Here is a 72,089-nt window from a genome sequence, read left to right as displayed (position 1 = left end):
GTGCTAAATCATGCAATGAATTCAAAGATGTCTAAGAAAAAATTATTCTTAAAAAATGAAAATAAAAGGATGGCTAAACAATTAGAGGAGCTAAAAGACTTCCATAAGATTCTAGAGAAGAAAAAGATGAAGAAGATATTGAAAATTATATGCTTGAAAGGAAAAATGGATAATCTTTCTAGAATGACATCCAAAGCCAAAAATGAGAGAAATAATAAACCCTTAGGAATCAAAAGGAAAAATAATTCCAAAAAGGGTTCATGTAACGCCCCTAGCCCTTAGTACGGCCCCAGAGTGCTACTATACATACATATCCTGTACAAATCCTATGACATACATAACTACCCGCCCTAAACAAGGACATACGGGTATTTCATAATGATCTGTACTCACATATACAGCGGAAAACATAAACATTCATATGGATTCTAATAGACATACCAGAGTATCTAAATGTTCCTTACATATATTCAACCATACGTAAAACATAAAATATATTACATTCCCAAAAACCAACCAGGCTAACAACCCAGTACTCATATAGAAACTTACGCAAACTAACAGGACCCTACGCTCCACAGCCTCTCTAGACGACTAGGACCGATTTCCTGTAACTCCTGAAAACAAGGTTGTAAGATTGGGGTGAGACACTTCTCAGTAAGGAGGAAGATATTACATCAGTATGTGACTGTATAGTTATATTTTTGTTTGAAAATGGTTATACAGATTGCACATTCTCAATACCTTAATGTATATATAGTACATATATAAGTCCCTAATAACATATAACCCAGCATTATTACAAGTGAGAATTCCTGAGGTTAGGGCAGGGTGCAGACCCATACACTGTACAATCCCTCTGCCCGGTACTCAAACTTGTGAATCTGCTTAATAAAACTTTTAAATCATGTATATGCATATTTAGAACACCGTCTAACTTGAAACTATCATAACTATGCTAGTAATTCCCCATGGCAATGGTTATGCAATAAGAAAACACTGTTCGAGCCCTATACGTATAGGCATTGTCAGGCATCATAACATACTACAATCCAACTTGGCCATCACCACCCTTTTCCTTTTGACCAGTGGCCCTTCTTACCAAGCCTACTACTAGGTACCCATATTGAACAATAACTACGTGTGGTTGCACTGTCCCTCTATTTTGGCAACGGTACCAAGCCTATATAATATAAGCTTTTTAAGGCTTCATATACTATTGAGACAAGTTGCAGTCCCAATATCATGTATACAATTTACATTAAAACATAATAACCTGTGCAATTCCAGCATTTTCACAATCTCATTCATGCATACTTTCATTCATACTGTGGTAAAAACTAGCTTGTAACCTCTTGGTTTTACCCTTTTCTTATACTTGGCACGGTATCTAATCGACACCTATTTTCTACAATTTCTAATAACCACTTGGAACATTAGTCCCCATAGTTCATATACATGCATCTCAAATCAGTATAGAATCAATTCATATCATACGTCACACTTATTTGATCATATATATACATTTCATATAAACTGGTTCATAAAATATCATTTTTGCTGCTATTAAGAGTTTCAAGCATCTCCTACTTTAGTTTTAGTGCAAATAAGGTAGTTTAATAAAGTTGGAGATCATATGCCAAAAACCCCATTTTTTTGCCAAAATCGTGAAAATCGTAAGAATCGGCATTTATATTTGGTAAAACTTTGCAAATAAGCAATCAATAAGTACATATAAATATAAGCTACATATCATGTGGTTTCCTTTTCTAAAAATACTAATGTAAACAAAACCCCTTACCTTTTTTTCGAAAACTGAAACACGAGCTTATTGATCCAAAACTATGACACGAGATCCTCAAAACCTAAAAATCGAAGAACAATACTTCAATATTCTTCAATTTACTACAGATCTACCAAAACTAAAATGAATTCAAATCCTTACCTCGATTTTAGGGACAATCCCGAGAATCTTCAAAACTATGATCTGATCCGCTATAACTATAGAGTTTCCTCCCCTGATCCACCCAGAAACTTCTGATCGCAGAAATAGATGACGAATGGCGAGGAATCGTAGAGGGAGAGGGAGGGAGGGAGGGAGGGAGAGAGAGAGAGAGAGAGAGAGAGAGAGAGAGAGAGAGAGAGAGAGAGAGAGAGAGAGAGAGAGAGATTTTGGGTTTTCTTACCCCTTAAGCAACCAAAGATGATATTTTTAGAGCCTTTGACCAAGTCAAATTTGTCAATGAAGCGACGCCTTCATCGACAAACCAGCCACTCAATTCGTGGATGAAGCTCTACCTTTGTCAACAAACCCTATCTGGATATTTTTCTTAGTTCGCTCAGTATTTTTTGGTCGAAGACGCTCTAAATTTCAATGACAAAGAACTGAAGGGACTTTGTCGACGAATATACTGGCTTCATCGGCAAACCCTGCTGAAATCCCATTTTTATCCTTTTCTTATTTATTTTCCTTATTTACGGGTTTAGGTCTCTACAGTTCAAGCTTGATCCATAAATCCCATAGTCATTATTCTACCTCGTTTAGTAAAAATAGAACAAATAAGCAAAATCATTAACATATATATAAAATTTGCTTATATTGTAAAATGATTTGGCTCATTCAGTCTACTTATCCATCTAGAAGTGCCAAAGGCTTAGATAAGGAAATGATATGGGTAATCATGGAAGCTAATCCCATAGGACAAAAGGAAGATTGGATTCAAATTAGAATTACATAAATATTTCATTCTTCCTTAGTTGTTAGGTTTAAGGATAGTGACAACTAAAAAGCTTGGGAAGTGGTTTTGTGCACAAAATGTAAAGTCTTAGTATATGCTTCATCCATACTAAGAATCTAAGAAGAATTTTAAGCCGATATGAAGATTCAAGCTATATATCCAATCGGAACTTAATGCATATATATCATAATGATTGGTTGACATATTAAAATATTTGTTGTAGCATGCTAACTTTAAATGGGAAAGGAATGAAAATTCCACCTGCTTGGATGGGACGCTTGACTCTACATATCTCATATCATTCCTTTAATTTGTTCAAAGTAAAAGTTAAGGCTTATCTGGCTAAAATATCTGGAACCTTATAAGTCTAAGATGAAGAACATAAATCTTATCTTGATTAATATCTCAGAAGCATGCCAAAGAAAATCAACTTCCAATGGACAAAGGTATCTTTACCTAGTAAATATTTCCCAATGCTCAACACTTGCTCAAATATGAATATCTAAAGTTAAGCATACTTCGTCCATTACACAAGTTTGAGTTTTAGGAAATGAATCTTACTATCTAAACATGTTATCCTAAACTCATCTTGTTGGCCTAACATGGCTTTCAAATTTTTTTTTGATGATAAGAAATAAAGGATAATTTAGAACGTTATGGTTTAAGTGATGATATTTCATGAAACCTAGTATGTCAAACTCAAAAGGTGCAAGAATTTGAAAGTCCAAAAATCACAAGAATCATAAAGTTACACTTCATTCACAAGGTGATCAAATGAAAGCTCAAAGAGATCCAAGATGGTCAAGATATATGAAGCTTAAAGAATACTCAAGATCAAAGCAAAGATGACTCAAAATAAAGAAATACATTAAAACTTCAAGTTTAAGAGAGTTTTAATATCTTTAGGAAGTCTTATGTAAGTACTTCATTTTAAATATCATTTTGAATGCTTTGAAGCTCATTAGGGGTTAATATGGACTTAGAGACCTTATTTTAAGAACCCTGAAAAATGCATTTTAAATTTAACAAAGCAAGATGGCTAAGAGTTTTGGAAACTAGCCTAAAAAACAGTAATTATAACTGTTCAAGTGACTGGCCTGTGTTTAGTCAGGTGACTGACATTATACCTGAATTAATTTTGAATAGGCAGTGAAGGATCGGTGATTGACCCCTAGTACCTCATGCGACTGACCCTATTTTGAATTGAAAACTTACACTGTATTCAAAGGTCAGGCGACTGACCATGAAGGGTTCAAGCGACTGACCCTTGTAAACGGCTAGTTTTTTAAAAAGGTTTTAAATTAAAAAATTGAGTTGTTTGTGTCCCAAACTTTCTAAATACTTGGGAAACACTCTAAGTAACTTGTGAAACACGAATTTATTACTTTTTGAGCCTATAAATACATGGTTTCAAAAATCAAATTAATTGCCAAGAATTGAAAATTAGTTTTCAATCTATATTGCTCACTCTCTCTCAAAGCCCTCTTGCACACATATTCTTGCTGAGAAATTTCTGAGAAAAACTGAGTCTCTGATCACTAATCTGAAAGCTAATCTTCTGAGTTTTGATTCACATCAAAGGGAAGAAACCCAGTGACATTCTTAAGCTACAAATTCATTCTTATTTGATATTTACTTTGAAGTATTAGTTGTGCTTAATCTTGTACTAACCCGCTCTATCTGAGAGCACCTCTTGTACACAAGAATTCTTTTATCTTTGTTTTCATGACTATTCAAAGTTATTGGATCATTGTACCGAGCATGGGGTATTGTTTGGAGAGGGGGTTTCACCCTAATTGAAGGAGGGATTGTGATGATTTGCTTCACCCATAAAGAAGCATTATAGTGGAATCCTTAGGTGGTCTTGCCTAAGGTGAGGATGTAGGCTGGTGTAAGCCGAACCTTGCAAAAGCTTAGTCTCACTCTCAACCCTTGCTCTTTAATTTTTCAGTATATCTAAATTGTGTGGTTGTGTATCTGAGTGCAAGAAGCTGAAATAATTGAGATTGAGAAAAAATTTTAATTTAAGGAAGTACGTTGACTGATATTTTGCGGAAACCTTAAAGGGAGTACGTTGATTAATCGTTTCCAGAAACCTTGGTTAAAAGGAAGCACATAATATTCATAAATATAGGGCTTTTATCAAACTCGACTTTGAGTTATTCAATCGCTGAATCTGGGAGGTGCTCCAGCTCATATATTGGTTAAGGATCTTATGTTTGATTGATTAGTTGATTGATTATCATTGTTGAAAGTATTTGGTTTGTGTTGATATTGAGTGTGGAAGGTTGTGAATTTGTAAAAATATTTAAAAGAAACTTTTAAAAACCCAATTCACCCCCCCCCCTCTCTTGGGACTACACCTTAGTTTTCAATTGGTATCAGAGTAGGGTTATAGCATATCTTAATTAGAAGTTATATAAAGATCTAAATGGCACACATAGGCGTAGCCCCCTTTGGAGAAGGTCAATCCTCAAACAAACCTCCAATATTTTGTGGACTTAACTATACTTTTTGGAAACAAAGAATGAGAATCTACCTTCAAACTATGGACTGGAAAGCATGAAGGGTTGTCACACATGGTGATCTTATCCTTACCAAACTTGTAGAAGGCATGACTGAAAACGACCATAAGATGTTGTAAGTTAACTCAAGTGCTATAAATGTTTTAAATTGTGCTCTTGACATAAATGGATTCAATAGGGTCATGGCATGCAAAACAATAAAAGAAATATGGGATAAACTAGAGGTAACCTATGAAGGTATCGTTGATGTGAGAGATAATAGAATTGACTTGCTTACTAGCGAATATGAAGCTTTTAAAATGAATCCGAATGAATCTATTACAAATATGTACACTAGGTTCACTCATATCATAAACTCCCTTAATGCTTTAGGGAAAACTTACTCTACTTATGAGATGATCCGAAAAATCCTTAAAGGTCCTCCACCCGTTTGGGAACCCAAAGCCACAACTATAACAGAAGGAAGAAACCTTAAAAATAATTCACTAGATGAACTGATTGGATCCCTTCTCACGTATGAGATGGCTATGAATGAAAGGAATGCTGAAAAAAAAAAAAATAAGAAATCTATAGCCCTTAAGGCTGCCAAAGAAAGCTCAAGTGAAGAAGAGGAAGATGCAAGTGAATTAAAAGAGATTAATTTTGTAATTGTGGGACCTCACTTAAAATTAAAAGAGATTAATTTTGCAACTAAAAGGACCTATATTAGGAAAACTAGGTCAACATGATTCGAAAAAAAATGAAAAAAAATAAATAAAAGGACTTGATTTTTGAAACTCAATTGATCAATTAAGATTAAACCCTATCTGAGGAATTGACTTTGAAATCAGAAGGGCTCAATTTAACACAATTTATTTTACAACCTAGACAATTTTTTATAAAAATAACTATAGTAAAAGGACTCAATTTTTTTCCTAAAATATCGGGACTCAACCTGAAATAACAAGACTATTTTGAAATGACTCGCAAACTTTGAAAAATACTCAATGGAACACAACTGGGGCTTCTGATGACCAGTGCTTAGTCTTAAAGTCAGTTTCATTATGCCGGGTCTTCTCAGGGTTGCTTTGTTAAAATTGGGGTGTCTACACTTACTTTAAAAAAATCAAGTATGAAACTTGAAATTTTATCCCCAAACCCATATCCACTATAAAGGAAATCATGTAGTTGTACCAGATTTCTTGAAAACCATCGACGGTTCTATCGATGGTTTCAACAAACCATCGACATCTTCCTTCTGAAAATGTTTCTGTTTGAAATCATCAATTTAACCGTCGATGGGCTATGCAATAACCATCAACGATTTTTAAGAAATCTGGTACAACTACATGATTTCCTTTATCTAGTAAGTTGGCTCATCTCATGCATAAACCACCTCAGCTTCAATATTGGACTGCTGCCAAACGCGTTCTGCGTTACTTGAAGGGCACTCTTAATCATGGCATTCTCCTCAAGCACACAGGGAATCTCACTCTTCAAGGGTTCTCTGATACAGATTGGGTAGGTGATAGGGATACCAAATCCTCCACCTCTGCCTATCCTATTTTTCTAGGCAATTGTCCCATTTCCTGGTGCATTCGAAAGCAACATGTTGTGGCTCATTCCTCCACCGATGCGGAATATCATGCTCTTTCTTCAGGCACCTCCGAGCTTTTTACTAGATAGAGGAAATCATGTAGTTGTACCAGATTTCTTGAAAACCGTCAACGGTTATTGCATAGCCCATCGACGGTTACATCGACGATTTTAGATAGAAACATTTTCAAAAGGAAAACATCGATGGTTTGTTGAAACCATCGATAGAAGCGTCGATGAGCTATGCAATAACCGTTGACGATTTTTAAGAAATCTGGTATAACTACATGATTTCCGTTATAGTGGATGTGGGTTTGGGATAAAATTTCAAGTTTTATACTTGATTTTTTTAAAGTAAGTGTAGACAGCCCAATTTTAACCAAGCAACCCTGAGAAGACCTAGCATAATGAAACTGACTTTAAGACTAAGCACTGGTCGTTAGAAGCCCCACTTGTGTTCCATCGAGTCTTTTTCAAAGTTTGTGAGTCATTTCAAAATAGTCTTGTTATTTTAGGTTGAGTCTCGGTATTTTAGGAAAAATTGAGTCCCTTTACTATAGTTGCTTTTATAAAAATTTGTCTAGGTTGTAAAATAAACTGTGTTAAATTGGGCCCTTCTAATTTCAAAGTCAATTCCTCGGATAGGGTTTAATCTTAATTGTTCAGTTGAGTTTCAAAAATTAGGTCCTTTTATTTCATTCATTTTTTTTCGAATCATGTTGACCCAGTTTTCCTAATATAGGTCCTTTTAGTTGCAAAATTAATCTCTTTCATTTTTAGGTGAGGTCCCACAATTACAAAATAATTGCTCAATATTTGGGTATTTCCTTGCTTTGTTTAATTTGCTTTAAATTTTATATCAAACACTTTAATTTTATTAAATCCAATTCACCTCCCCCCTGGGTTGCTACTTGGGTCAACAAAAAATTCTTCAAACGTTTCTTAAAAATGATGGCATTCATAAGGAAGGGCTAAGTTTTTTTAACACAATAAATGATGATTTCATTCTCACTTTTGATAATCCTTGACTTCTCTTCACACCTTTTACACACCTTTTACAAACCAAATACCTAACTTGTTTAGAAAACTATGCTTTGAAATGGTGCAAATTTCAAAAAGAACACATTGGATGAAGGATTTCTTGGAGAAACTAGTAGATTCAGTTGAATTCCAAATCAATCAATGATTGGGACTGAGGGGGTTTGCTTAACACGTTTACTATTTTCTTCATGGATGGTTAAAAAAATAACATCTTTATCTTTTCCAAATATTCTTTATTCAAAATGTTAATTAAAGAATAGCAGTTGTTGATAGTCATTTTTACTCTACAAGATAAATACCAAGTTGAATATATAGAAAAAAAATTAAGGTAAAATCTAAAAAATAAAAAATAAAAGAAAACAGTTGAGGCGGTTGACCAACTCATTCAAGCGGTAGACCAGCCCCAGCAAAATTCGAAAATTTGAGTTGTCTTCTTGTGATTGGCTAGAGAATTTGCTCATGTCATGTGTCCTAATGATACCACATGTCAAGCAACAACATTTGCAGTTGTTGGTTGATAGTTAATGGTAGTATTGGAGGTTTATAAAAGGATCATGTGATTTTCAAGAATGATTGAATACATAATGTATGAAGGCTTTTGTATGTTTGCAATTAGGTTTGTTATGATTTATCATCATTTCATGTTAATAATGGCATTTTGGCGGTGCTAATATGTTTTTACTTCAATTTCATAAGAAAAAGTATGATAAAAAATATTTAAAAAAAATACACATGTATGCAATTTTATTCTGTTGGCGGTTGATCGCCTCTTTACAAGTGGTCGACCGTCAAATCTCGAAAGTGCATTTTTTGAACTTTTTCATATTTTTCTTAAGGATTCTTAGTGTTTTTAAGTTTTTATACTCATTAAAGTGTAGTTATTTGAGTTTGTTTGCTATTTGGATGAAAGTTTTCGTGGTTTTTCTATATTAAAAAAAAGCCAAAATTTTCAATTCAAAAACAAACTCACTCATGTTTTCTCAAAGCTTTCAAGTTTACAAAGTGTTTTTAAAATTTCCTTGGAGTCATACATCCATGGTGCAAAGGCTATCCCAAGTATAGGAGTTTTTTCACGTAATAATTAGTCCAAAAGACCAGATCGTCTCCTCAGGAAATGTAAATTAATTTCAAACTCGAGTTAAAACAATAAGGAGAAAATAATAAAAAAAAACATTTACTGAACACAGTTTAGATTCATATTTCTGAGTTTTTAAGAGTTTGTAACGAAATTAAAACAACGCAAAACATAAACTACGGACATAACATGTAAAAAGTTAATGACAAGAAACGGATAATGGTAAATAAGCGATAGCAAAACCAACACAACTAATATCACTCATCTAATGGTTCATTCAAATAATAAAATGACTATAAGGAAACAAAACAAACCAAACAACTCAATATTTAAACATTCAAATAATGACTCAAAAGTAAGAACTTCATTAATGTAATAAAACCCATTCAACACTAAAATAAACTCAAGCCGATCAGAAACTTAAACAAAGAAATAAATCGAATAATGTCTTAAACAAAAATCACTCAATCCAATGTCATTAATCTAACTAAAACCATTCAATAAAAAAATAGGCTTAACCGACAAGAATTTAACCAAGACTAACTCAATCCAAGAATAAAATCCAATAAGATAACATAATCTAAAATAATCCAACATTGAAATGAAAATTGTAGGAAATTAAAGAGAACAAGAACTTAAATCTAAATCCTAGGAATTGAAAAACAAAACATTGAAATGACAATACAACAAAGAAGATAAATAAACAAGGGAAAAGGGAGAGAGAGAGAGAGAGTCGTAGCACAGCCTGCTGTGTTTTTAACACAGCAGCTGGCCTTTCTTCTTTTTGGTCTGCATACAACATGTAAAGGCCTGAGAAAATAAAATAATAAAAATAATTAAGAAAATGAGATTTTTGGTTGGAAAGGAAGAAAAACAGCGGCGGTTTTCTTGAGGGAATAAAAAATCGACGAAAGTTTGGGATTTACCGCGGAAAAGCAACAGGTAAATGATGAAAAATGGGCCGGTTAAATAGAAAACTAGCGATGATTTTATGGAAGCAAGAAAAAACTGGCGATGGTTTTCTACGTAAAGGAGATATTAAGGAAGACCTGCGAGCATATTTCAAAGGAAATCAAAACTCCTTCTTTATTTCTCTCCAAAACCCTACGGTTTATCCCTTCATTTTCTTTGATTCTCACTCCATAAAGGTCTGTTTTGACGATCTGAAACCACCATGAGGTTCGTAGGATCATTCTCTGCAAAGTAGCTGAAGGGGATTGTTGAGTTGGGATTTTGGAGTACCATCTCAAAATCAAAGTAAGTAGGGTATTTTAAGTTTTAATATTAATATGGAATATATAGGGCCTAGGGAATGATAAAATAGTGTTTTATTAAGATTTGAGTTGATAAACTCGAGTTTTTGAATTAGGGTTCGAGTGAGTATCGCGAACATCGCTTGGGGTCTTTACAGGCCTAATTTAGGAAATCAAGTAAGGGGAATTAATTATAGCAGGTTTTTATTAATTTTAAATCAGTTAAATTCGAGTTTACATATATATATATATATATATATATGGGGTAAAATTGTGTGGCAGAGATACAACTTTCATAATTTAACTGGATACGATTATGGGCCATTATGAGCACTGATTGGTGAGTAATACTATTTGATTGTGAATATTGGCTAGTTGTGAATACAGATTATTTGCGGATAAATATTGGTTGTGAATACTGGCTATTTGTGATTGTTATGATGAATAATGTGATGTGCGTGAATGGGTCATTTTGTGTGGTTATTCGTGTGTATCACAATATAATGTTGGTAGGCTTGAGGAGTTCGTTATATTGCCTAGATATAATCACGATATATGTTGGCAGGCCTGAGGAGTTCATATATTGTCATTATATATTGGGGTAGAGCATTGGCAGGCCTAAGGAGGTTGTTCTACTGATATACTATGGGTAGGTCATGGGGATTGGCACTGGTGATTAGTAGTGTCTGTGTGAGCCACGTGTTGCAGAAACTGGAGTGGTACGTGTGTGGGCCGCGTTATATCATATATGGATGTGAGTCCTCTATGGACCGTGTTATCCTGTGTGGATGTGAGTTTTGTGTGGACCATATATCTGTGTGGATGTGAGTCCTGTGTGGACAGTATTCTCTTGTGTGGATAATTTACGTGGAATGAGATTTGATAAGATAAATGATACGTGAATTTAATAATATGTATATTTGTAATAACCAGATGAATAATGGTATTTAAATATTAAAAGGGAGGGAAATGGAAACAGAAACAGAAGGAGGCCTCGGACTTTGTCGACAAACGCTTTGCATTCTTCGACAACATTGCACTTTAGGAGTAATAACCGAGGAATTTAATCAAGGACTCGTCGACGAATACAGGGGATTCGTCAACGAGGATAACATAGGGTCTCATCAACGAGGGTATGTTTCGTCGATGAGAAAATACCGAGAGGTTTTCAGGCGACTTTGAATTTCATCGACAAAGGGAAGAGCTCGTCGACGAATTTACTATTGACCTCATCAATGAGGTAACGTGGCTCATCGACGAAGCCACTAGTATAAATAGTGTAAAATTCGAGTTTAAACGCAGAAAAATTGGGAAATTCTCTCTCTCTCTCTCTCCTCCCTATGGTTCCTCCCTCTTCTCTCTTCCTTTTCGGCCCCGTTAGTCGTCAAATTAATGATCTAAGGCCACCACGACGCTCCTGGGGAAGTTCTCTCCAAATCTGCCGGAGCGGATCGTTGTTGGAAGCAACTTGAAATTCATCCCTGAGTTGAGGTAAGACTTTTTTATGCCAAATTTGGTCTTTTCATAGTTATAGAAAATGATATTCACGTAAAAATACTAAAATTTAGTTCTAAGAGTTGTTCAATTCAAGGCGTTGAACGAGGAACCCTGCGGGTGTAGGATGAGCATTTTTAGGGGGGTTTTCTCAATGTCAGGTAAAGAAATAAATTAAAGCAGTTATTTTTCATGCAATTTATTATTATTTATCAGCAAATTAATTTTCAAGAAAATATGTATTATATTGGTATATTATGGTAAAAATGCATATTTGGGAAAATACTACTGTTATACAGAAAATGTGATTTTAGAATGAAATGTACGAATTTACTCAGCTTTGTGTGGCATGAATATTCATAAAAAGTATTATGATATGGCAATTTTATGAATAAGCATGTTTTCAGGAATTTAAGCATGTTTTTAGGAATCATGAAATAATGCAGTATATGATAATTTTGAAGTACATGATAAATGACTTATTCACTCACAATGATATGTATGAGATTTTCGGCGCAAGGCCGTGTATGTTATATGTTTTCGGTGCGAGGTCGTATTTATGAAATGTTCAGCGCGAGGCTGTATTTATGAAATGTTCGACGCGAGGCCATATTTATGAAATGTTTGGCGTGAGGCCGTATTTATGAAATGTTCGGCGCGAGACCGTATTTACGAAAGTATAGAAATGCTATCAATCCATTTATGTTAAATGCTATAATATCATGTACTATATGTTATCAGAACCCGAATGTTAGTTTAGTTCAGTTCAAGAGCATGGTACCATAACTATATAGATCAGATATCTATGTTCAGATTGGTGCTAACCACCCCACGAGGGGGTGGGAGATGGATAGTCGATGTGGCTTTCAGTGTAAAGTTGTAGACGTCCACCTGGCAGTCCGGACTAAGGTGCCGGCCTATCGTACTTATAGACATTTTTTACTCGGTAGTGGTCGGCCAGCCATTGTCGGGTCCCGTCTTTGGGCTACACAACTCGTCATGGGGGGTAATACATGACACCAGCTAGCTATTCATCCTGGTTATGTTTTCAGTACTATCAGCTATAACAAACATTTCATGATCAGTATGAATTATTAGAAAATATGAAAATATATGATTATTCACTATGTTATGATGTATGTTTTCAGGTATATGAAATGTACCGAATATGTATAACTGCATTAAATATTCATGTTGTCACACAACTGTATTTAGGTTATTTTCCCTTACTCAGAAGTGTCTCACCCCCGAACATTATACGATTTTCAAGAAACCCAGAGAGACCGGCGGGTCAAGGCCACCACTGAATGAGTTGAGCTTCCCTGCTAGAAGAGTAAGTTTTGATCTAGGATCAAGAGATTTTGTTGTAAGATCCTAGGTATATTTTGATGTTTTGGAGATTGTATATAAACACAGTATTTTGGAGATGTAGTAGACTCTGGTATTATGTAATTTATGGTTGATGAATGTGATTTACATTTACTGCTGCCTAGGTTCCGCTGTGTATGACAAGTGTCCCCGCTACCTACGGGTTCAAGCTGACTATTTTATTTATTTTTTTTTTATTATCTATTAATACAAGCAGGTCGTTACAATTTGGTATCAAAGCCTACGATACTAGGTTTTGTAGACTCTAGAGTGCAGCAGTAATAATACCAGAGTATAGGATAAGGGGATTTGAGGTCTAGTTTTGTAGTCTAAATGTAGGACTTCTGTGGTGGTTTGTGTGATTTTCCTGGGGTGACGATTTCAGGAAAGTCATGGTAAACTATCGTCGGGTTGGGTATTTAGGTTGCAGGATTGAATGTTGAATTAAGATCAAGAGAGATGAATTAATCAGGAGTATATACTATATTTCTTGGGTGATATGTATAGTGAAGGTGTTCTGAGTTAAGTTATTTGTTTTTTTTCAAGATGGCCCCTGGTGGCAGTAGTGCCCATGCCAGTGGGAATGAGGGTGCTGGACCCTCAAGCGCTGCGGGTGGTGATTCATATGCAGTCTTACACAGCGTAGCACAGCAAGTCATGGCCAAAATTGCCAGGAACTCGAGGGAACAGGGTGATCTATCAGTAGGCCACGGTATCTTGATCGAGAAGTTCATTAAGATGAATCCTCCAACTTTCTTAGGAGGAACTGATCCTGCAGTCGATGAAAACTAGGTGTAGGAGATAGAGAAAGTGTTTGCGGTACTACAGTGTTCGGAGGAGCAAAGGGTGTTGTTTGCTACCTACAGATTGACTGGAGAGGCCGAGAGATGGTGGTTGTTGGTAAAATTCCTTGAGCAGAAGAGGGCGGTACCTGTGGAGATGACATGATGAGTTCAAGGAGATATTCTTCGATAGGTATTTTTCGGGTTCATCTAGGGAAGCTAAGATTAAGGAGTTCCTGAATCTGAAGCAGGGACAGCAGACTGTACAGTAGTACGCAATGAGGTTCATCGAACTATCTCGCTTTTTCCCGTACATCATACTAGATGAAGCAAAGAAGGTACGACAGTTTGAGAGAGGCCTGAGGAGAGAAATATATAAGCAAGTATCGATATTGAAGTTGCATGATTTTACTGAGGTGGTGGATAGAGCCACTATAGCAAAGATTGGAGAGCGGTTAGAGGCTGAGGAGCAGAGGCAGAAGAAGAGATCCGCACCTTTTGGTTCCTAGCAGGGAGTCGGCCGTGCTTTGTGGAAGAGAGGTGGCTACTATAGAGATTGGAGGTAGGAGACTAGGAATCACAGTTTCCAAGGTGTGCAGCCATCTCCAGCTTGCCCGTCTTATGGGAAGAGACACCTGGGGGAGTGTCGTGCTGGGCGAGGTGTCTGTTACCGGTGTGGGGAGCCAGGACATATGATGAGGAATTGTCAGGCTCAGATTGGTGCTGCTCCTACTCCTAGACCTGTTCGAGGAGGTTACCAGGAACCACGTGGAGGCCAGCAAATGAATATGGCTCCAGCTAGGGTCTTTGCTCTGACGTCGGGTGAGGCTGAGGTGGCCAGCGATGTGGTGACGGGTACGATTAATATGTTTTCATTTAAATTTATTGCACTATTTGACTTAGGGGCTACGCACTCATTTTTATCTTTGGGATGTGTTAAATTGTGTGGGACTGAAACACAACTATTAGATGTTGAATTGTTACTGGCTACACCGACCGGGTCAGCAGTGAGGTGTAGTAGAATACTTTGTGGTTGTCCAGTTGATATTTAGGAGAGAATTCTATCTGCTGATTTGGTAGTGTTGGATAAGCATGTGTTTGATATCATCTTCGGCATGGATTGGCTTGCAGCTAATTCTGCCATTATAGATTGTCGTGCAAGAGAAGTGATATTCAGACCTCCAGGGAAACCAAAATTCAGATTTACTGGGTCACGAGTGTAGTCTCTACCTTAGATGATCTTAGTTGTACAGGTGAGGAAACTACTTCAGAGTGGTTGTCAGGGATTTATGGCCTTCATGAAGGAAACAACAAGGAATGAAGTGAAGCTCACCAGTACACCAGTAGTAAAGGCGTTTACCGATGTGTTTCCATATGAATTGCTAAGTTTGCCACCTGATCGTGAGGTAGATTTTCCCATTGATCTACTTCCAGATACAGTGCCCATCTCTAAAGTACCGTATCAAATGGCTTCGGCAGAGTTGGCAGAATTAAAAGAGCGGTTACAGGATTTACTTGATAAGAGCTTCATACGTCCTAGTGCATCTCCGTAGGGAGCTCCAATACTATTTGTGAAAAAGAAAGACGGGTCTATTAGGATGTGTATAGATTATAGAGAGATTAATAAAGTGACCATCAAGAACAATTATCCTATACCTCGTATCGATGACTTATTCGATTAGCTCTAGCGTACACGAGTATATTCTAAAATTGACCTCAAATTAGGCTACCATTAGGTAAAGGTGAGAACATAGGATGTATCGAAGGCGGCCTTCAGGACCAGGTATGGGCATTACGAATTTCTTGTTATGTCATATGGTCTGACGAATGCTCTTGCGATATTTATGGATTTGATGAATAAGATTTTTCATCCATATTTAGATCAGTTTTTTGTTGTTTTTATTGATGATGTACTGGTTTATTTGAGGAGCACGAGATACATTTAAGGCAAGTTTTACAGATGCTCAGGGAAAAGAAGTTGTATGCTAAGTTCAGTAAATGTGACTTCTGGCTCAAGAAAGTTGTGTTTTTGGGGCACGTTATCTCAGGAAACGAAATTTCTGTGGATCCCAGTAAAATTGAGGCGGTAGTGAAATGGGCTAGGCGGAGGAACCTCCAGGAGAACAGGAGTTTCTTGGGGTTAGTTAGTTATTACCGTCGTTTCGTTGAGGGATTCTCAGCTTTATCAGGGCCTCTGACACGACTGACTAGGAAGAATGCCCGATTTGAGTGGGATGACAACTGTGAGCAGAGTTTTCAAAAATTGAAGCAGAGGCTAATCACAGCGCCTGTATTAATCATCCCATTAGGGGGTAAGGGTTATACTATCTATAGTAATGCGTCCTTGAAGGGACTTGGTTGTGTGTTGATGCAGCATGGCAGGGTGGTGGCGTATGCATCTAGACAGTTGAAAGAATATGAAAAGAACTACCCTGCCCATGATCTTGAGTTGGTTGTAGTGGTACACGCATTGAAGATTTGGAGGCATTACCTGTACGGCGAGCAATGTGAGATTTTCTCTAACCCCAAGAGTTTAAAGTATTTCTTCACTCAGAAGGAATTGAATATGAGACAAAGAAGGTGGTTAGAGTTGATTAAAGATTTCGATTGTACCATTAATTATCATGTAGGGAAAGCAAATGTGGTAGCTGATGCGTTGAGCAAGAAGTCTGCTAGACTAGTGTTAGCAGCTATAGAGATCCAGTATCCGATCATGATGGATCTAGAGAAACTCGACATAAAGTTGGTACAGAGTGATCCTTTAGTATGTATCGCCAATTTAGTGGTACAGCCTACTCTGCAGGAAAGAATTAAAACTATTCAGAGGGAAGATCCAGAATTAGCAAAGGTGATAGATAGAGTGCAGACTGGTCAGGGAGAGGAATTCTACATCTCAGATGATGGAGCCTTATGGTTCCGTTCCAGATTGTGCGTTCCTGCTGATGCTGACATCAGGAAGACTATTTTGGAGGAGGCTCACAGATCTTTGTATATAGTTCATCCTGGCAGTACGATAATGTACAGGGATCTGCGAGAGTTCTATTGGTGGAGTGCTATGAAGATAGAAATTGTCAAGTATGTAGCTCAGTGCTTGAAGTGCCAGCAAGTAAAAGCTGAGCACCCGAGGCCAGCGGGTTAGTTGCAGCCACTATTTATCCCAGAGTGGAAGTGGGATCATATATCCACGGATTTTGTCTCGGCGCTGCTGTTGACATCGCATGGCCAGAATGCGATTTGGGTGATAATGGATCAGTTGACTAAGACCGCCCATTTCCTCCCTATCAACATCAGCTATCCCCTCAGCCGTTTGGAAGAAATTTACATTCAGGAGATAGTTCGTTCTCACGAAGTGCCTGTGTCCATAGTGTTAGATCAAGACCCGTGTTTCACGTCACGGTTCTAAAGAAGCTTGCAGGAAGCTTTAGGGTCTCAGCTATCGTTTAGCACGGCATTCCATCCTCAGTCAGATGGTCAAACTGAGAGGACGATGCAAATACTAGAAGATATGCTCCGAGTGTGCGTATTAGATTTTTGGGGTAGCTCGACTCAGTTCATGCCACTAGTAGAGTTTGCGTATAATAACAGTTACTAGTTCAGCATCAGCATGGCACCATTTGAAGCTCTATACGGTAGAAAATGTAGTTCTCTGTTATATTGGGATGAGATGGATGAACGACGAGTTGTGGGACCAGAGCTTGTGCAGCAGGTGTACGATAAGGTTCGGCTCATCGGGGATAGAATTAGTGCAGCTCAGAGCCGACAGAAAAGTTACGCCGATAATCACCGTAGGAATTTGGAATTCGATATTGGTGACCATGTATTTTTGAAGATAGCTCCATTAAAAGGAGTTATGAGGTTTGGAAGAAAGGGTAAACTTAGCCCTAGGTTTATCGGTCCATTTGAGATTCTAGAAAAAATGGGGCCGATTGCCGACAGGCTAGCTTTGCCACCTACACTATCTAGGATGCACGACGTATTCCACATATCTATGTTGAGGAAATATGTCCCAAATCCTTCTCATGTTATCAGTTATGGTGAATTAGAGCTTAGTGATTCACTAGTGTATGAGGAGGTGCTAGTACAAATTCTGGATAGGAAAGTGCAGTAGTTACGTAACAATAAGATTCCTCTAGTAAAGGCTCTATGGAGGAATTATGCAGTAGAAGAGGCTTCTTGGGAGCTCGAGGAGCAAATCAGACAAAAGTACCCGCAATTGTTCCAAGAAGTTCAGATGTAGTTAGAAAATGTAAGTAAATATGTAATATTTCTTTTGTAGGTACATGTAATACTTTAGTTAGTAAGTGATATTTTAGTTTTGGGGGAAATTTTATTTTGTATATGTAATCTCCTAGAACTAGGAATGTAACCACGGTATTCCTCCGCCATAAGTGAGGGTAAGTAATAAAATAAGTAGACCATTTTGCCTTTAAGGGATGATGAGTTGTATGAATAGTAAATTTTGAGGACGAAATTTTATAAGGAGGGGAGAATGTAATAACCCGACGAATAATGGTATTAAAATATTAAAGAGGGAGGGAAATGGAAACAGAAATAGAAGGAGGCAGCGGACTGCGTTCGTCGACAACATTACACTTTAGGAGTAATAACCAAGGAATTTAATCAATGACTCATCGATGAATATAGGGGATTCGTCGACAAGGATAACATAAGGTCTCATCGACGAGGGTATGTTTCGTCGACAAGAAAATACCAAGAGGTTTTGGGACAACTCTGAATTTAGTCGACGAATTTACTATTGACCTCGTCAACGAGGTGACGAGGCTCGTCGATGAAGCCACTAGTATAAATAGTGTAAAATCAGAGTCTAAACGCAGAAAAATTGGGAAATTCTCTCTCTCTCTTTCTCTCTCTCTCTCTTTCTCTCCTCTCTCTCTCTCTCTCTCTCTCTCTCTCTCTCTCTCTCTCTCTCTCTCTCTCTCTCTCTCTCGTCCCTACGGTTCCTCCCCCATCGTTCTTCGATTTTGGCCCCATTAGTCGTCGGATCGACAATCTAAGGCCACCACAACACTCCTGGGGAAGTTCTCTCCAAATCTGCCGGAGCGGATCGTTGGTGGAAGCAAGTTGAAATTCATCCCTGAGTTGAGGCAAGACTTTTTTTGCCAAATTTGGTCTTTTCATAGTTATAGAAAATAATATTCATGTGAAAATACTGAAGTTTAGTTCTAAGAGTTGTTGAATTCACGGTGTTGAATGGGGAATCCTGTGGGTGCAAGATGAGCGTTTTTAGGGGGGGTTTTTCAGTGTCAGGTAAGGGAATAAACTAAAGCAGTTATTTTTTATGCAATTTCTTATTATTTATCAGAAAATTAATTTTCAGGAAAACATGTATTATATTGGTATATTATGGTAAAAATGCATATTTGGGAAAATATTGCTGTTACAGAAAATGCAATTTTAGAATGAAATGTACAAATTTACTCAACTTTGTGTGGCATGAATATTATTTTCATAAAAAGTATTATGATATGGCAATTTTATGAATAAGCATGTTTTCAGAAATTATGAAATAATGCAGTATATGATAATTTTGAAGTACATAGTAAATGACTTATTTACTTACAATGATATGTATGATATTTTTGGCGCAAGGCCATGTATGTTATATATTTTCGGTGAGAGACCGTATTTATTAAATGTTCGGCGCGAGGCCATATTTACGAAAGTATAGAAATGCTATCAATCCATTTATGTTAAATGCTATAATATCATGTACTATATGTTATCAGAACCCGAATGTTAGTTTAGTTCAATTCAGGAGCACGGTACCGTAGCTATATAGATCAGATATCTATGTTCAGATTGGTGCTAACTACCCCACGAGGGGGTGGGATATGGATAGTCGATGTGGCTTTCAGTGTAGAGTTGTACACATCCACCTGGCAGTCCAGACTAGGGTGTGGTGGGCCCATAGTACTTACAGATATTTTTTGACTTGGCAGTGGTCGGCCAGCCATTATCGAGTCCTGCCTTCGGGCTACACAACCCGTCATGGGGGGTAATTCATGACACCAGCGAGCTATTCATCCTGGTTATGTTTTCAGTACTATCAGCTATAATAGACATTTAATAATCAGTATGAATTATTAGAAAATGTGAAAGTATATGATTATTCACTATGTTATGATATATGTTTTCAGGTATATGAAATTTACTGAATATATAACTGCATTAAATATTCATGTTGCCACACAACTGTATTTAGATTATTTTCCCTTACTGAGAAGTGTCTCACCCCCGAACATTAAATGATTTTCAAGAAACCCAGAGAGACCGGCGGGTCAGGGCCGCCACTGAGTAAGTTGAGCTTCCCTACTAGAAGGGTAAGTTTTGATCTAGGATCAAGAGATTTTGTTGTAAGATCCTAGGTATATTTTGATGTTTTTGAGATTGTATATAAACACAGTATTTTGGAGATGTAGTAGACTCTGGTATTATGTAATTTTTGGTTGATAAATATGATTTACATTTACTGCTGCCTAGGTTCCGCTGTGTATGACAGGTGTCCCCTCTGCCCATGGGTTTGAGTTGACTATTTTATTTATTATGTTTTATTATCGCTTAAGATAAGCAGGTCGTTACAATATTTATGGCAAAGTAAAACTTTCTACTGAGAGCTTGCTAGGAAAGGCGAGTGCCTTGGTAATCTTCAGTTAGGTAACAAAGTAGAGAGAAGCTACTTGTATGGGTAGGTAATCTTCCCTATTCTCGAAAAGTTTGCCTGGATACATAACCCGAGAGCTTACTAAGTAAGGTGAGTGCCCTGATATTAGTATTAGAGTATAGGGAAGCTACTTGTATGGGTGGGTAATCTTCCTTATCCTTAGAAATTATCACTAAAAATAATTATGTATGTGTGTATGATATCAAATGTCATTGTTGTTATTAATGATGCATTTTCTCAGTAACTATTGATAGTGAATTATAAATGAATATATATTTTGTATTTATTTAAACTCTATGTCATACACACTGCTATGATTTATTCTTCCTTACTGAGATTTGTCTCACCCTAGCAAATGATTATATTTTCAGGTCCATCAGGTGATCGAACTTAGAGCTTCGAGCAAGGTTGTAATTTTGGTAAATTTCGGGGTAAGTGCAAGAACAATTTATGTATAGTTTATGTTTTTAAATACTGGGATGAAATATAAACAGATGGATGCAGTTGTTTTTTGGGGTTTATGGATAGACTCTAGTTTTTAAATTGAGGTTGTATATTTATTTTCGCTGCATGATTGTGGTGTATGGTTTCAAAAACAGGTGAATGAAACACATAACCTTCGAACCCCATTTTACGGGTTCGGGGCGTTACAAGGTGGTATCAAAGCCAAACGGTTTTGCAGACTTTAAGGATGATTAATACCAAAGTATAGGTTCGAGTTAGGATAAGGACAAGAGTGGATAGGTTAGGAATAGTGGTTTGGAAACTTGGAGGTGAAGATCCTTTGATGGTCCTCTGTATTTTTCCAGGGATAACGATTTCTGGAAAACTATGGTAAATCCATTAATATTTTCATTTCTGGGTTGAGAAACTAGAATTTGAGTATGTAAGTCGGAACGATAGGTTAGTTGAGTAAATTTATCTTGTCGGTGTTATAGTTTTTTGGTAAGACGATATGAACGAAACATAGATTAGAACTTTTATGCTAAAGTAGCATTTCGTTTCAAACTTATTTTAGTTATGATAAATGAGGAAATTTTAAGTTTGTTTCTATCCTATCTTCAGGATGGATCCAAGGCGGAAGGATGTTGATATCAGAGGAGATAAGCACGTGGATACCTCTAGTGAGGATGACATCGATGTCTTGGCGATGTTGTGTAGCATAGCACGTCAGGCTAAGAAGGAAGCTAAGAAAGAACAGGATCACCCACTGGCTGATAGGTGCTGCACTTTTTAGTAGTTCACCCAGACAAGTCCGATTGTAGCTGAGGACTGGATTCGGGAGATGGAAGAGCTTTTGACTGTTCTACACTGTACTAAGGAGCAGAGGGTACAATATGCCACCTTTAAACTGGTGGGGGAAGCAAAGAGGTGGTGGAGGTCGGTGAAGTTGGTAGAGGAGCAGTGTCCAGGGTATACATCTATTACATGGAGCCATTTTAGGGAGGTCTTCTTCGGCAGATACTTCCCGGTTGCCATCTGAAAGGCGAAAGTAGAGGAGTTTCTACATTTGACCTAAGGTTCCATGACTATGCAACAGTATGCAGCCAAGTTTGTGGAGTTATCACACTTTGCTTCACACATGGTCCCGGATAAGCCGCTGAAAGCACAGATGATTGAGAGAGGACTGAGGTAGGGGATACGTGCTCAAGTGGTGGCATTGTTGACTCAGAGTTTCTCTGAGCTGGTGGATAGAGCCATGGTAGTTGAGGCTAGTATACAGGAGAGTGAGGTAGAAGCGAAACAAAAGAAGAGATCCATATCTTCCAACTCGCATACTGATATTTGACAAGATTCCTGGAGGAGAGATCGAGATGCTGGGGGTCAGAGGTTAGATAGGGCTGACCGAGACCACCGAGAGAATTTATTCCACCTGCTTTGTGCCAGAAGTAATCGGAGGCATTTGGGGGGAATGCCAAGGTGGGAATATCGTATGCTATAGGTGTGGCAGGCATGACCACATAGCTCGTGATTGTCGTGCTCCACCGAGCAGTGCAGCCGCTTCTGATCAGAATAGGAGAAAAAACCTAGTACCTCACGGCTACAGTAGCCCAGCACGTGTCTATATGCTTGGTATGACTAAGGGGGACAATGCAAAGGGTGCAGGTAATATGTTTACATTTGCATAAGTGATAGTCTTGATTGATTTTAAGTGATTTGATGGTTTATATGTTAGAATAAAAAGATATGTGTAAATGTGGTTAATTAGCTTTTAAGTTGTGAAAAATGATGGATTAATAAATTTCAAGGATGAAATTTTATAAGGAGGGGAGAATGTAGAGACCCGGGAAAATAAAATAATAAAAATAATTGAGAAAAGGAGGTTTTTGGCTGGAAGAGGAGAAAACTGGCACCGGCTTTCTAGAGGGAGCAGAAAACCGGCGACGATTTTGAATTTATCGTGGAACGGTAACAGGTAAACGGTGAAAAACGGGTCAGTTAAATAGAAAATCAGCGATGATTTTCTAGAGGCCAAAGAAAACCGACGACGATTTTCTGCATAGAGGAGATATTAAGGAAGACTTGCGAGCATATTTCAAATAAAATCAAAATTCCTTCTTTATTTCTCTCTAAAACCCTACGGTTTCTCCCTCCATTTTCTTTGATTCTCACTCCATAAAGGTATGTTTTGACGATCCAAAACCACCACGAGATTCTTAGGATCATTCTTTGCAAAGTAGCCGGAGTGGCTCATTGAGTTGGGATTTTGGGGCACCATCCCAAAATCACAATAAGTAGGGTATTTTAAGTTTTATTATTAATATGGAGTGTATAGGGCCTAGGGAATGATAAAATGGCGTTTTATTGAGATTTAAGTTGATAAACTTGGGTTTCTAAATTAGGGTTCGAATGAGTGTCGCGGACATTGTTTGCGGTCTTTGCGAGCATAATTTGGGAAACCAAGGGGAATTACTTATAGCAGGCTTTTATTAATTTTAAATCGGTTAAATTCAAGTCTACAAATATATATATATATATATATATATATTTAGGTATGATTTTCTATACAGTAAGACATTTCGAAAATAATGAATCTTGATATTATATATATATATATATATATATATATATATTTGGGGTAAAATTGTATGGCAGAGATACAACTTTCATAATTTAACTGGATACGATTATGGGTCATTGTGAGTACTGATTGGTGAGTAATACTGTTTGATTGTGAATATTGGCTAGTTGTGAATATAGATTATTTGTTGATAGAGATTGGTTGTGAATACTGGCTACTAGTAATTATTGTGATGAATAATGTGATGTGTGTGAATGGGTCATTTTGTGTGGTTATTCGAGTGTATCACAATATAACATTGGCAGACCTGAGGAGTTCGTATATTGGCATAATATATTGGGGTAGAGCATTGGCAGGCCTGAGGAGGTTGTTCTATTGATATACTACAGGTAGGTCATGGGGATTAGTACTGGTGATTAGTGGTGTCTGTGTAAGCCACGTATTGCAGAAGCTGGAGTGGTGCCTGTGTGGGCCACGTTATATCCTGTGTGGATATGAGTCCTGTGTGGACCTTGTTATCATGTATGGATGTGAGTCCAGTGTGGACCATGTATCCTGTGTGGATGTGAGTCCTATGTGGACCGTGTATTTAGTGTGGATATGAGTCCTATGTGGACAGTATTCTCCTGTGTGGATAATTTATGTAGAATGAGATTTGATAAGATAAATGATATATGAATTTAATAATATGTATATTTATGGCAAAGTAAAACTTTCTTCCGAAGGCTTGCTAAGAAAGGTGAGTGCCCTAATAATCTTTAGTTAGGTACCAGAGCAAAAGGAAGCTACTTGTATAAGCGGGTAATCTTCCTTATTCTCAAAGACTTTGCCTGGATACATAGCCCGAGGGCTTACTGAGTAAGGTGAGTGCCCTGATATTAGTATTAGAGTAAAGGGAAGCTACTTGTATGAGCGGGTAATCTTCCCTATCCTCGGGAATTATCACTAAAAATAATTATGTATGTGTGAATAATATTAGATGTCAGTATTGTTATTAATGATGCGTTTTCTCAATTGCTATTGATAATGAATAACAAATGAATATATATTTTGTATTTATTTAAACTCTCTACCACACACTGCTATGAATTATTCTTCCTTACTGAAATGTGTCTCACCTTAGAAAATAATTATATTTTCAAGTCCATCAGGTGATCAAGCCTAGAGCTCCGGGCAGGGTAGTAATTTTGGTAAATTTTGGGGTGAGTGTAAGAATAGTTTATGTATAGTTTTTGTTTTAAATACTAGGATGTAATATAAACAGATGGATGCAGTTGTTTTTCGAGGTTCATAGATAGACTTTGGTATTTAAATTGAGGTTATATATTTATTTCCGTTGCATAATTGTGGTATATGGTTTCAGAAACAGGCGAATGAAACACATAACCTTCAGGCCCCACTTGGCGGGTTGGGAGTGTTACAAAGTAGCTTTGAAGAGCTGCTGTCCTCCTTCTTGTTTTTGGCTGCTACCCCTTTTTTCCTTTCTTCAAACCCTATTCCTCCCTTCCTTCCTCAGGCCTAAGGCCTTTTTCTTTTCAGACCCTAGCACATAAACCCCTCTCCATAAACCCTACGGCCCACTCTCTAATTCCCCCACGGTCTTCTCGTGTATTTGACGCATGCACCCACTCAATTTCTCTCAATTTCATTCAAAAGCATTAAATATTCACATTATTTAATTCTTCAAAGGCTGCCTAATTGAGTGGTGTAATTACAGTTTGCATGACCTGCTTCATTTATTTAATTCACCAAAATACCCTACAATAATTAAATACAAAAACTCATAAATTTAAGGCAAGTATAGGATAAAAAAAATTCAAATATTATAAATTGAGCTCAATATTAAAATATTGGATGTAATTAGGCATTGAAGTAAAATTGTAATCCTTAATTAATACTTTTAAACGCCTAATTACGCAACTTTTTTGAAGCATAATCATTCTCCAAGTTTTCAAACATTGATTTCAAGGTGGTTTTGTACTTCTCCCACCAAAATTCTACAACTTCTACAAGTTTAAACAATGAAAAACCATTTTTTTTTTTTTTAAGTAACACATGAAATGACTTGAAGGTGGAAAAAGGGAATTTCAATGTTTTAACTCGATTTTAATCTCTATTCTACAGAAATTTCATTAAAAACCCCAATTTTCTAATCAAGGATAAATTACTTTTCAATAAGGTTTCAAGTGTTCTCAAGGATTTCCAAATGATTTCAAGTGTTTTATTAAAAACAATCACCAAAATGTTTTCTAAAAAACATTTTTGAAAATATTTTGAAACTACATGTGGCTTGATTCCTCTAATGAAAGATATGTAGGCAATCTACCTTGGTAGATTCAGCTATAACTAAAAAACTTGATTGTTTTCTTTATTTATTTTCCTTTTCTCTTTGTTTTTGTTCGAGGAATTTGTTAAAGCATCCAAATAGTGGAATTACCATTAGGTTTATGTCTCTGTATGAATTCCATGAAAACCTCTTTAGATGGGGTAAGGGGTGAGAATTTTGAATTTCATCAATGTTGACTCTATGAGTCATATCTCGTTTTGATAATGACAAATCTCTTTGTATCTTACCTGTGCCTTGAGCTTTTATACAGGATTAACCTTAGCACGTATGTATGGTAAAGGTACAGTTGATGTCATAAGGAACCAAATGCTCACACCACAAGATGGCACTTGAAGAGCAAAAGGGAATGAAGAAAAATTTTCTTTATTGTAATTGCAATTAAATTTTTAGGTTTGTTATAGTCTGTAATAACTGCAACTCATGCATGATAGGACTTTAATGCTCAAAGGCCATAGAATGACCATAGGGACAAGACCTTTCACCTAAAATATTTTTCAAAACTGCTTAAAACTTACAAAAGGTTTTGGAAGACTTCGGTCAAATTAAGGACAAAATTGTAAATTGAAATGTCCTCAATTGACCGACCACCCTTGAGTTATAATCTAACGGTCGACCAAACCATCGTTTGCCTAGAGTCAAAATGTTGACCACGGCTCGGTCGACCGACCCAACTTTGAACTAAGCGTCCACAGTCGACCAACCTCTGCTCTACCTTCCTCGACTGACCAATCTTTTAGTTCAAAAGAGCTCCAGGTGACCAAATGTCAAGAACCGGCTGACCGAACCATTCACTGGGCGACCAAACCTACGAAGGCTTAGGAAATCGCTTGGCTCAACTGACCAGTCTTTGCCCACGATCAACCGAACCCGAAAAGTAACTTTAAATCTTTGTGAGTGTTTAGGCGACCAACCCTAGGTGCCAGGTGACCAAACCTCTTGGGTCGTCTATTTTTACCGCACTAATCAGGGGTTAATTTTTCATTAACTTTTTCCAAAATTTCCTCTATGTCCCCAACGGTCTAACAATTTGGGAATTCTATATATATATACCCCATCATTTGTCCAAATTAGTGAGAGATTAGCAATTTGATTAAATAAAAATGCTTTCTGAAATTTTTTAGCTTTTATTGCCTATATACTTTGATTCTTCAAGCATAATATACACACTCTCTTTGATTCTTCTTTGCAAAATCATCTTTGATAAGAGCGCATTTATTTCATCCTCTTCATTTGCATTATTGTTGCAATTTGAAGAGTGTGTATCTTTGTGAGCTTCATACATATACTTCAAAGCTAGTATACTCTTTCATTCATTATTGTTGAAATTATTCTTTTTAAGAGAGTTAGCTTGAGTTGATCCCATATTATTTCATTGATAAATATTATCTTAGGATAACTCTTTTAAGCTTGAGAATCTTTGCATCTTTGTTGTAAGATTCAAAGGTTAGGTTTTGTGCTTAATACAAAAATATTTTTGAGAAGCTAATCCTTACTATCACCTGATTTTATAACTGAAAAATCTTTTGTAGAAATAAAGTTTTTTGAAGTATAGAACTTTGAAATGCCATTACTGGCTTACACCTATTTAATTCAAAGATCAATCTTAACATCATCTCTTATATTACTTGACTGACATATCTTTTTTAAGTGATTAAGTACATAATCTCCATTGAGCATAAATATCTATCATACAGGAGTGCATTGGTTATATTGTGGTACATATCTGCTTAGTATAGAAGCACTTGTATTGTACATAAATTTGTACTGATTGTTGTATTCCAGACGTGGCTTAAAGAGGGTGTACTCTAGTGAAGGAGTGGATTGTAAAAGTTGGAGTCAACCCTGTGAATGTGACCTGAGGTATTTCCTCACCCAGTAAGGAGATGATAGTGTAATCGGTGCCACTCCACCCATAAGTGGGCAAGGTTTAGTGGAATCCTCATAGATGGTGTAGCATGAGGCGGGGACTTAGGCATGATTGCCGAACCCCGATAACATATCTTGTGTTATCTCTTACTTCATCTGCTTTACTTTCAGGTATTTGCTTGATGAGATTTATGTGCTGAATTTATTGCATTAAACTGTTAAATATTTTATTTGTGATTGCTTGGAAATACTGGAAGCATACACTGGTGCAAATCAACTGCTACTTCATCTATCTGTAAATTCAATACTTGTTCTAGACAGACTCTAGGTTGTGATATACTGATTACAAAATATTTGATCTAGAACTTTTAAATTTCCAATTCATCCCTCCTCCCTCTTGGGAATACACAAATTCCAACAATCAAGCAAAATAAAATGAAAACTGACAAGAGGCAGTCGACCACTCTCTACAATTGGTCAACCCACCTAATCCTGCAAGTGTATATTTGGGTTATTTTCTATCTTGTTCTAAAAAAATTTAATTTTTAAGTGAAATACACACACTCACATAGGATAAGTGTTGTAACCATTCTTGAAATGGGTGTTTTAGGATGCTATGCCTTTTAAATCGCAAATTAAAGATAATTTAAAATCTATCTTCCTTATTTAGAGCGCTACTTATGAATCGAATCTTTTGAAAAGAAAAGATTTTCCTTTATTTTACTTTTTAAAAAATTAAAATAAAGTAATGAAGTTCTTCTCGTGTGATTGAAGTTCATTTCATATATTCTATCTTAATTCTACTTACTTTAAAGTCTTTAGATTCTAAATTTTTTCTCCATTGTTCTAACTCATATTCTACTCCACTCCTACTTTTATCGATTAGAATAATATCATCTACAAACAAGATATACCACGAGATCTTATTTTAAATCTTTTTAGCAAGTTCATCGATTATTAAAGTAAAAAAATATGGACTCAACATAAAACTTTAATTCGCCCCTATTGCGATGGGAAATTCTTTAAACATTTCTTGTCATTACTTTATCATACATATCCTTAATGACATTACTATATCTATTGCATATTCTTATTTCTTATTTATTTCTTTTTATGAATTGGTAAAGATTTTATAATAATATTTTTGTATGATAATAATAATTTTTTTCATTTTTATTTAAATTATTAAATTATTTTTTTTATAACTGATCTATTACTAAATAATACAGATACTAATAATCAAATGCAATTTTTACACGCCCATGACTGGTTCAGTAGGTGTTTTAATAAAGCTGATTGGTGAGATGCCTGCCGCGGTGTCTGTAAGAATCTTTAACAGAGCTATCCGCAAAATTAGTAATCATCAAAAAGCTCTTCTCGTCTATAAAGTGCACATAAAGATTCCCCCTGCTTGCTGGAAAGAAATTTTCAGTGCAGGAGATACCTCATCTCTTATTATTAAATTAAAAATAGAAAAAGATAAGGTTAAAGATGCTTTGCTCAAAAGCAAGGATTATACATAAGCAAATAAATAATAATAATAATAATATTTATGAGAAGAATTGTACAGTTCAAATATGAACTTTGGCTATCTCTTTGGTACGCCAATACAGTAAAAAACAATAGTCTATTAGGCATATTAGAAGCTAAACAAATCAAATACATGCTTTGGCTCAATTTGGGAAGGATAAGATTTGGCTTGGGTGGAGGCCATGCTATTTTTCAAACGAGTTGCAAGGTTAGAGCAAATTTTCAATGCATATTGGCTCGATTGCCTCGACTTGAATAGATACTGAGTGAATAAGATGAGATAATGGGTCTTTAAGTTTAAATGGAGTTACCATTAACTTTTATTTTTATAGTGTGACTAAATTGCCTAATTTTAAAAGTCTTTTGATCTCTAAATTAAATCAAATCTTGTACTCTCAGCCTGCTTAACTTGAAGGATATGAGCGTACAATTATGAGAGAGATACCAACCACCCCTTGCCATGTATGCAAGTGCACACTGTCCTAGCCATGCATAGAATTAGGGGTGGCAAAAAGGGTTAGTGGGTTAGGTTCGAACGGGTCATAAATGGGAAAAAAAAAAAAAAGTGGCAAGAAAAAGATACTTGGAGACGACGCTCTTTGTGGACCGACTTGGAGGATGCGGATTGCCATGCCACTGGCAGTGGAGAGCTTCCTGTGGCAGACATGGCAGACTCCGAGAATCAAGATCGGGTTAGGGTCTCTCTCTCGGTTAACAGCGGCTGCAAATTCATTGGTACTCTGGTATGTTTTTTTTGGGCAGGGTAGTGGTGCTAGTTGCCAAGTGCCAAGCGCAAGACAGCACCTGGGCGTCTGTGAGTGCCGAGCAGAGTGGGTAATGGGTTATGGGTACAGGATAGGTGCGTAGGGTTAGATTATATATATATTAAGATAAACGGATCACCCGACATGACCCAAACCAGCCTAACCCGTTTGATAAATAAATTGGGTCCGAATTGATCCGTTTATTAAACGTGTTACGAGCTCAAGTCAGGTCACCCATCAAGTTGACCCGTTTATAAACACGTCAGCTTGTATTGAACTCAAATTCAATTTAAACGGACAAATCACGAGTCACTCGTCAAATTTCAACCCGTTTTCCACCCAAAACGGTCAAGCATTCACTCTCTTCCCCACACTCACACGCACACGTTAGTCTCTCATATATCTATCAATCACTCCTTTATCTACCCTTGCGTGCATGCACGTAGCTATGTACTACACACGCATTCGCTTTTATCCTGCACCTCCTATGAGATGAGACTAAAATGTGATGCCCCATGGTTAAAATTATTGGTAAAATATTCTCTGACATGAATCCAATTGAATTCACAACGATTGCATTTGTGAGATGGTGGAGGCGCTAGTCACCAATATAAAACCCAATTATCCAACCAGACAATTTGTATGGAAGGGTGCCTCATCATCATGCCCCCCACTGACTTTCAAAAGCCACATATTTTAAATGCTCGCAAAAGATAAGGAATTGAAATCGAATAAATTAAATTAAATTTATTACTTAATTTTTTATTCATTCCATCCATCAACCAAAGAGATAATTTATAGGTGTAGTACGATTTGTGGATGTCCAAGGTTACCCACACAATTACACTGCTCATCAAAACGGTCATCAATACTTCACAATGTAATATATATATATATATACATATATACATATATGGGGGGAGGTGGGGTTTGGAGATGGTGGTGGGGTTTTGCACGTACAGAACTTTAAAATTGCTGAGATGGTATTAGCAGGGAGACCGAACAAGGCAAGCAGCGACATCATGATGACAGAGATGAACCAGGCAAGATGATCCTACTGCCGTTGCCTCTTCTGTAGTGGTCCTGAAGAAGATCCAACCTGTCATATTTTTCATAGGACAACTCAGACCACTCTGTCGGACATGCCAAAAAGGGGAATCAACATCTAAGCACCTAAGTTGGCCTGCAATTCTCCAACATACAGCAATCAAATTCCAACCCACACACGCACAGCACCACCCCACCCCCACAAAAAAATAAATAAATAAATAAACAACACCTCCAGGAAGAAAATATTAAAAGTACAGCTGCTTTTCACACACTTATTATTTTAGGAAAAAAAAAATGTTGAAACAGCCACTTCAACCACAAAGCTCTTGAAAGATCTCCGTTGCCTTGCCTTTTATTTTCGCTACATTTTAATGGCAATCAAGCAATGCTACGAAGTAGCAGCAACACCTGAGCACTCACAGGGCTTCAGCATGGCTAAAACATAACTGAGCAACACCCAATCCCAGTTCAACCTTTCTATGATGTTCCTCTTTTGCAATAGAACTTGAGATGACTCTATTACTAGTCTGCCCTGAAGGCCATGGTTAGGACAGCTTTTCATATTTCCAAATCATAATTAACGAAGGCAAGTCACAAAAATATTGTCTTTTTGGCATAAATAAGCCGATAAAATCTAAGTTGAGAAATATGAGACTTGTACTTCTTACTACTTAATTACTAAATGCTCCTAATCACGGGATTGTGGATTAGACATTGTCAATCTAGAATAGATTATGTCATGTCTTCTATGGGTAACTGGTCTCAACAAAAAAAAAAAAAGACTGGTCTCAAGTCACTTCTACAAGGATATTAAGATGAACATACGGGTGCTTGCTAAAGAACAAATACCATAAATGTGATCATGTTAAGGATATCTATAGAGTTTACTGCTTGTGTGTCCTCGACCTGATGCTTCATAGAAGTATTGTGCGAGAGTTTTACTGCCTGTGTATGTCCTAGACCTAATGCTTCATAGTTGTATTGCACTAGAGATTTTAAACTTTTAACCATGCAATGTGTTTATATTCTCACCGTAAATCTCAAAAACATATGGATTGAGTTCAGTGGCTTAAGTATGAACATACATGAGAGTGCAACATGGGATCTATTACTCAATAAAGAGAGGGGATTTCCTATCATCACTGATTGACACATAATTTAGAGACACCTGATCAAGATGAAATGAGTATTAGATAAAAGTTTCTCGCCCCATTTTAAGGAGGCATATTTATTCCAGTTGGACATACATTCGGATCTCAAAAGATATGAAAGATCTCCCTCCAAGTTGTACATACGACTTTCATCGAATATATCTTTCCACAGAATTCTACATGTACCTAAGGGATAGGTATGGAATTCAGCTTACTCACTTTAGATTGAGTATCCGTTTCGCTCCTTTTTCCTGCTAGGATTAGAAATCCTGCATTTTACATATTCATACGATTGAGTCTAGGTTTCCAAAATAGTGTAAAATGAAGTACCTCGAATCATTGCTATTTGACTCGGATCTATTCTAAAAAAGTCGAGGTACTTTGAATTGTTGGTTGACACGGACAAAGTCAGGGAAAATACAGGATTACATAAGCACTAGGGGTTTGATAGTAATTACCTCTATCGCATGGTAATTTTAGTGAATAGTTCTTTTACAAACTTATCTAATTTGGATTGCCATGATATCCTGTTAAATGTCACTCATGGATAATGGAAGTACTACTGTCGCTAGAAGAATTAGAAGGTGTTCTAATTCAACTTGCTTAGAATAAGTTCTAATTGAAACATTAACAGAGATTAATGCCATTATAGCTAGTATCAAATTAGAATGAACCTAGGGTTCACACTTTACACACATCCAAAAAAAAGGGCAAAAAGTGCAGTTAAGAAAATAGAAATTTAATGCATGACATACACAAGGATGGGCAAAATTGAACTAAAGAGAGATACAGAACCCTAATTAGGACTATGTTATTTTATTTTCTTTTTTCTTTTTTGTGGTGGGAGAAAATGCAAAACCCCAATTAGGGCTATGTTCTTTTCTTTTCTTTTTGTTTTTGTGGTGGGGGTTGTTGGATATGAGATGGCCACAACAGAAAGTGAAATTCCTCTTCGAATTTACATTGCATTGTTCTTTCTAACTCTCTATAATATTGTTGACACAATTCATAAACCAGGTGAACTTGCTATGCAGTTTTGGATAAAATTTTCCATCAGCGTACAATGTGAATAAATGACATTCCAAATTATCATACCATAGTGTCACGAGCTAAACTTGTTCAGGGCATTATGCTTGCCTGTGACCGCTTATCTCGCGTGCTTTGGATGGGTCTTCATCATTTAAATACTAGTGTAGGGTTATTTTCTACTAGTAGAGTCTTTGTAAGCCAAATAAGGCAGTATGACTCCTCGGTCACTTTGATGTTTCCTAGTGCCAGGATGATAATTACATAAAAACCTCTTTAGGGGAGAGTGAGTGTTCATCAGTCATTGTAAAACTCACTAGCAATTGTCAACGTGTTTAGCCTACTTGCCTCCCTCGCTAAGTACACCATGTCAACGCAGGATTTGTTAATGAATTACGTTTGCTTCAATGTTTACTGCTTGCTTGCCACGGCTTTCATGAATTGATTACTGTTTCCACTGCTATCTGAAAGAATGTTGGTAAACGATAGGCTGGCTGGCTAGTTAAACAAGAGTGTTTTAGCTAGCGCCGCACAACCCTTCACAACGGTGTGAAAATAGTCGAACCGTGACATTTGGTATCAGAGCCAAGTCGGTGACACTTGGTGAGAGCCCAAGGTTGAGTTGCTAGGTGAATTCGATTGCCTTCGTTGTTGGATTTGGGAAGCTTTGGTAAGTGACCATGGCACCAAACACTGCTGAGAGGATCAGCGTGCTGGAAGCACAGGTTGAGACAATAACCAACACTATGACCGCGGAGGTAGCCTAGATGAGAAAACTGTTGATGAGGTGATGGGATCACAAAAACATCAAACAGGTTTGATAGGCGACATGTCAGAGGACTTTCGCCACGCAGTTGAAACTTTGCAGGCCCGGATGGCAGATTTGGATGCAAAGATGAATGTGATGGTTCTTGCTATGGGAAACTCCAACACTCCGGGAGTTAACAAGACCAAGGTGCCAAAACCCAGGACGTATGGGGGTGCTTGAGATGCCAAGGAGTTAAAGAACTTCTTGTTTGATGTGGAGCAGTACTTTCGCGTTATGAGGATGGCCTCAGAACAGGCAAAGGTGAATACTGCGACCATGTACTTGATTGGTGATGCCAAATTGTGGTGGCGTATCAAGTACAGAGAAATTGAAAATGGAAGCTGTGTAATTGATAGTTGGGCAGACTTGAAAAGAGAGCTCAAGACCCAATTCTTTCCTGAGAATGTTGAGTATAATGCAAGGAGAAAACTGAGAGATCTCAAGCATACGGAGTCGATCAGCGAATATGTGAAACAATTTTCTGCTTTAATATTGGATATTCGGGATATGTCGGAGAAGAACAAGTTGTTCTATTTTCTAGAGGGGATGAAACCATGGGTAAGAACTAAACTTCATAGGCAAAGGGTTCAAGACTTGTCAACTGCACAAACAGCTGCAGAACGTTTGACTGACTACGCTGGTGATGATACCGCTTCGTCCAAACGGTCTGGCGGAGAGGGAAACAGTGGAAAGTCTTTAAAGAATGGCCAACCCAAGAGTGGGGGAGCCAACTCTAAATCATCAATCTCAAAGGAAGTTTCCTCGTCTCAAGGGTTCAACACACCCAATGGAAACGGGAAGAGTAAAATTTCATGCTACTTGTGTGATCGATCTCACAAAATGAGTGAGTGTAAACACAAGAGTTTACTCAATGCCTTACAAGCTTCTACTTCAAGAAAAGGGATGGAAAGTGAGAAGGAAGAAGATGATGCCCCGAGGGTGGGTTCAGTGCGGTTGGTGAACGCATTGGAAAAGCAGGAAAAAACACCAAAAGTTACACGAGCAAAAGGGTTAATGTTTGTGGACTTGAGGATAAATGAGAAGAGTACTCGCGCTATGGTGGATAGGGGGGCTACTCATAATTTTATTTAGCAATTGGAAGCATGGAGACTCAACTTATCCTTAAAGAAGGATACAGGACGCATGAAAGCAGTTAACTTTGTAGCCCAGCCTACTCTGGGAGAAGCCAAGCAAGTGGCTATAAAGCTTGGACAGTGGGAAGGTCATGCGAATTTCACAGCGGCGCCATTGGATGACTTTCCAGTCATTCTAGGAATGGAGTTCCTAAGGGGGACGAAGGCAGTGCTGATGCCTTCGGCTAGTTCCCTGTGTCTGATGGGAGATCACTCATGCACGGTGCAAGTCGTTGCAACGAAAGGAGACGACAGGAAGTCCCTTTCAGCCATACAACTCAATGAGGCATTGGGTCAAGGTAAGCAGACACGTCTAGCCACGGTAGTGGTAGACAAAGAAGTAAGCCAAGAGCTGGAGCCTACGATCATCCAAGCAGTGTTGGATGAGTATAAGGAGGTGTTGCCGAATAAGCCGCCTCACAATTTGCCTTCACGACAGACTGTGAAGCATGAGATCGAGTTGTCATCAGGAGTGAAACCACCTGCTAAAGGGCCATGTCGGATTGCGCCTCGAGAGATAGTAGAGTTGGGGAAGCAACTTGATGAATTGGAAGCGGGATGTGTTCGCCCTTCCAAAACACCGTTGGGAGCATCAGTGTTGTTTCAGAGGAAACATGAAGATCATCTACGGAAGGTGTTCGAAAGGCTAAGGGGAAACATTCTGGATGTGAAGAAGGCGAATTTCTCTTTCGCCCGGCAGAGCAACAAGTTCATTGGTCAAGTGGTTGAACAAGGTCGTATAGGAGGGGTATGGAGAAGGTAAGGATGATTCAAGAACGGAAGATCCGCACGACAGTGAAGGAGTTGCGTTCCTTTCTTGGCCTTACTAAATACTGCAGGAAGTTCGTTGAGGGGTATTCGTGGAGAATGACTCCAATGACAGAATTACTGGGGAGGTATTATTGGCCGCACACATGGGATGATGTGGTTGATTATACCAAAACTTGTCTCACTTGCCAACAAGACAAGGGGGAGCGGAAGAAGTATGGTACTTTCATGACCGCACCAAAGTACTGTTTGGCAGAGGAGATGACATAATTGTTCCTTGTGACTGTTGTGAAACATTGGGGTGTTCCCCAAGTTATTATTTGTGACCAAGATTTAATGTTCACTGACAACTTCTTAATAGAGTTTTTCAGGATATTCAGGTCACATCTTGACATCTCTTCGAGTTATCACCGACAGACAGATGGACAGATAAAGAGATTCAGAGAGCTGCTAGATTAGTATTTGTGCCATTTTGTCAACGACAACCATAAGAATGGTGTGCAACTACTTGATGTGGCTTCAATTTGTGGCAACGCCCAAAGGCGCTCAACAACCAACAAGAGCCCTTTTGACCTTGTTACAAGCCAGCTGCCGCTGTTACCTCACACAATGGGCGAGCCGTACAGACGAAAGAGTCCCAGGGGGCATACATCTTCACCAGTGAAGGGAGACAGAATGCAAAGTTTGCCCAAACCTATCTAGAGAAAGCTTCTGACTAGACGAAGAAGTGGGCAGATCAGGAGAGAAGACCGCAGTTTCATGTCAACTGCCTCAAGCCATTCAACACCAACACCATCGACCTGAGCATAAGTCAGTCAAACAGCACAGAGTTGAAGACAGTGCAACTTGACAGACATGAAGTTGAAGAGATCCTTGCAGATAGAAAGTTCATATCCTCAAGGAAGAAGCGGCAGAAGTTCCTAGTAAAGTGGAAGTGCCTTGATGACAGAAATCAACTGGATTTCTACGGAAAATTTGAAGCCATTCGTGGACAAAGTTGAATTGTACCTACCGCCAAAAGTCTACGAGGACGTCGACCGCATAAGTGGGGGAGAATGTCACGAGCTAAGCTTGTTCAGGGCATTATACTTGCCTATGACCGCTTATCTCGTGTGCTTTGGATGGGTTTCCATCATGTAAATACTAGTGTAGGGTTATTTTCTACTAGTAGAGTCTTTGTAAGCCAAATAAGGCAGTATGACTCCTCGGTCACTTTGATGTTTTCTAGTGCCAGGATGATAATTACATAAAAACCTCTTTAGGGGAGGGTGAGTGTTCATCAATCATTGTAAAACTCACTAGCAATTGTCAACGTGCTTAGCCTACTTGCCTCCCTCGCTAAGTACACCATGTCAACGCAGGATTTGTTAATGAATTACGTTTGCTTCAATGTTTACTGCTTGCTTGCCACGGCTTTCATGAATTGATTACTGTTTCCACTGCTATCTGAATGAATGTTAATGAAAGTGCGTCGTGGATGAATGTTGGTAAACGATAGGCTGGCTAGTTAAACAAGAGTGCTTTAGCTAGCGCCGCACAGCCCTTCACAACGGTGTGAAAATAGTCGGACCGTGACACATAGCATAACATATCCAGGATTGCAATAAACAGATTGCTAGATTATGGTTATGCCACAATTGCACTGTTGCTCGTGTGGCAAATTTAGATGATATTCTTTTTTTGATAGTAAGAAGAATTTCATTAATAAATTAAGAATATACATCCAGGAGAAAAAGACATCTCCTTAACAGAGTCTGGAAATCCAGATAAAAAACAAAGAAAAAAAAAACCTGAAAACTCAAAAAAGAGAACCAACACGAACTAACAATCCAAAAATTCTCCTGCCCCACACACCAACAAGAAGCCAAATAATGTATCTTTTCCCAAACCAGCAAATGCTATGACTTCTTCCCTAGAAAAATATGCACATTGCGCTCCATCCACAACCCCCAAAAAGCCGCAAATAAAGCACATTTCCAAAGCACTGCCCCTTCCTTTTTCGTGCCAATACCAACAAAAGAAACTGCCAAAAAGTCCTCCACAGCCTCAGAATTCACCCAACTTCATCTAAAATGCCAAATAGCTTATTCCATACCTTCCAAGCATAATCACAATGAATGCAATGAAGATTTTGAACAGTTAAAACAAACAACACAGATTTCTGGAGATAAAGCCTTGGAAGATCTCCTAATCTGCAGCAAGTTATTGGCATTAATCCTATCGAGTGTAACCAACCAAATAAAAGCTTTGATTTTAAAGGGAACTTTGGCCCACCAAATGGATCTATAGAGAGGAAGAAATGAATTAGACCTAGTCAGAAAATCACAAAAAAAAAATTTGAAAGATAAACCCCCAAAGGATCCAAAGACCAAGACTGACTATCCTCCTCCAAACAAAAACAACAAATATTCAACAACACTAGCAAAGAGGATAGCTCTACCATCTCCCTATCGTCCAACAATCTAAGAAAGTGGAAATCCCAAGAAAGAAAAGAACCACCTGGATCAACAACAAAAGAAAAAATGGCCATCCTACCCTGAGCTCAAGTGATAGAGGCATGGAAAAGAGGTGTACAAATCTGCATTCCTCAACAAAGGATATTTCCAAAAGTGGATATTACTATCTCTTCCTGCCAAGAGTCTAGTATGGGGAATGAAAAGGTGATAACTATGAGAGAGAGCTTTTCACGGACTCTCCGAAGAACATCTAAATCTCAAATTAGTATCCCACCCATTCTCGTCTAATTCATACTTTTAACAACCAAATGCTACAAGGAACAATTCTCTAGCAGAAACCACCAATGCCATTTATATGCTTTTAGGCACCAAGTTTCCAATACCCAAACCACCCTCCTAATTAAACCTACCCATAACTTCCCAACTTACCTAATGATCCTTAAAACCCCCTACCCCCGACCACAAGAAGTTCCTCCTTAGCTTCTCAATCTGGCTAACAATCCCCACTAGAATCTTAAAAATCGAAAGAAAGTATACAAGGATACTAGAAAGAAAAGCCTGGATGAGCATAATTCTACCATGAGAGAAAAAAGAGCACCTTTCCACCCATCCAGTCTTTTAGAAACCCTTTCCACAATAGGATCCCAAAAGCTGACAAATCTAGGGTTACCCCCCAAAGGAACCCCTATATAGGACAGCAGCCAATCCAAAACACTGAAACCCACATCCGTAGACAACTCCCTAACACTCTCAACATGTATATTGATAGCCAGAATACCACTCTTCCCCATATTAATCTTAAGCCGAAAAACTTTCTCAAAAACATGGAGACACAAAACATTCAAAAGGGAGGGGTCTATGAAAAGATAGTATCATCGGCAAACTGAAGCTGCGAGACCCTGACCCCCCTCTCTCCCTACCTCCAACCTTTTCATTAAACCTCTATCCACTGCCTTATCCACCATCCTACTCAAAATATCAGCCACGAAAACAAACAAAACAAGGAAAGAAGGTCACCTTGCCTTATCCCTCTCGTTGCCTTACACCAAGACTAGACTCGCCATTCACGGAAACCGAATAGCTCGCGTTATGCAAACAGCTTCTAATCCAACGCTACAATCTCTCATCAAACCACTTCCTCACAAGAATTGTTAACTAGGACATCCAATTCACTCTACCATAAGCTTTCAACAAATCCAACTTAAAAATGTTCTTCCTTCTCTGAATATCCTCAACAACATCATTGGCAGCGAAAATGGCATCCATAATTTGCCTACACCCCACAAATGCACTCTGAGCCTTAGAGATTGTCCTAACAAGCACCTCACTCAACCTATTAGCTAAAACTTTAGGTGATGATTCTATAAACACTGGAAACTAAGCTTATAGATCTATAGTCCGTCATCTTGATGGATTTATTCTTCTTCGACACTAGAGTTATGAAAGTGGAATTAATACTTGATTACGTGTCAAAACTGCGTAATTGGACAACTTAACCCAAACTTTACGGTTTATATTTTTAATTAAATGTCTAAAATTGTCCAATATTTTAATAAAGTGTCAAAATTATCATTCTTGAACTTTATTGCATTATTTATTAAGTTTTGGTAATTTTTTGTCGCAGGAAAATTCCCGGGAACAAAAACTGACACCTGTTCGTATTTCGTACATAACTTTTCCGTCCGAACTCCGATCGAGACGATTCAAATTTCTGGAGAAAGAGGAAAGGATTATCTACAACTTTCGTGTTTTGAGTTTTGTGAGATACGGGCTCCAGAAGAGTTAGATTTGCGACGAACAGAGAACAAATAAAATGAGAAAATAAAAAATATATTTGAAGGAATATTTGATGTGACCTGGCCATGCATGGCCGGGTCGGGTCAGTGCTATCCGGGTAGGGCTTCTATATTTTCTTTTTAAACTCCTCCAGCGCAGCTCCTAAAAAAATCCTCTTCTCTCCTCTCCTCTCCTCTCCTCTCCTTTCCTCTGCTATTCTTCTTCTTCTTCTTCTTCTTCGGTTTTGTTTTTTTGTCTTTCAATTTCTGCTTTGCTCCTTCTCTGTTTCCCTTTCTTTCTCCCGTGTTTTTCCTTAGTTTTGCCTTCCCCTGTCTCCCGAGTCTCCTTCCATAACAGTCCTCTCCACTCTCGGCCAGCCACCATAGCAGTCCTCCTCAGCCCACCGGAGTATCTCCATCACAGCAGCAGCAGCACGCCTCTGCCCCGAGAACACAGCAGCCCCTGCACGACACTGGCAGCAGCTCTCTGCTGCAGCAGATCACAACCGGCTCCTTCCCTCCATACCAGGCCAGCGAGCCACCACAACACCCAAGAGGAACTGCCTCAGCTCCAGCCGAGTACACCAGCTGCCGTTGAGAATCTTCTATGATTCCACAGCCACGAAGACCACCATCCGAACCATCCTCAGCAGCAGACCCGAGAGCTTCCACCAGCTGTTCCACAGACTCCCGACCAGCAGGCTCTCGGCCTCCCTACAGCCAGCAATACCAGCAGCCTCTCTGCTGTATTCGAAGCAGCAGCGCCTCCTTGTTACAGCCAACACCAGCAACACAGCAGGCCTCTCGGCCCTGTTCCTAGCAGTCTCCAGCAGAAGCCATGAAGACCCTCCTGCTCTGTTTTGTTCTCTCTCTCTTCTTCTCTTTCTCTTCCAGTTTTCTTCTTCACTTTTTATTGTTATTATTATTGTCATTGAGTCTTGAGTTAATTTGTATTGCAATTTATTAAAGTTTTGATTTTTTTTTTTTCTCTTACTTTGATTATTGTTTAGGGGTTTTTGCTTGAAATATTTATTTAGTTTTTTTTTCTATTGCAGTATTCAGTTATTTATTTATTTCTTTCTTTTCTTTCAATTAAGTTTGTGTTAGATTTGTTTAATGTTTCAATTTAGTAGTTTAATATGGTCATGTCTAGTTTTGTCCTAAAATAAAATTAAAAAAAAAAAAAGAAGAAAAAAAAAAGAGATACAAAATATTAAAGTATTTTTTTTTCTTTTTATCAAAGTTCGGTTTAGTTCAGGGTCAGTTTCATTGAAGTTTTCGTTTTTATTGCGTTCAGTTACCGTTTAAACTGCTTGAGTTTTTATTCATGTCTATGTTTATGTGAGTTTTGCTATTGCGTATTTAAAGATCAAGGTTGTCATTTTTAATTAGCACGTGTTTTGGTTTTGTTTGAGTAGATTAGGGTTTCTATTCTGGCTATTTAATTCAGTGCAAGTTAGTTTTAGGATTTTAATTCGAGTGTTTGTTTTATATAAGTTTCAACCAACTTTGAAAACTCCGAATCTGAACCAAGTTCAGTGCATTTTTGTTTTCGATTGGACGAACGTAAACTTAGAGATTAAAACGCATTCCCTGAGGAGACGATCTAGCCCTTGGGCTTAATATTACACAACAGAACTCCTATACTTGGGATAGCTTCCGAGCTGCTCATTTTTCGAATGAGTCAATACTCTTGCTTAAAATCCCATTCCCATTAAATTCATTAAAAACTTTAAGAAAATCAGCTTAACCACCTCCCAACAATCTTGAAAGAAAGCCATATTAAATCCATAAAGCCCTAGAGCTTAATCTCTCTTCATCCCAAAAATTGTGACCCTCACTTCCTCTTCCTCAAAAAGTCTCTCCAACCAAACTACCTCATCACTAGACAAAGGTTTCCATCTAAACCTTCAACTATTGGTCTACTATCATCCTCCTCGAAAAACAAATTAGAATAAAACTCAGTATCTTCAGAAGCAATTTGACTCTGATCAGAGCTACTGTCCCCCCCCCCCCCCCCCCCCCCCCCCCCCCAGGTCCATGGTACATGGTATTCGCAATAAAGACTACCAAATTCCAAAGAAAAAAATTTCTAATTAGAGAGAATATCACGTCTTGCACATGTAGCCAAAGTTAGTGTGAGCATAAAAATATGATCTATAAGGATACTGCTTACATGCGATCCCATTATCTGATCATCATTTTATTATTTCTTCCAATCATATTTCTTCCCTATTCTCACCATTGAATAGCTACAGATAAGAGAAAAGGCAAATAAAAAATTTCTCCTCAATCAAGACTCGGATATCTAAAGAATAAGAGGCAGAAAATAGAAATTGTTTTCTTAATACTTTTTACAAGAAAATGACCTATCAAGGTATCTTCAACTTAAAGGAGAAAATCTAGGGCATCCATGTTTTGAGAATGGCATAGAAAGAAGATATCTTCCGGGGCTTTTGCCATTTATGCTTTCTTCCCCTAATGGACCAAGGAAAAAGCTCTTAAAAGTTCTTAGGATAAACAGAGAGATTATTCTTTAAAGATTACAAATTTTCTCCCCTAGTCTCTTCAACCACACAATTCAGTGTAACCACCCAAAGCTAGATGGATAATAGGATGCTTACAATGGCTGAGAGCTGTTCGCTGATGTAGACCATTGATCTCAACATAGCTTCGAGTGTGTCTTTAGTAAGCTGAAACTTCACCTCTTTTTCTCCTAACGGAGACTTGGTATAATCGTGTAGCTGCAAAAGAAAAGAATAGAATCATATCAAATATTAATGAGGCTATCTTCATTTTAAAAAAAAAAAAAATTCCATATCCAAAATGCAGCAACAAAAACAGGACAAGTAGCTAAAAGTAAGCCCAAAACCACAAACAAGAAAGCAAGATGGACAGCAAAAGCACAAAAAGATAACCCCACACCAAGGAGGCACAAAAAATCACAAAGGGCATCCCACCCATTCTCAATTGAATGTTGGCTCATTTCTACTCTGCCTTGGATTCTACTACAAGATCTTTACCTTCAGAAACTGAACCTCAAGCTGCTGAATATCAAAATCAAGCAGAAACACTATCCAATGTTGCTGTTCACTAGCTTTTGTAATCTTCAATTCTGAGCTTTTTAAAATCATAATCAAAATGGAAGAGTTTGCACAACTTAAAGCCTTTATGGCTCTAAACTGGGTTTGAAGGGTACAGTTGATGATCTCATTCATCCCAATTAATAGGGATGAGAAATCAGCCACCCAAGTAAAAAAGGAACTGTTTAGGAATTCTTTGTTAAAAGTACATATCTATATATATATATATATATATAAGGGCTTCCCCGAGCCATAAAGCTCCCCACTTTGCAAGGATAGCAGGAGGGCCATAACAGTGTACGCAGCCTTACCCAGTTACCCCTGCTTTTACACAGAAAGGCTGTTTCCTTGGACTCAAACCCATGACCAACCAGTCATGGAGGAGTGACCTTACTGTTGATTCGAGGCCTGTCACCTATAATATAATTATCAAATCAAGATATTTCTCTTTACACTTCATTTGCCCAAGTCACATAAGACAAATTATTTTCCCTATAATCCAGTTTCACCTCGTCTAAATCATTTTCTCATGGAAATTATGTGCATAAATGTGTAGCCATATGCTGGACACAAGATGATCACTTGGCCTTTTCTTAGTCAAATTTCAGGGGTTTTCGATAACAATTATGAGTCTGTGAACCAGGCTTTGAATACAACTGGAACTAGTCTTTGAATCTGAATGTGGAATTATTTCAGTCGCTTGCTAACTAACCTTTGAATATGTGTATTTTTTAGTTTTAACCTTCTGAACAATCAAGAGCAAAACCATTTGTTAAAAATAAAATAAATTTCTAGAAAAAAAAAAAAAGGGGGGGGGGGGGGGGAGGGGAGCAGCCTGGTGCACAAAACTCCCGCATTTGCAGGTCCAAGAAAGGGGCCAACCATGAAGGGTTTATAGAAAAGATGATAAATAAATAAACATAAAAAATAGTTTAAAATATTTCTTTTAATACAAATGTTATGAAAAAAAATTTATGGTGGATGCTTTAATGAATATTTCCTTTTAAGAATAAGAAAGAGAATTCCATATAGGAATTGCCTTCCTTCATTTATTTTTATTTATTTTTTTATTTTTCTCTTCTATTTTTGTTTCAAATTTTTGAAGGAGCATGTAGGGTGATTGGCAGATTCTTTTTGTTCATTGGAGGAATCAAATAATCTGACCTTAGACATTGGGATCCAAATTCACCATACCTCTGTTCTACAGAATCAAAAAGAAGGGAGGGCATAATCTGCCAAACAAGCAAAAGATGCTCAAAAAAAAAAAAAACAAAACAAAACAAAACATAAACAAGACAAATGCAGAGGATGAAGCAGCTATCACAGAAGAGAGGAGAGGAGACTGACAGCCATGGGTGGGACTGCATGGAAATGCGGCTGTGCATTGATAGGAGTTGAGAATTTGCCAGTTAGTTTGGTGTTTTAGGTGGGTAAATGTGTCCAAATGTGGGGGATTAAAAATGGTGCTGACCGAATGGTGCTGACCGAATCAGGATGTAGGAAGATGCTAGTTCGGTTAGAACCAATTCAGAGACTGGAGGAGGTTCTCCTCCACACCTGACTTTCATCAAATCCATTGAAGAACAAAGAGAATCTCAAAACAGAGAGAGGGTGTGAGCGAGAGCCAAAATCATTTAAGTTTAGGGCACCTCTTTTAGATAATCACGTCTTTTAGACAATCAAGAATCCCTAAACTTTTTAAATGGCATAACAAAAGGAATTTTTACTGTTACACCTGTGCAAAAAAACAATTTTGAATTAGCTTTAGCATAAAATTTCATATTGCAAACATATGCCTAAAAAATAAAGGAACAAAAAATTTATGCTTTTTAAAGACAAGAAGTGGATTGATTAAGATAAGTAGATGCTTTTCTCGCAAGGAGACTTAAACTTTAAACAATAGAATGAAAGAAGATCTGAAAGAGTACATAAAATGGGAGGTGAAACTGGAAACAAAAATCTTATAGATCTCACATGTGAAAAAAAGGGAACATAAGTTGAAGGAAGAGACCAAGATATGAAAGAAGAAAATGTAATTTCAGAGGAAATAGAATTTGAAGGAAAATACAATAGCATAATCTGAACTGACATGAGGTTCAAAATGTTAGTGCAAAAATTGTCAACATAACAACACCAACAAAACCAAGTCTTAAGTCCCACTAGGTGGGATTGACAACATGAATCCTTTTTTGCTAATTGCTAATTCACATAACCGAGGAAATCTTCCTTGGACAGTCTAAGAGTAATTAAATCCTTCCTCACTATCTCATTCCACGTTATTTTTTGTCTACCCCTTACCCTACTACTACGGGTAACAAAAACTAGCTCACTCCTCCTCTTTGGTGCACTATTTCGCTTGCATTGCAGGTGCCCAAACCATCTAAGCTGCTCCTCCCTTATCTTATCTTCTACTAATGCGATGCCTAACTTATCACGAATATGTTTGTTCCTTAATTTATCCTTTGATGTTTATACCACTCATCAACCTTAACATTCGCATTTCGACAACTTCTATTTTTTGGAAATGCTGTTTCTTAGTTACCCAATATTCTGACCAATATAGCATGCCTAGTCTTATAGTTGTCTTATAGAACTTCCCTTCTAATTTTAAGGGCATCTACAATCATACAACGCACTCAAAGCACTCCTCCATTTTACTCAACCTGCTTTAACTCTATGTACATCCTGTTCTATTTCTCCCTCAGCTTGCATAATAGATCCAAGGTATTGAAATCTACCAGTGCTCTTAATTTCTTAACGATCAAGTTTAATCTTTTCTCAAATTCCCCAATATTCCTCCTACCACGACTGAAATTACATTTCATGTATTCTCTTATTTCTAATTATCCTAAAGCATGCAGATTCTAAACCTTCTCCCTTTAATTCTAACTTAGATTCTAATCCACCCTAAATGAAAACAATATCATGCAAACATCATACACCATGGGACCTCATTTTGGATATTCTTAGTAAGTTCACCAATCACGAAAGTGAAGAATGAAGGGCTCAAAGAAGATCCTTAATGTACACCTATTGTGATTGGAAATCCTCTTAACACTTCACCTATAGTCCTAATGCTAGTGTTTATTTTATCATGCATACGCTTAATGATATCAGTATACCTACTGATACTCCATTATTTTCTAAAACCCACCATAGGACTTCTCTAGGTACCCTATCATAAACCTTTCTTTAGGTCAATAAAGATCATATACAAATCCTTGTTCTTTCCACTAAAATTTTTCCATTAATCTTCTTAAAAGATATAGTGCTTTTCTAGTCAATCTCCCAAGCATAAAACCAAATTGATTCCCCGAGAGCCTCATTTCTACCTTATTCTTTGTTTAATAATCCTTCCCTATAGTTTCATTGTATGACTCATGAGTATAATTCCACAATAGTTATTACAAGTTTGAATACCAATTTTGTTTTTGTACACAGATATTAATTTGCTTGCTTCCATTCATCTAGCATTTTCTTGGTTGAATAAATTAGCAAATCATATACTTCCATTATTCCCTAAGCATTTAGCAACTTTTCAATTGGGGTATTATCCAATCATGTTGCATTTCCATTTTTCATCTTTTTTAATGTCATCTTAACTTCATTGACTCTAATTTTTCAAGTAAATGTCACATTTTCACCCTTTCCTCATCTACCACTTAAGTTTAAGCCTTCTATTTGGTTTTCATTAAACAACTTATCAAAGTAGCTTCACCACCTCCCTTTTATGTCTTCATCTTTAACCATTGCATTACCTAAGTCCTTGCACTTTCTTTCTCCAACTCTAGCAAGTCAAAATATGTCTCTTTCCCCTTCTTTTGTATCTATTCTAGCATATAAAGTCTATTTTTAGCTTCACTGATGACCTTTTTTGCTTCTTTTCTTGTCTCTTTATACTTTTCAAAGTTTTTGATCTTTCTACATCTTTGTTATGTTTTATACCAAATTCCTTTTATCTTTATGGATTTTTGGTCATCTTGATTGCACCACTAATGGCCTTTTTGGTCATCTTGATTTTTAGTTTCACTAATGGCCTTTTTTGCATCTTTTCTTATCTCTTTATACTTTTCAAAGTTTTTAATCTTTCTACATCTTTGATATGTTTTATACCAAATTCTTTTTATCTTTATGGATTTTTGGTCATCTTTATGTCTCTTTCCCCTTCTTTTGTATCTATTCTAGCATATAAATTATCATAAACTCTATTTTTAGCTTCACTAATGGCCATTTTTGCATTTGTTCTTGTCTCTTTGTACTTTTCAAAGTTTTCAATCTTTCTACATCTTTGTTATGATTTATACCAAATTCTTTTTATCTTTATGGATTTTTGGTTATCTTGATTGCACCACCAGCTTTCTTTACAAGCTAAGAATCCTCCTCCAAATTCACCTAAAATCTCTTTTACTATCTTTTCAACAGAGCTAGCCATCCTACTCCGCAGAGTATTTGTGTCTACCATATCCCCTATTGTCCGGTCAACCTCTTTGATAATTTTATCTTTAAACTTCATTATATTTTCTCCCTTTAGATTCCACCACCTAGTTATCTTGTGTTGATTTATGTTACACTTTTTCTCTTCCATTTTAAGTACAAATATCTAACCCTAGCACTCTATATTGTGTAGCCAAACTTTTACCTGGGATAACTTCACAATCCTTACATGATAAACAATCTCCCCACCTAGTTAAGAATATCTATTTGACTTTTATTTTGTCCACTCTTGAAGGTTATTAGTGTTCTTCTCTCTTCTTAAAGTCGGTATTCATTACAACAGGATTGTATGACAAGGAAAAGTATAAGATCATATCACCAGGCTCTTTTTTTTATTTCTATATCTATGTTCTCCATGTAACCTTTCATAGATTTTAAGGTCCTTTCCGATGTGTCCATTCAAATCAGCTCCTATGAATGTTTTCTTAGTCCTTGGTATCCCTTCTATATCCATATCTTCCCAAAATTGTCTTTAAGGTTTTAGGCTAAGCCTAGTTAGGGACAATAAGCAGTAATGAAATTTATCATCTCTCAGCCTAAGACTATCTTGATTTTTATGATTCTATCCCCTACTCTTTTAACATTTACGACACTATCTTTTAGGTATTTGTCTACAATGATTCCTACATTATTTTTATGTTTTTCTTTTCTAGTGTACCAAAGCTTAAAACAAGCTTACTTTACAAGTTTTTAAATAGTTTTTGACCAAAATGTCTCTTTTTCCCCCTCTCTTTTTCCCTCTCGTGATACAATTCTCTCTCTCACTCGTGCGTACAGAGTTATGGAGCCTAATGTTGTCGGCTACGGTGAAGCATTCGATCTAGATTGAAGGAAAACCCTTTGATCTATATTTAGACAAAATCCAAGAGATCTCTTCTTTGCTCATGATCGAAAATAATGTTGCTTGAAACAAATGGGTTAGGTTGTCTTAGGAGGCAACTTTCTAGTTTGTTGATGGGTTGTGGTCTTCAGTCGATGGAAAGGGATAATCAGGGCATTCATTAGAGTATCACCCAATATTGGATGTCGATTAGGAGGACAAAGGTGGGAAAGCTTTTGGAGTTAGGGTTGGGGTGGAAAGGAAGGAAATTTGCAATGTTCATTCTTGTCGGTGCAAAATGCAATGGGTGGAGAAACTTGACAAACAATTTTTGTGAGATCACTAAGGAATTTCATAAGGACTCTAGTGGTGTAGTTGCAGATGATCCTTCACGTCAAAGATCATGGAGTCAGGTGGTGTTGGAAGGCAAAAAAGACAAATTTGTAGTCTCTAGAAATCTACGTATGACGGTTGGGAGAGAAGAACGATGTTGTCGATGTGGAGGTGCAATGCACTTGAAGGATCATGAGGTTTCAAAATCAGGTTCCATCATAGACCGACCGGAACCAATTGCCCAAAATGCAAGGGAAGCTAGGGTTCTGGCAAGAATTACACTTCTCTCACATGCAGCTAGGGTTGCATTCGGGGAGGATATTATGAAAAGCACTAGGTCGGGGGCATATTTCATGTTTTGGACCTAACCCAAATAATTGAAAAAGGAAGCTTGTCTTTTTTTGAACAAATCGGGCCACTTATTTGAACAAGCCCAATGTTCAAGAAAGTTTGATTGGATTTTAATGTGGAACAAAGAGAGCTCAGCCTTTGGGTTCTACGCCGAGTTGTAGATTGGCCATGTTGGTAGTCAGGCTTATGGTTTGTGTAAGAGTGATCTAGATACTTCCTTGTTGGAAACCAAAAAAGGGAAGGCCCAAAATGCAGATCCTAAAAACGCAAAAGACGAGTACTGGGAAGGAGGACCTAGTTCCTTTGATAGCAAAATCCATTCCCAATCTATTGCTCATTGGTAGGCGGCTTGTATGGGTGTTGAGATGAGGTAGGTCTTTGAAAATAAGAAAGAAAAGTCGGATGAGTTAGTGGCAAAGCTATTAAGGAGGGATTCTAAAGGGCAGCTTAGAATAGTGCAAGATTCTCGTGCTAAGACGGAGGTCAGGTGTAGTAATAGGGTAAGTAAAGAAAAGGAAAGAAAGAAATTGAGGGGCTTATAGATTCGAAAAGCGATGATATTAGTGAGTTTGGCAACGGTGGCGGGTTGCTGTTGGATGAAATATGATAACATGGGCATGTTTTGGATAATTGTGGAGAAATAGGGGATTTATTGTATGTTCATCCACACCTATTTGGAAGGTTTGGAGGGGGTTCTTATTTTTTATAATGATGAGCTGGTGAATAATTCGCAGTTAGGGGTTGGAATTTTTCCTAGACCCATGGAGGAGGTTCCGAGGGAGTTAGAAGTTAGTAGTTCAAAATCTTTTGGATAAAATGGACTAAAAATTGATTAATATTGGAGGAAATGAAGCACGCATCAATGGTGGCATAAGTCAAAACTCGAAAGTTGAAGGGTCAAAGGGAAATAGAAAATTTGAAGAGCTCAGCAAATTATGATGGGAAGGGGTTGAAAAGGGGCTTCCTTCATTAATATTGTCTACTTTTACTTTTGCGATATTATGTTTTTTTTTTTTCCTTTTTTCTTTGGTGGTTTTATTTTTTTATTTAGTGGACTCCTTGTCCCAACTCATTGCATCTTCCCTTCTTTATATCTAATATTGCTTCTCTTTTATCAAAAGAGAAGCTTAAATCAAGCTTAAATCCTGATTTTTCAATTTCTCTAACTTTCTCCTTGCGCACTTAGTTTCTTGAAGATTATGTTAATTTTCTTCTAATCATTGTGTCAACTATCTCCATGATTTAACCCCTTTCCCATCAAAAAATTTATTGAATGCTTCAAATTTTCTAACTCATGTTGCCCCTTTTTTGCCTTACTCTTATCACAATCCATTTGAACTTACTTGTCCTCCATGATCAAATAACCACAAGCCCATCTGATCAAGCAATTTTTAAGCTTCAATGTCCCTCCCATTAGTCTCTTTTACAGGAGAGGCGGGCTAGGCAAAATACAATCCCTTTGGTGATCTCCCTGCAGCTCTTTACCCAACCCAACATCATCAGAAATTGGGATTAGGGATACCACCTAAACCTTCTAAAAGATTTTCCAGCACATGAGAAATATCACCAACTGAATCAGATAGTTATGACAAATACCATACTGTTCACAAAATTAGGCACTATCGGCATTTAAATTGCTTTAATGGCCAGGATTAAATTTTAGTAAAGGAGGATGCAGGTAGAAGAGTCCCTTTGAATTATTGAATGGAATTCAATAAAAACTACACAAATTATTTAACAGTCATCATATACAATGATGGAAAACATTTCTCAATTTGCATACCTTAAGACTAATGACAGCTAGCCTATGTGCTGGTGCAGAGTTCCGATTCTCCATGGTCCAAGTCATTGACTTGAGGTGAGGCAGAATTCCCTATATGATATTATTAAATACAGAAAATTCAGGCAAAGCTTTTAAACCATCACAAAATCCAAAAGAAAGGAAAATTTTGATGAACTCACAGGTCCCACTGCAGATACAAGTTTAAAATTAGTGCAAAATTAAGGGAAGACTCCAAAATGAGCCCTCTGCACAACCTAGTTTTATTGACGCTTATTGGGCTTTTTAAAGACATTGTAAATCTTTCAACAAAAGCCACTGACCTACTATCTGCTCCAGAATCCCAAGAATAACTGTGACTACTATTACTAATCCGAGTATTTGGGGTTGGTTACACAAATACCTCCCCCACTTGACTTGATTTTAAGGCTACTCCTGCGAAATCCTTAAGATCTTATAATCATTTGTTGTTGTTTGGTACTACAGTTGCTGCTGTTTCTAGAGCTGTTAGATTTTATTGGTGGAAAAAAGTGCAAAAGCCAAGTGACCAAAAATCGAGTTCTCAAGAGTATCAAAAGTCACCACAGATCTCAAGTCCTTGACACATGAAGCATATAATTTCAGAGGGTGAATAATTCCAGATGCTCTAATCAAGGAAAGTGGATTCATTAGAAGATTTCAAAAAAGAGCGACACCCAAAAGAAATTAAAGCAAAGTGTGCTACACTGCCTTTCCCATCAACTGCTATATGCCCAATTAGGTGACTAATATTTCAACCACCTTGGTGCGGCCTAAGGCCTATGACAATATGACATTACTGAAGTGGGCAAAGACGTTACAAGGTAAAAAATTGAATAATAGAAATCACATTCATGAGATGATCATAATTGCAAAAATACTTTGCAGTCAAATATTTTCAACACTAAAATAAACAAACCAGGTGTTAGACTTCCTTTCTTGCACTAGATTATCTTTTAAAAAGTTACGTTTGAAATATCTGGTAAAATATTTTTTGAGCTTTTAAAAAGCTAGCATGTTTTGAAAATTTTTAAAAGCTAGGGATTTGAGGCTATTAAAAGCAGAAGGCTATCATTTTTAATGATTTTGTATCACATATGTGCCTTTAACTTTTATAAATATTAAAACATTGCCCGTTCAAATATTCACGTTATTATGAAACTGTCATATTTTTTACATTTTGGACATTTCAGCAAGTTTATAACTTCATCTTCAAAACACTCAGATAACTTCTACTTTTAAACAGCAACTGTTTAACAGGGTGGGACAGTTAATTTTCTTGCTTCTTTTTTGGCACGTTCATTTGGGATTTTTTTGGGGGGGAGGGGAGGGATTATTGGAGTTAGTTGTTTCTTGGAAGACGTCTTATCCTCCACTCCTAGTACTTAAGTTTAGTTTTATTTATGGAATTACTTTTCTTATTTAAAAAAAATATAAATATATATATTGAAAAAAAAAAAAAAAAACTGCTTAACAGGGGATAAACAATTTACCAGCTTCTTTTTAGCAGCTCCATTTTATCAGTTTACTAACTTAAGACTATAAAGTGAAAAGTAATGAAGGGGGTGAAGGGTCAAAAAAAGAGAAGTGCTTCTGTGTACCAGATTATCAAGAGGACCGACATCATGTTGGATAGATAATGGAGCCAGACGCGGCACACTGACATCAGCAAGAAGTAATGTACGAGGCCCAAGATTGCCACAATTAATATGAGAAACAGGATCATCTTGTCGAGGCCACAAGGGTGTTGAAACTTCAGAAGATGGTAGAGATTGAAAAGAAGGCGGCACACCTATTCTGCCCCGACAGGCAACAACAGTCCTTGGCAATTGGTGCTGCGGGAGAAGCACATGGACAACATAGTCATGAATGGATGACAGTAAATAAAAGGGTAAATGTTTAAATAAATAAATTATAAATAAAATAAAATTTTGAACAGAGAAAAAAAATTACACACATTCTACTGCAATAATTAAAAGCAACTGGAGTCCAAAATCATAAATTTCCATCTGAACTATTAAGATCATTTAAACATATAATAACCAAGTAGCTGACTGTAATCGGTACAAACAATTATGCTATCACTATGAATAAGAATAGTCTTTTGAATAATCCCCTGTTCCGTTATTTCACATGGTACGTGGCAGAAACTAATGAATGACTTCACAGCAGTTCTGCACCATGATCCGATCATCTACAAAAAATTGATGTACTTATCATGATCTTAACACATGTGAATGCATGCGTGAATGCAAAGTGCATGTATGCATGCATGCCGACTACTTTCATATATTTTTTGTAATTAAGTCCTTGGCCTAATATCTTTACTATTGAAAGGGAGTATGACTGAAGCCTCATTTTTTGCAAGACACACAGAACCTTTCAATTCTCAATATTCTTACCCTACGATTCCCATTTTCCAAACTAGGCTTAAAAATTGTAATACATCTTTCACAAGTTAGCGTCCAGCTAGTCTTTAATAAGCATTAAATGTGGCAAATTTTATGTTGATCAACAAAACTTAAGAAAGCTCACCTGCTCTCTGGATATATCCTCCTTCCACAGGCTCTGATATTTCTGAAACAACAATATCAGAATGTTTTTCACATCCAAAGCCAAGTCAGGTGGTAACAGCTTCAAAATATCATCACCAGTGAAGCTTTCATGCACATTTTTTCTGATAAGAGAACGAAGGGAGGCCAACACCTATAGTCATAAATTTAGGAATTAAAATGTCAAAAAATTGTATAATTACACAAGACTGTGATAGACAACCAACTTAAATTATGCATAAAAGGTAATAAACTTTGGGAAAATTCTCACAGCACTTGTGAAATATAAGAATAATTTGGACAGGCACATAAATATTGTCAAGTTGTTCTGAAGACTAGTTATAAATTTTAATTTTAATCTATACCCTGGTGCATCTTCCAAATTTATGGCAGCATAGACCATATAAGCAGCTAAGCCAAATCATGCACCATTCCCTGATTTTGAAATGAAGTACCTAGGGTATCTTCAAATACCAACAATGATATTGGGCAACATTATATTCTAAGGAAAAGAATTTATCAGGAAAAAAAGGAGTCAATATAAATATATTTCCTAGGGGCCATGGTCTGGAACAATGATAAAATGTCAGATTGTCAAATGCATGCATATAGGTTGAACTCCTGGAAGGACCACTTCATGCACTATGTTGAAAGTTAGTACCATATCTAGACCACCTTTCATAAGATGCTCATTGACAGGAGCATACCCAATAAGGTCTCCATAACCATTTTTCCTAATTTTTATAACGCACAATAACAAAATTTTGCCTGTGAAGCTTCTTGACACTTTTTTCTTAAAACTTATTTTCCTTTTCCTGGTTTGGAGAAAAGGGATTGCAACTAATATGTTAATAAAAACAGATCCATGTAGAGACCAACACCAAACACTTTAAGCAACTCTTGGCAATGAATGTGTAGCAGAAAAGTTCAATAGAGTATGACTATCAGCTCAAGCTCCGTAATTTGAGATACTTGCGACACAAATGTAAAGTCCTAACCTCCCAACACATCCAAAATGGCCCTTAATTTACCACTTCTAAACATAACTTGGTTCTATTCACTAGCAAACTTGAACAGGCATACAGTTATACTTTTACTACCACAAATCAAAAGGTAGAAAATATACATCAATATTAGCGTAACCATCCCAACCGTTGAACTATATTAATCTTTGAAGATAAATTTAATTCCAAAACACTCACAAATGTGAAAGAACTGCTGTTGAGGTTGGATTTGATGAAGTCTACAAAGAAGGATTCTACAGGATCCAGCACACGTGCACTGCAAGTAATATAAGACCGGCCACTACAACTACTACAACTGGTATGATTAAGTCCCTAGGTTTCCATTAAGCTATTGCTAAGATGCAGTTGAAAAGATCCTAAATCTAGCAATGACATCTCCATTTTATCTCCCTGATAAAAAATCATCTCTTATGCTTCAATGTTTTTTATAGAAAAATAAATTGTATTAAGAAGAGAGATACAAAGAGAGGATGACAGAGAATCCTAAAGAGCAAGAAAGAAGAAGAAAGAGAACTAAAAAGGAAAAACCAAAAACAAGAGAAATCAAGCATATAATCCTAAAGGGCAAGAAAGAAGAAGAAAGAGAACTAAAAAGAAAAAATAAAAAACAAGATAAATCAAGCATATACTACCATTCGATTCCAAAGATCTGTAAACTGAATCCCTTTGAATTAACCAGAAGAAAAGGCCCAACCAACACGATGCTAGAAAACTTACCTCTCCCACAGCAGATGCATAAATGGAAAGAAGAAGAAAGAAGAAGAAAGAAAACCAAAAAGGAAAAACCAAAAACAAGAGAAATCAGGCACATACTATCATTCAATTCCAAAGATCCGTAAACTGAATTCCTTTGAATCGGCCAGAAGAAAAGGCCCAACCAACACGATGCTAGAAAACTTAACCTCTCCTACAGCGGATGTATAAATGGAAAATGGACATCCTTCTATCAAAAAAAATAGTAATGGACATTGAAAATGCACGAATTCATCTCCAATCAACAACCCAATGCACCACAAAGACTCCACAGTTGCACAATCAGCTAGCATTCCTACCAATGCAGGACCAACATCCAATTAACATTAATTCTCAATTCCAACATCTCTAAAAGACTAAAACTAATACATAAGAGTTATAGGCTTACAATGCTTGGAAGATAAGCAAACTAATTTAGGAAATCTAAATAGACTAAAATACCACTAAAATACCAGTTTGCTATGTAAACTAACATTACTAGAAAACTTAAATGAACTAAAATACTAGTTTCTTAAACAATAATGCCCTAAAATCTTGCTTCCTAAATTAAAATACCCTAGAATCTTGAAGATATAACCCTAATAAAACACCCTAAGTAAAACGAACAAAAATACAATGAAATTAGGGAAGTAAAGATAACTCTTGCTGTTGTGATGCATAATTCTCCCCAGTCCGAAAGAATTCAACCTGAATTCTAATAATCCGAAGGATGAGGAATAAAGACTACAAGTAAGCTTGAAGGAGACCAAGGCAATTTTCTGGCTTCCAAATGACTTTAGCATATGATGGAAAAGCCCATGGAGGTGTAGCTGGCAAGTTTACTTGGAATGAGGAATTCAACCAGTTGAGGATTGGGCATCCATGCAGTGGTTCTTTAATCTCAACAACAGCTTCCTCAATGACCTCAATAGGTTGGAATCGGACTCCCAATACAGTTGTTCTACGATAGTCGCTTCCTCAACTAATTCTTCTTTCTGTGCCACCTCTTCTGTAATGGCCGAAAAAGGGAGATGCCTCTTCTAATTCACAATAATTAAAACCCAAAAATAAAATAAGGGAACGAAGCACAGAAGCAAGCTTGCTCCTGCCATTTTTTCCATTCTTCTGTCCAACTGGTTCAGTCTGGTTTGGCTGAACCAGTTCAATTCAGTCCGGTTTGGCTGAACCAGTTCAATTCAGTCTAGTTTGACTGAACTGGGTTCAATAGCAGTGAACACAGGGTATGAATTTTTATTTTTATTTTTTAAACCCCTTTTCTTTGTATCGGATACTGGAGTGTTTCTTCTTTAAACAAGAGTGAGGTATTGTGATGACTCATCTTCTTCCAACAAAAGGGGTAGGGTCTCTGTACCTGTCATCTTCGACAAACAGAAATAGGATTTTGCACAAACAGAGGCTAGGGTTTCAACAAGCAGTAATGTGACTGCATCAACAGGCAGCTATGACTTAATGATGATCTGCAGGGAGATGATTAACTGCTGAAGGAAGCTTTATGCAAAAAGGACTAAACAACCAGCACTTCCAACGATAACATTGTGGTTTACTCTGGCAATGATTTAGAGTTTTGTGCCAGCAAGTGTGTGGGTCTGTGATGATGCCCACAAAAATCTGCTCAGGCAGTGAATACAGCAGCCTGCTTCCGCGAAGGATGCAAATACAATGACAAAGGACTTTGATGGCCGCAACAGCACAATGTGGGTGTGGGTGTGTGTGTGTGTGTGGAACTTGTTCTTCGTTTTTCGTGGCAGCACAGTTCTGTTTCTCAGCAACTGCAACTTCTTCTTTGCTGCAGCACCTTTTGTTTTGCTTTTTTTTTTTCAACTGCAGGAAAGAAAAAAGGGACAGATGGTGAGATCTAAAGGGCTGGTGTGGTGGTAAAGATCACGGCAGAAATGACGTTAGCGCAAGACAATTTCATTTAAAATCGCGAATCCTACAACTTTAAGTTAAAACTCGCAAACAAGCCTGTCAAGACTGACATCTGTGGCAATTTGAATTGAAATCATGAACAATGTCAAACAATAGTCACATCTGTGTCAAATCAGAACCTGGCTCTGAATCTCTGATACCACTTGATACAAGAACAAAGTCCAACAATGTTAATTCTCAATTCCAATCTCTTTCAAACTAATACTTCAAGGATTGGGAGTTCCTTCCTTCTCAAGATCTGCTGGGGGTATTATTATTATTCTGTGGGGCTCTTGTTCTTTCTCGAGTTGATAGCCTAAAAGGTTTCTTTTCTTCATCTGTGTTAGAAATTAGAGATAGGGGTCAGTGGTGGTTTTCAGTCTATGGACCTCCTAGGCCTGCCCTTCATTCTGTTTTCTGGGAAGAGTTGCATACAGTGATTTTTGTTCTCCTAAGTAGATTGAGGAGGGTGATTTTAGTGTAGTAGGATTTCCAAAGAAAAAGAAAGAGGGAGATAAGTTTACCTCAAGCATGCAGAATTTCGATAGATTCTGTTAAACCTTGATATACATTATTGGTCACAACCTGAAAAGCTTAAGCTTTTAGGTAAAGTGGTAATCTAACATGGTATCAGACCAAGATCCAACCTAAACCCTAAGCCTCATAGCCACTGCCACCAAAACCAAACCCTAAACCTCAGACCCACAACCAAAATCAAACCCTAAACGTCAACCTGCTGCAGAACACCATACGCACTACCAAAGACCAGAAAGCAGTCCAGAAGTTGCCAGAAAAAGCAAAGTCGTTTCTGGGAAGAAAAAAAAAAAAACTGGATGCTGCTGCCCTTTCAGGAACCCAAAGAAACACCTGTATTTTTGCAAAAATAACCACAAAATCCTACTCGGAACTTGCTGATCTGCCTGTCTGCCAAATTTCACTGCCAGAGGGGCCCCCATGCGCTGGCTGGAAGCTGACAGCTCCAACTCTACGGGCCGGCATGTAAGTGTTCTGAGCAAGTTTTTTGCTCTGATTTATTCTAGATTCCCTTTATACTCCCACACATCATAATATCAAGATGTTCTTCATGTATTTTGTTCAAAAATTCAAATTTTTTTGATTGTTCACTTGGAGCACTTTGTTAATGGTTATTTGGTGCTGATAGAGCTGTCTGATGGTTTCTTGGGGCTGAGTGTAAGCTTCTGGGTGCTTTGAAAGCTTTATGCTGGTTTAGTTGTGACTCGTACATGGTGGGTCACCTTGTTCATGGTTGTTCCGATTGTTTAGTACTGTTCGGGTTGTGTGTAGGTTTCTAGGGGCTGTGTCTAGGCTTCTTTGTGCTGTGGCCCCCTATGCTGGTTATTTGTAACTTGTTCATGGTGGGTCATCTTGATCATGGTTGCTCCGACTGCTCCAATTTTTAACATTGTTATCATTGGTCTAAGTTTGCAAGTGTTGAGATGGACCTCAAATCCCAAAAGTATGTTACCCTTGTTAGTCACTTACTTGAGTGAACCACGCAATGTAACTATCTCAGAGGAGAAGTGATCAAGATTTTGTAGTATCAATCATCTCAACAAGCATCTAGTCACATTGCATCTTTTGCTCAAAAAGGTTATCCTACAGCCTATATGTTATCTAGTATCTCTCCCACTAGTCCTTGGGTTATCAATTCTACCGCCACTAACCATATGCTAGGTTCAACCAACTTCTTTTCTGCCCTCCAGTATCCTAAGAATCAACCATAAAAAAATAAAAAATAAAAAATAATAAAAAAAGAACAATGTAATCTCATCAGCAACTGAACAAGAATCAAAACACACCTCTTTCCTTCTTGATTCCAATTCCCTAGTCAAATTCCGCCTCATTTTTCCATTTGCCATCTATGAAAAACTTTTGAATTACAATCACCCTCCCTAAACCATTTAAACTTGCTCTTTTACCTCCAACTACTCACTTCCCTAAAAATCACCTCCTATAATCCATTTCTCAAAGCAACCCACTTAACCACTTCACGCTCTAAAAGATTCACCTAAATATTTTACCTTATATAGTAAAATAAAATGTATTCTAAAAAAAGAATAAAGAGGTCACAAGCTAATAGAAAACAAGACATCTTCAAAAACAACGAAACATCCCACAAAAAAAAAAAAAAGTAAAAACAAGAACAATAAATAGAAGAAACTAAAAAACTAATTGAGAAAGCCCCTTTTAAACACCTAACATCATAATTTACAAAGCCTTGTAAGTTTGCCAATTCACCTTCCTTTTGCCCCCATCCAAAAAAACTTTATTTCGTTCAGGATGAGACAACCATAACCCAATCTCATTTGCAAGTTGTTGGATTTCTAAATGATTCCCATTAATCTCCTCCACTAGAAGAAGAAAAAACCCATACGTGCATTTTTGCTCTTTTCCCAATTCATCATCCTCAAAAAAAGCAGTCCCTCAAAATCTTCCATTGGAGAAGATGGCACATTTAATAAATCTCCAAGTAAATTAAAAGATTTAGACACATACCTGGGTTGTTCCTAAAACTCATCCAATAACATGCCATCATCACAGGCAAACTCGCTAACCACATCGCTCACACCATCTAACATATCAACCATTGCTATTTCTCCTTACCTTTACTAACCTTTTCGTTGTATCGCCCTTTCGAACATTAACACCCTCTTGCACTTCCATTGACAAAAATTAACCTTATTGCCTGTTGCCCTATCGCAGCTATTTCCTTTATAACTGCATTGCTCCTCCACAACATCTAGTTTACCCTAAAGATCGTTTGTGCAAACTTCTTGCTCCTTTGTAGTCCTTCCCCCAATAATGGAAGCCAACAGCCAATCTCTCATCAAAATCAAGGTTCTTGCCTAAAGAGTTAGGTGCATTGCTTGAATGCACAGAATTACCTAGATTATGGCCAAGGTCTTAAATTTCGATTTCGACTCAAATTTCGAAGCTCCAAAAGTACGGAAATTTCGATGGAAATTTCGATTTCGATGTCAATTTCGATTTTGATTTGAAAAAATAAAGGAAATTAGTAGTAAAGCATGGAATTCTTTGTGAAACTTTAGAAATGGTTAACAAACATAATAATATAAGCTTCAGGACTAATATATTACAAATTAAATACATCTTTGTTTTGTATGAGGTGGAAAAGTTGTAAAATAGTATGTGTATCAAACATATTTGTAAGATAATGCACATTAAACATATTCAATTAATACAAATGAAATTCATAAATAATTTAAATATTATTTCTTATACAAATAATGATAATGTAGACATGAATGGCTAAATAAATTGTTACTGTAAGTTTATTTTTTCATATAATTTCAAAAGAACTTGTAATAATCTTTTGTTTCAATAAAATAAATTAAAGGAGAAATTTCACTTCACTCTTAAATCTCTCATTTGAATTCTGATAAAATTTCATTGTATAGTTAAAATTTTGATAAATTTTGAGATTTCGATAAATTTCGGATGATTCGTTGAGATTTCGATGGAAATTATGCAAGACGGAAATCTACTGTCATTTCGATTTCAAGGGTGACGGAAATCGAAAATTTCGACGAAAATTTCGACAATTTCGTGGAAATTTAAGACCATGATTATGGCTAACTTTTACTAGAACATGATACCTAGGCCCCACGGACCCAATAACCCTTACTTGCCATGAAGATTTAGCTTATAACTTCTTCTCCAAGACCAGAACAACTCTATTTGGGTGGCTGGCTACATCCCTCATCTGCAAGCCTTGAGAAAGGCAGATGACATGATCCTTTGGCCAGATACTCTTAATATACTACATCGGGCCAGCTCTTGGGTACTCTTAAATCAAATCCAGCATATAAAGATGAGAAGGAACCAGTTAGCCCATCACTTATAGGCCTGAAGTACATGCAAGCCATTGCCACCGCTAGTATTTGGGCCCATAACATATCTAAATCATTGACTAAGGGGATTAGGCCCAATGCTGGCTCTTTTAAACATAAAGAGAGTCTACCATCAAAAGATTTTAGTAGTATATATTGCATCATCCAAAAACCCACTATTTCCAATGTTTATCAAATAACATGAAGGCATAAAACTATAAGCACAAAAATCTCTCTAAGGAATTGAGCATAGTCATTCAAACACCAGCTCATATAAAAGGTTAATCATATTTCCTACGAGAAATCTAAACTTACCCCAAAAGGATTGATATTTTATCTCATCCATATCAATACTATTATAAAACTTCATTTGATCCACATCTCACCAATAAAAACAACAAAAAATTATTCAACCCTAAACAAACTCAATTTATCCAATACCAAATCTTATTGCATTTTTTAATTTTAGTCGTTGGCATCTATCTACACAATACATGTACCGCACTTGAACTCGCCTCATTTTATTTAGAGTTTCTTTTATCATGAATCAAAATTTTCGAGCGCATGAACATGCTTCTCCCACCCTCAACTCTCTACTTATGAATGGGACAAAGTAATGCATTTTCCCTAGCAATTGTTCAGAATGTTGGGCAATTAAGAAACAACATGTACAAAAGATAAAAGTTTTTGAGATGCGAATGTCAAAGTGGATGAGTGGTTAACATTAAAAGATAGAGTAAGAAATGAGCATTTACGTAATAGTTTAGGCACAACGCCGATTGGAAACAAGATAAGGGAGGGGTGGCTTAGATGGTTTGGGCATTTGAAACGCGGACCTAGTAGACCACCAGCAACTTGTCAGGAGTGAGTAAGTTCTTATTTCTGACATGAAAAGAGGTAGGGTTAGGCCCAAAATAACTTGGAATGAGGTAATGAAGAAGGATTTAATAGCCCTTAATCTAATAGAGGAAAACACTCTTGATCGGGTGAATTGGCAGAAAATGATTCATATAGCTGACCCGGGACTTAAGGCTTGTTATTGTTGTTGTTGTTGTTGTTGTAGTAGTAATAGGTATACACATCGAAATTAGTGAACTTGCTGTCACCTCCATCCCCTCTATCCCCAAAAGGGTACAAAAAAACCAAAAACAAAAACAAAATCTACGCTATCTCTGACCTTTGAAGATAATTCTAATTCCCAAATACCCACAGAAATGAAAGAACTACTATTAAAGTTGCAGTTGACAAAATCTCTATGTACAGGATCCAATCATACTGGTCTAGATTAAGCCCCCAGGTTTCCACTAAGTTATTGGTAAGGTGCTACTCTAAACATCCCAAATTCCACGGCATCATCCTAATTCAAAATATAGCATCTCTATTTTATCTCTTTCAAATCCTAAATATTCTCCCAACCATGAAACCTCACTCTTCTAACTTAAGTTCATGACAAGTGATGGGACCTACCGTATCCTACTCAATGCACTTTAGACAAAATATTAAATGTCCCATAAATTGAAAATCAAACAGAACTAATAAAAATAGCTTCCTTAAACCTCTCTTCTTTTTTTTGCGCTGATTTAACATTTCAAGTAATTGCATGCACCAACGATTTCAATCATACATTCTTTTGAATCACAAAAAGCAAAGCAAGCAAAACACAGACAGGGATGGCGTATTAGTGGTAATTACAGGGTAGAGTTCACCAAGTGAGGGAAGAAGAAGGAGAGAGTGGATGTGGGATTTCTGAGCAGCGTTGAGACCAGTTTTCCGCGTACTCCACAGTGTAGTGAGGATGTGTTCAAGAGCCTCCTCCGATTTTATGTTGCATAGTTTGTGCAGTTGCAGGTATAGGGTGTTGTCTTCTCCCATTAGCCTTCCTCTTTTTTCCACTTGCTCGCACGTTGGCCGACGGAGCCTCTCCGCTTCCTCTCCCTCTCCCTCTCCTACCAAGTATCAAAAACCCAACGACAATATCATATGACTAACTATTTTTAAGTATATAGAAATATATATATATATATATATTTAGGCATATTATAAATATTTAAATTTTTTTATTTAAAATGAATTATATTATTATTCGTGCAAAATTATCAATTATACATTTTACAAACTATACTTGCACAATCATTAAGTATTATAGAAATTGTCGGACAACAAAACAAACAAAAAAACTCAAGGGCATAGCTAATATATAGCATTTGTCAAAAATAAGTTGAGTATGCATGATATTTGACAAAAGGACAAGTGTATGATGTCCTCCAAAATCAAATGTCAAGAACAAGTTTATAGAATTTTTTAAATCTCACAAGATATTTGTATCTTTTTACAAAACGTTTGAAAGTTGCACAAAATTTGAAAATTTCCAAAAGAGATCTGCATCTTTTTGTCAAATTTTAAGAAAGGTCAGTGCATTTTGCCCTTAAATTTAATAAAATAACTCTTAATCATATTTAATTATTTAATTATATTTTAAAAATTATAAATAATTATATTTAGAAATCTAATTTTTTATCAACTTTAAATGAAACTAGTAAAGAGGCTCGCACCTCGGGACAACTTAAATGTGAAGAAAAATAATTAAAATACAAATGTACACCATACTAATATGTAATGAGGATTTCAAATGTGAAATCTAGGAAAAAAAATAATTAATTCTACATATTTAATTTAAATATATTTTAACAAAAATATAATATATTGATGATCAACTATATATTTATTTAAAGAGTATTTGTATTTAGCAAAAAATTTTTCAGCAATAAAGTAAATTTTCATATTAGGATCATCTCTTGATGGGTTAAATGATTGAATTTTAAAAATAGTGCCACAATAATTTTATGGTTTTAAAATTGATATGCCCATAATAAATCACACTAATAAGGGCAGGTCAACGCCTGTCTCGCACTTTCTCTGGGTCTGACATTCTGACGAGTGATTAGCTCTGACCTAATAAAAAGGAGGAGAGATCCACGCCAACGCCCGTAATAACCGAGTAATAGGCGCACGCACTTATGGCTGAAGAGCGATTCACGCCCCCATGCAATAAATCCGAGCCAACCGGCGGTCAACTCAAGCCCCTGTAAGAAGGGATTTGGAGTACAGGCAAAGGTAAGTGACAAAACACTACTCTACTGTTGCATTTAGCCTCCCTAAAAGCCTTCCTCTTACTTAGGCATCCGAGAGATCCCCCGGAGTACACCCCGGGTCCTCCAAGCCTTTCTTCTCTTCCTCTTTCAGGTCAACGAGAGTCGAAGGAGCATCCCAACTACTTTTTTTTACCTCGCAACAGTTGGCGCCGTCTGTGGGAAGTCACGTTTAGGAGGCGATATTATCTTGCTCTCGACTTTCAACATTCCAGTAATGCCGACCTCACGCAATTCTACCTCCTTCCTTGATACAAAAGTACCATCCCAATCCATCCAATCCACCTCCACAGAATCATCGGGTGTCAGTAGGGAGGAGTTCCTCGCCTTCCTCGCTTTCCAAAAGGAAATGAGGGACATGCTCAACCAACTCTTACAACAAAAGAGTCAAGAAGAGCACGTCCTTCCCCAACCGCAAGAGAATCCTAGCGCAAACAAATAAGCTAACGAACCAGTGGAGAAAGAAGAGAAAACTCACCTCAATAAGAAGGTAGAAGATGTAAATAGCGTGGACGTCAACCAACAAAGATCCACTGAGCTCGAGGAAAGAATAAAGAAGGTAGATTACATAGAGAAGATGATGAAGGAGGGCAGAACCAGGCCCTACTATGGGGAAGCATCCCTAAGGTCCTCAGAGCCTCCATTCAAGAAAGACATCATGGAAGCTCCATTGCCCAGTAGATTCAAGATGCCTACCTTTAAAAGATACGAAGGTTTGTCTGACCCCATTGATCACCTGGACAATTTCAAAATGTTGATGCAGTTGCAAGGGGCTCCTGACGCCATCATGTGTAGAGCTTTTGCTACCACCCTAAAGGGTACTGCCAGAGACTAGTATCGAACTCTTCGACCAGGATCTGTCGGTTCCTTCTAAGAGATGGAGCAAATGTTCACCGGCCACTTCCTTAGTAGCCGGAGAGTTGCTAAAACAACAGGCCATCTAATGAGTATGGTGCAAGGGGAGTGGGAAACTCTAAAGAACTTCATGCACCGGTTCAACACAGCAACCCTAGAAATCCGCAACTTAGATATGGGGGTAGCTTTGGCTGCCTTGACAACGGCTCTCCAACCCGGAAGCTTCTTATACTCCCTAAGGGAAAACCGCCGGTGGACATGGGGGAATTAATGATCCAAGTAGAGAAGTACATAAACTTGGAGGAGATGATGGATACAAGAGGAAATCGCATAGAGCGGAAAAGGGGAAACAATAACAAAGAATCTGGAGACACCTATAGATCTGTAAAAAGGCATGAAACTAGTGCACTGCAAACGGGTCAAAAGATGAGAGGACAGCACGACAAGTTCTCCACCTACACACCCCCAAATGTACCGCGCTCAGAGTTACTGATGCAGATCAAAAAGAAGGACTACGTCTCATGGCTTGAACCTATGCGAACGCCTCTACATAAGCGGAACATGTCCAAGTTCTGCGCATTCCATAGGGATCACGGCCACGACACAGAAGAATGTATTCAGCTGAAGAAAGAAATTGAGGTCCTAATAAGAAGGGGACATCTGTCAAAGTTTATCAAGAAAAAGAATCCAAAAAGGGAACCACTCGAGTAAAGAAGGCATGGCATAAAAGAGAAGGAAGAGCAGGTCATTGGGGAAATTGTGGTGATCTTCGGAGGATCCGCTAGTGGAGGAGATAGCGGGAGTGCACGCAAAAGATATGCTAAACAGGTGCTGATGATGGAGAAGGGGAAAACCAGTAGGAAACGAAACAAGAGAGATGACGTCATAACCTTCGACAGCGGAGACGAAGAAGGAGTGCAGCAACCGCATGATGACGCACTAGTGCTCTCCCTACTCGTGGCCAATTACATGGTCAGACGCATACTGATAGACAACGGGAGCTCGGCCAACATCATGTTCTGGTCGGTCTTGGTCGGGATGAAGATCGGCAAGGAACGACTGAAGCCCGTCTCGACCCCCTTGGTAGGATTTGGAGGAAACACCGTTCACCCCTTGGGCACAATCACGTTACCGGTAACAATAGGGACGACCCCGCAGCAGGTAACAACGTTGGCAGAATTCCTGGTGGTTGACCGACCTTCGGTATACAATGTCATCTTGGGTCGCCCTTTCCTTAACGCAGTTTGGGCAGTATCGTCAACATACCACCTCGAAGTTAAGTTCCCTACACCACAAGGGATAAGATCTGCCAAGGGAGATCAGGCCGCTGCTCGGAGTTGCTATGTAATGGCCTTGAAAGGGAAGATGGAGGCTAAAGAAGCTCTAACGATGGAAGATCTAGAAGTCAGAGGAGAGTATCCCCAGATCAGTACATTACACGAAGATGTCAAGCACATACCACTGCAAGGCCACCAGGAGAGAAGTATACAGATCGGGAATCACTTGCCCGACACCTTGAAATCAGAGCTGACTAAACTCTTGGATGAATTCGCTGATTTGTTCGCATGGTCGGCCGCTGACATGCCTGGCATCGACCCTGCTGTGATAGAGCACAGGTTGCAGGTCAACCCCAGCCACCGACTTGTGAAACAGAAAAAAAGGAGCTTCGCGATGGAATGGATCAAAATAATTGATGAAGAGGTGACGAAACTGTTGCAGGCCAACTTCATTCTAGAAGTAGACTACCCAGAGTGGCTGAGCAACGTGGTCCTGGTAAGGAAGCCCAATGGAAAATGGTGCACCTGCATAGACTTCACGGACTTGAATAAAGCGTGCCCAAAGGACAGCTTCCCTCTCCCTCAAATCGATTAGCTAGTGGATTCGACCTCGAGGCACGAACTTCTCAGCTTCATGGATGCTTACTCAGTGTACAACTAAATCCCTATGAGTCGAGCTGACGAGGAAAAAACTTCTTTTATCACCGAAAGGGGTTTGTATTGTTACCGGGTGATGCCCTTCGGCTTAAAAAATGCAAGGGCCACATATTAGAGGTTGGTGAACAAGATTTTTAAAGACCAGATCGAAAAAACAATGGAAGCGTACGTAGACGATATGTTGGTGAAAAGTATGGAAGCGGGGCAACATTGTAAAGATTTGAGGGAAACGTTCGAGCTCCTTCGCCGGTACCACATGAAGTTGAACCCCTCGAAGTGTGTATTCGGCGTTTCTGCAGGGAAATTCTTGGGCTTTATGGTGACTCATAGAGGTATAGAAGCAAATCCGAACAAAATACAAGCACTGCTGGAAATGGAAGCTCCAAGGACTAAAAAGGAGATACAAGTTCTGACGGGGAGGATAGCCTCCCTCAGCAGGTTCATCTCCTGCTCATGTGACAAAGGCTTACCTTTCTTTAGAGCACTACGGAAGAAGGGAGGATTCGAATGGGGGAAGGAGCAGGACAAAGCCTTCGAGCAACTTAAGCAATACCTCGGATCCCCTCCTCTCTTGATAAAAGCAAAGAATGGGGAAGACCTCTATCTATACATAGCTTCCACGGAAAATGCCGTCAGCTCGGTCCTGGTCCGGGAAGAAAGCAGGAAGCATCAGCCTATATATTACACAAGTAAGGTGTTAAGTGGTGCCGAAAAGAACTATTGTATGGTGGAAAAAGCCGCTTCCTCCATCATTTGTGCAGCACGGAAATTAAGACCCTATTTTCAAGCCCACAGGGTTGTCGTGAAAAAGGCGGACGCACTCGCGAAGTTAGCTTCGGCAACCAGTTCAGAATGGAAAGACACTATCTATCTTGAACGCATAGGGTATTATCCCTCATGAGGAGCTGCTCCAGGAGCTTGTCCTCGTGCAGTGGGGGATCAGCCCCATTTCCTCAAGTCATTCTTCCCTCTGATTATATATATGTGTATGTTCGGATGCTGTCTTTACTGTTGGTGTTCTTACTCCCTTTCTCTTTCCTTGCAGATATGGACTTCACTAGGTATGAATCTCTCATGGGAGAAGCTAGAAAGCAAAGGGTGAGTAGGAGTAAGAACACCAACAGTAAAGACAGCATCCGAACATACACATATACATAATCAGGGGGAAGAATGACTTGAGGAAACGGGGCTGATCCCCCACTGCACGAGGACACGCTCCTGGAGCAGCTCCTCATGAGGGATAATACCCTGTTCACCAAGGACACGAAGTTTTTTCAGGATGGCCTGCTCTTCGGGGGAAAGTCTGGGGAGGAGATGGCGCACCTGAACTACAAAGGAAAAAGGGGTGAAAGGAGAAAAGATGAGTTCGACGGATAACCTACTAGTAAGCCCTGCAAAAGAGGGGGGAAAAAGATAGACAACGTTACCATCAAGAGGAGAAGACCAGACAAAGGAGCCCGTGTAATTCAACTCTCCCGAGGCAAAGACGTAACGAGTCTTCCAGTTATGGATGGAAGAACTGCCTGGTGAGAAAAGTTTATAACCTGGTAGAGAGTTGAAATAATATAGCTCTCCACAGAATGAGATCGCATTTGGAAACAACTTCTGAAAAGTGAGATGGTAGGCTGATGGCCCAAGCGGAGCAGGAGCATGGCAAAACAGGTGAGCGAAAGATAAGAGTTCGGAATGAGTTGAGATGGTGCTATGTGATAAAAACATAATACGCTAGAGACAAAAAAGGAAAAAGGGAGCCTAAGACCCAAATCTATATAATCAGTATAGAGGCAGAGCTCCTCGGATTTCTGGTCAAGAGCTGACTCGGAAGCAGATGGCAACCTAACAGTGATATTTGATGGTATGACAAAAAAATAACGAACATTCTGCAGGTCGGAGGAGGTGAGCTCACAACGAGCGCTCCAAACTGTAGAAGGAACCCTTAAAGGCTGTGAGGAAGTCTCCATAGGGAAAACAAAGCCTGAAGGAAACAGTACCTATACCTAAGGATCAAACGAGCAAGCAACAGCAAAAACAAAGAAGAAAAGATGCCAAGACAGATCAAGACAGTAAATTTTCACACACAGGCGACTTACGAGAAAAGATCAAACATACAAAACTAACGTAAGAACAACGAAGAACATGAAGAACAACAAAACAAAAATGCTATAGAGAGAGAAAGCATACCTAGCACCAAATGGGGGACTTGTGGAATGAAGAAGAGTAGAGAAGAAAGCAGTCCTCTTGGAATGAAGATGAGTGTGGAATGAAAGAATTCATTGGCCTTTATAAAGAGAGGAGGGCACGAATCCCTGTGGAGGGAGTCTCAAGAATTTTCATTTACAAGAAGGATTGCGTCTCGAGGGAGGAAAAGGACACAGAAAGTCTCTAACAAATGCACAGACGCGGCTTCCCAAGGACAAATGTTATCTCGGAAACACCAAGTCGCCTCGGACACAAAGTTAGACGGATGACCATAAATAAGAGCTTTCCTCCAACCCACTTCCCAAGGTAGAACGCATTTAAAACCTGCTTTTATGTATCTCTCGCAGGACAGAAGCGTGCAACGACGCCTCGGGAAGGTGAAACAGACGCGAAGGCCAAACTCATGAACACGACTCGTGAGGCCAGAACAACCCAACAGATGAGCACGACTCATCAGGCGAATGGCCCAAACTGACGAGCACGACTCGTGAGGCTAGAATAACCCAAAAGATGAGCACGACTCATCAGGCCGATGGCCTAAACTGACGAGCACGACTCGTAAGGCCAGAACAACCCAACAGATGAGCACGACTCATCAGGCCGATGGCTCAAACTGACGAGCACGACTCATGAGGCCAGAACAACCCTACAGATGAGCACGACTCATTAGGATGATTGCTCAAACTGACGAGCACGACTCGTAAGGCCAGAAAAGCCTAGCAGAGGAGCACGGCTCAATAGACGCAAAGACCCAAATAACGAGCATGACTTGTAAGGCCAAACAGCCGAGTAGGTCGGATAGCTCAGCCAATTTTCCTCCATGGGATAGGTCGGACTAATTCCCTTAAAGAATTAATCAGTTCGGCTTAAGTCTTCGAAGAGCTCGGAAGAAACAGCTTGGCATAAGCCTTTCTTCATAGAGCTTGGACAAAATAGGTCGGCCTGAGTGATTCTTCATAGAGCTCGGAAGAAACAGCTCAGCCCAAGCCTTTCTTCATAGAGCTCGGACAAAACAGCTCGGCCTGAGCGATTCTTCAAAGAGCTCAGGAGAAACAGCTCGGCACAGACAGCTCGGCCTAAGCCATTCTTCATAGAGCTCAGACAAAACAGCTCGATACAACAGCTCGGACAAAACAACTCGGCGCAAACAGCTCGACACGAGTCTTTTTCCATATAGCTCAAACAAAAACAGCTCGGTCCAAACAGCTCGGTCCAAACAGCTCGGACAAAACAGCTCAGCGCAAACAGCTAGACACGAGTCTTTTTCCAAAGAGCTCGAACAAAATAGCTCGGACAAAACAACTCGGTCCAAACAGCTCGGACAAAACAGCTCGGCGCAAACAGCTCGACACGAGTCTTTTTCCAAAGAGCTCGAACAAAAATAGCTCGGTCCGAACAGCTCGGACAAAACAGCTTGGCACAAACGATTCGGCACGAGCTGCTCAACTATTCTGCCAAAAAAAAAGGGGGGGGGGAATATGATGGAGTGCTAAAACCTCTAAAGGGAAAGATGCAAACACAAACAATTCAAAATTCTATCCAGAAATTTGAAACTGAGGGGGGGACAACTGATATGCCCATAATAAATCACACTAATAAGGGCAGGTCAACGCCTGTCTCGCACTTTCTCCGGGTCTGTCATTCTGACGAGTGATTAGCTCTGACCTAATAAAGAGGAGGAGAGATCCACGCCAACGCCTGTAATAACCGAGTAATAGGCGCACGCACTTATGGCTAGAGAGCGATTCACGCCCCCGTGCAATAAATCCGAGCCAATCGGCGGTCAACTCAAGCCCCTATAATAAGGGATTTGGAGTACAGGCAAAGGTAAGTGACAAAATACTACTCTACTGTTGCATTTAGCCTCCCTAAAAGCCTTCCTCTTACTTAGGCATCGGAGAGATCCCCCGGAGTACACCCCGGGTCCTCCAAGCCTTTCTTCTCTTCCTCTTTCAGGTCAACGAGAGTCGAATGAGCATCCCAACTACTTTTTTTTACCCCGCAACAAAAATTTATATTTATTAAACTATACTTATATTTTTAATATCTATTATGTTATAATTTAACTATTTTTATTCATGTATTGTCAATTTATATTATTTTTGTAATAATATTAATCTCTAAAACTTAATAAACTAGATATAAGTTTGATAATAGTATAGACTTTATCTCAATAAATTACATAGATAAAAATGAATTAAGGTGTGTAAGATTTAAGAAAAAAATAATTTGACACATTTCAGTAAAATATTTTTGAACAAATATATATATATATATATGTGTGTGTGTGTGTGTGTGTGTGTGTGTGTACATATGTTTGGAGCCATGTATAGATTTTAATATTGTATTTTTGAAAATTAAAATGAAGGCACACTACATCTAAAAGGTTTACAAGCATACATTACTATATTTTTAAAATATTTTAAATTATTTTATAATTTTAATGTATACAATGCAAATACAACATGGTATACATATTATATATTTTTAAATAACTTAGATTGAATTAATTTAATAAATCTTATGTATGTAAATAGAAATAAAGGATAAAGAAAGTGGGGGCCATAATTTAAAATAGTTTGATATAATTTTAATTTGTGTGAATATAATATAAAAATGTTGTGAGGGATGTGATTGGAGTGGGACCAATTACACACACACACTGTAACAACCTGCTTAATTTTCACATATTTTATTTTTCTTTTAATTAATAAAATACAATATCAACATATCA

The 72,089-nt window shown here is 37.9% G+C and overlaps 2 protein-coding genes across 7 annotated transcripts; one reads left to right on the top strand and one right to left on the bottom strand.

Moving 5' to 3' along the window:
* Positions 1 to 30,798: 30,798 nt before the first annotated feature.
* Positions 30,799 to 63,247, bottom strand: LOC131144427 (protein FAR1-RELATED SEQUENCE 3-like). Of its 6 annotated transcripts, none has more exons than XM_058093067.1 (7): positions 62,911 to 63,247; positions 53,644 to 53,814; positions 53,180 to 53,302; positions 52,710 to 52,943; positions 51,094 to 51,183; positions 42,854 to 42,973; positions 30,799 to 31,161 (listed from the first exon to the last, which is right to left on the bottom strand). In XM_058093067.1, the coding sequence occupies exons 1-7, from the start codon at positions 63,088 to 63,090 to the stop codon at positions 31,117 to 31,119; spliced, it is 963 nt and encodes a 320-aa protein (XP_057949050.1). In that variant the 5' UTR covers positions 63,091 to 63,247; the 3' UTR covers positions 30,799 to 31,116. The 6 variants fall into 6 exon arrangements, with proteins under 6 accessions (XP_057949050.1, XP_057949051.1, XP_057949052.1 ...); XM_058093068.1 differs by having other exon boundaries at positions 30,799 to 31,245; positions 62,911 to 63,228; XM_058093069.1 differs by lacking the exon at positions 51,094 to 51,183 and having other exon boundaries at positions 62,911 to 63,229.
* A 2,812-nt stretch (positions 63,248 to 66,059) lies between these two features.
* LOC131144936 (uncharacterized) lies at positions 66,060 to 67,094 on the top strand. Its single transcript, XM_058093902.1, has one exon. It carries the CDS (start codon positions 66,060 to 66,062, stop codon positions 67,092 to 67,094), a length of 1,035 nt encoding a protein of 344 aa, XP_057949885.1.
* Positions 67,095 to 72,089: the final 4,995 nt, after the last annotated feature.

This window comes from Malania oleifera, chromosome 12 (genome assembly GCF_029873635.1).
Source record: "Malania oleifera isolate guangnan ecotype guangnan chromosome 12, ASM2987363v1, whole genome shotgun sequence".
In the NCBI taxonomy this organism is placed as follows: domain Eukaryota; kingdom Viridiplantae; phylum Streptophyta; class Magnoliopsida; order Santalales; family Ximeniaceae; genus Malania; species Malania oleifera.
Note: the sequence above shows the minus strand (reverse complement) of the source record. Positions and strands in the feature narration are given on the sequence as shown.

What these genes read in the sequence shown, in the direction of transcription:
- LOC131144427 (XM_058093067.1), bottom strand. Translation starts at nt 63,090, where the DNA reads ATGGGAGAAGACAACACCCTATACCTGCAACTGCACAAACTATGCAAC. An exon ending in AGGATATATCCAGAGAGCAG is followed by an intron (nt 53,303 to 53,643) that starts GTGAGCTTTCTT and finishes AATTTTTTGTAG; the next exon opens with ATGATCGGATCATGGTGCAG. An exon ending in GCGAACAGCTCTCAGCCATT is followed by an intron (nt 31,162 to 42,853) that starts GTAAGCATCCTA and finishes AAAATATGACAG; the next exon opens with GTTGGATCTTCTTCAGGACC.
- LOC131144936 (XM_058093902.1), top strand. Translation starts at nt 66,060, where the DNA reads ATGGAGAAGGGGAAAACCAGTAGGAAACGAAACAAGAGAGATGACGTC.